This window comes from Homalodisca vitripennis, chromosome 1, assembly GCF_021130785.1.
Source record: "Homalodisca vitripennis isolate AUS2020 chromosome 1, UT_GWSS_2.1, whole genome shotgun sequence".
NCBI classification, from domain to species: Eukaryota; Metazoa; Arthropoda; class Insecta; order Hemiptera; family Cicadellidae; genus Homalodisca; species Homalodisca vitripennis.
Window position 1 is genome coordinate 90,062,413 of NC_060207.1, and position 61,612 is coordinate 90,124,024.

General features: G+C 32.5%; 2 protein-coding genes across 3 annotated transcripts in view; both read right to left on the bottom strand.

The window, feature by feature from the left end:
• The window catches only part of LOC124366296 (b(0,+)-type amino acid transporter 1-like), an 84,175-nt gene extending 75,218 nt beyond the window's left edge, over positions 1–8,957 (bottom strand). The window contains exon 1 of the mRNA XM_046822734.1: positions 8,905–8,957. The gene's annotated coding sequence lies outside the window, so the exon portion shown is untranslated. The remainder of the gene's footprint in view (positions 1–8,904) is intronic.
• A 19,630-nt stretch (positions 8,958–28,587) lies between these two features.
• Positions 28,588–60,468, bottom strand: LOC124366303 (sorting nexin-16). 2 transcript variants are annotated; one of them, XM_046822746.1, is made up of 7 exons: positions 60,341–60,468; positions 56,701–56,872; positions 53,604–53,742; positions 46,292–46,381; positions 40,199–40,417; positions 35,396–35,532; positions 28,588–33,138 (listed from the first exon to the last, which is right to left on the bottom strand). In XM_046822746.1, exons 2-7 carry the CDS (start codon positions 56,853–56,855, stop codon positions 33,039–33,041), a joined length of 840 nt encoding a protein of 279 aa, XP_046678702.1. In that variant the 5' UTR covers positions 56,856–56,872; positions 60,341–60,468; the 3' UTR covers positions 28,588–33,038. The 2 variants fall into 2 exon arrangements, with proteins under 2 accessions (XP_046678702.1, XP_046678709.1); XM_046822753.1 differs by having other exon boundaries at positions 56,701–56,883; positions 60,341–60,466.
• Positions 60,469–61,612: the final 1,144 nt, after the last annotated feature.

Consider the following 61,612-nt stretch of genomic DNA (forward strand, 5'->3'; position numbering starts at 1 on the left):
AGTACGACGGTTATTGGGCGGTATCAGTGAGTAGCATAGCAAGTAGTGGAGGAGTTTCCGTGAAAAACGGCTAATCAGTGAAGTAGGCATACATTAAACAATAACCTTCAGAGGCTCGAAATGACATGCGCAAAACAGCCCATAGTCCATGTTTTCATTTTTTACCAACAACTGATAACTTATCCAATTTTACAACTCTCAATAACTCCATTTCCAAAATGATAAATTGTCCCCATGAAACGCTGTAATAAATAAATAAAGTTAAATAAGAAAAAATGGGTTTAATATTATTATTATATAATAAAACCTACATGGAAAATGTCAGTATCAGTAACAAGCGCCTTATCTGTATTTTATACCGATAGTTATTCTGTGCTTACATTGGAGCGTAATAATTTGACTGTGTTCTGAATAAGATCACTTTCGATTTATGACATTTTGACGTTGAATGCTTGCCTACTGTTACCTTCTCTCTGAAAATTCAGTCTTGTGCATCATACAATTATATTCATTTTGTATATATGACATACAATTCTTTAGTATTTAAAAAAAATATCTGATACTGAAGCCAACTTTGTATAAATTAAAGTTTGTTATGGCAATTAAAACAAAATACAGTGTGAAAAAAAACGAATAAAATATTAACAAAAATAAATAGTGACAATTTCCATAAACGTTCCATTTGGAAGAATATCAACACTTTATTTCAGCTTATAGATTTATTCTGAGTTTACGCCAAATTAGAGTATTGGACACATATAGCCAAATAGGAAAAGAAAATTAATTAATTTTAAGCTCGATGCGTAGATAGAGCTATTAGCTTCCGTCGCGTTAACTGTGTGTTGAAGGAAACCATTAGAAATAAAAACATCGACGCGACGTCTAAAAACGTTTAGAGATACAATATATGAGTATTTAGACATAGGGGTTTTTGTGACTGTTTAACTTAACCCATGCCATTTTTAAAGTTGAAAATAGCTTAATATCATTGGATAGAAAAATGCAATGTATATTTAAAATTGCCTTTTGATGTCTTTCCAGGAGAAACATAATATATAACAATTTTTACTATGTTAATCAGCATCGGCATGCAAAGAAACTATCTGGTTTAATAAAAGTAGGAAAAACAGTGACAGTTTGCATCCTGCTGGTACATTGGACTGCTGGTGAGGTCCAATCGATCATATGAGCATGCAATATATTACACACTCATGTAATATATATTTACACTCAATTAAGTTTGTTTTAACTCATTGCCCACTAATTAAAATGTAAATATTTTTACTCTCGTGTACCGAAATTATTTTTTTATTTTACGATGGAAATCATTGTGTCGGTGCTTAGGGCCAACTAAAAATATTAATCGAAAATATAACATGCTAAATTGTATTTTACTATCTTATATTTTAAGTATTTAGTTCCCTAGAAACAATTGGGTTTATACCACAAATATATCGTCAAAAAAACTATGTGGATCATTAGCTTACCTTGTCCACTCCCCAAGATTTCAAAGTCTTGCCACATAATTTTCTTAACTTTCTTCATTGCCACTTTTACTCAAAATTTCGCCATCAAAGTTACCATCGCGCATTTTATTTTTACTTTCATTAAGTATGTTTTCCACAAAGTTTCCAAAACTTTCAGAATAGAACGACGTCATTTCAGACGGCAACTAATTAAAACAAACAATTAACAGATGCCACAATCATCGATGTCGAGAAAGGCTACCAGCTTCATAATTGAAGATGTTATATTTTAACAGACTATCGATATAACATACAAAAGCTAAAACAATCGTTGTCGCGAATATATTTTTCAATTCCAAAATTACGAATTAGCGTGACGGACGGCGCCCGTCATCGGTAATAACTGAAACTGCACGATCAGATTTTCCCCAAGGTTTTAAAGCACGATTATTACGTAATACGTGTTTCATTATTAAGAATCGATGTAGGTTTTGACACCAAGGCGTTTGTCCTTTTGCTTATAATACGTGGAATATCTTTGAACATTTAGGAAGAAAACTAAAATTTCACTTTTTACTGAAAGGTTTTATTACTCCATTACTTTTTGGATTGTACTTTTTGGGTTATAAAACTTGGTTGAATCCATCCAAATTACAAAGAGGACTTTTTAAACATTTTAACTAAATTTCTTATCAGTTTTTTTGGTTATATTTGTTTCAATAAAGACATTATAGAAGGTCCATGTATAAATAGGAAAATCGACATGATTGCTATACAATTTAAAAATATTTTCTTTTTCCAAGAAGTGGTTGGTATCTACAATAATGCAAATATTGCATTTATTAGTTTCCGTTACGTTAACAATGTCTTTGAAGAAAACCATTAGAAATAAAAACGTCGACGTCTAGGAACGTATAGAGGTACTATTTCAGAATTTTTAGACATACTTAATGTTAGCGTTTAAACATTCCCCTATGAGATTTGAAGTTGAAAATAACTGAATATCATCTGAAGAAACTATTATTGAAAACTAAATGAATGTTATTTTTTATAATGCCCGCCATATTTAACTTGAACACATAGGCACTGTTACTTTACATAACATAAATATTAAATATGTCCCTTTGACGTTTTACTGTTATTCAAAATTTTTATTTCACATTTAATCTGGATTCAAATCTAATAAAATTATATACTTATAGAAATCTATGTAGCTATATGAATAACAAGACGTATCAAATTTTTAATAGTACCTTCAAACATTTATTAAGGAAAATGGAACATTTTTATTATTTTTCTGGATAAATAAATCATGAATTATTCATAAGACGATTGATGTAACCTTGTTTATTCTGGATCCAGATGCAAATACGTAGATGTGAGTCTGAATACTGAGTTGGTAAAATCAGCAAACACACATTGCTCTCTCGGTTCACTATCAAAACTGACTAATCCGAACCATCCTTTGGTATTGGAGGACTAAAATGATGAACCGTAACACATATTTTATTAGATATTTCTTTGTTTTAAGTTTGTTTCTGACGGTGGAAGGATTGTGAAGGAAACAGGATTTTCATGGACATGTGCTATCGTTCAGTAATAACTTTGTATTGTATCACTGAACTATTGAAAATGTCCGGAAAATCCTGTTTCCTTGTGAGGTATGTTGGTTTGACTTTGACTTTAACTTGAATATTGTAGTAGAAACTGTTAATTTTATATTCCATTCCATTCCAAGTGGCATAGAATATATTTATTTACTGACAAAATAATGCCTTAAGTATACCATTGTTGTTGAAATTAAACGTTTCCAACATTTCATCATATATTTTCTTGCTATTAATTCGGTTATTTAAATGTATTAATTGCTCTAGTTGAAATAACTAAAATATACGATGTTGGTATCACTACTACTACAACTTTCGTATGTAATAATTTCGTAAACACCAATCTTCAATAAACGACTTTACCTTCAACACTAATGTAACTAAATACATGATTATGCGATGTATAAATTTAAACACTATTATAGGTATAGTGAACATTATTTAACAGATAAATAGGAATGTAGACCTAGTACGACAGTATAAATTGTATAATTGTTATTGTTCAAATAACAAACCTTGACAGTCACATGTAAAGCATTTTTAACTTTTTTAACCACTTGATGATGGAACGATTGCTCCAAAACATTTAGTGAAATCACAACATTTGGAACTATTCTGAAAAGATATAGTACCACACATTTTACTTAGCTATACAGTTCCTGGACTACAAACCATGAATTTTGGCTGTTTTATTGTACTATAACGAAGATGGCCAGTGGTAAAATGGTTGTCATAAATAAATTTATAAAAAATGTTGTATTCTTTTTGTATATTTAAATTTGTATTGATTTCATACAAGTGGGAGTACGCAGCACAACGTGTATAACAAGCTTCGACGAGATGCAATGCAAAATCTACAGCTCATTTCAATATTCACAGATAAAACGTCAGACAGTTATAAGTAAAATGGTTGTCATAAATAAATTTATAAAAAATGTTGTATTCTTTTTGTATATTTAAATTTGTACTGATTTCATACAAGTGGGAGTACGCAGCACAACGTGTATAACAAGCTTCGACGAGATGCAATGCAAAATCTGCAGCTCATTTCAATATTCACAGATAAAACGTCAGACAGTTATAAGTAAAATAAATTTTTACTTCCCCCATCAAACAAAAAAGAAATTGTGACAGCCTACTGAGTAATAGCCTTCAATGATCATCAGGCGATGGAGTGTTATAAAATATTTTAAGTCGACAGATAAAATGTTTTTTCAGATATCGTGGCACATGATACAGTCACATTTTCGTTCATGAAGTTGGGTTTCATGTCAGCGTTTAAATAAAAAATGTCTACGCACAACTAAATTACTTTAAAATGGTGTATGTGTTGGGATATTTAGGCTACACGTGTTAATGTCACACGTTAAAATCTCTTCTGAATGTTCTGATTTTGCTTGCAAATTTATTTATACTGCTATTTCCACGTTGCCATCATGAGTAAGCGTAAGACCAATGTAAAAATATTTGTTAACACTCAGCCAAATGTCATGGAGTGACATGCACCTTTATCGAACTCAGTGTTCCTCGCATAGAAACAAAATGTCTTTAGGTCATTGGTTTTCGAGAAATCATGCTGACAGACAGACGTATAAGTTTAAAATAAATAATCGTAAAATATCGGTAAATTGATTTTTAGGTTACTTCTTTTTTTAAGGTTACATTCAATATATCGGCAAGCACAGCTCAGTCTGGAAATCGTTGTTGTAAATATATCGTTATCCATGTAAATTGCTGTTTAACTGCGAGGAACTGAAGAGTAGTTATCTGTCACCTTACTGACTATTTTTAAAACAATGACACGGCAAAGATGTTATACCAATGATAACGCGCAGTGGGAATGCAAATTTCGTTGTTTATTTTTGACCATGAAATTGTTTTAACATGCATCATTCTCATATATGTGTGGTTTTTTTCATAGGTGAAATGTTTCAAAGGAAATGTGTTGTGTGATTAATTTATTGCGTAGTTCTGTTTTATAATTAAATACCCCACCAGAGAAAATTAATTGCACAATCAATTACTAACTAATATTTTTATTGATAGTAATTTTTGAACAATCTAAAGTTTCTATAAGTTACTAATATTTTATAATGTTTTGCTAGTCTTACAGTTACTATTTTAAATAATAATTTAGATTAACTCGATGAACATTGACTATATGCTTGAGTAAACAAATTTGCGTTACTTTTTTAACGACAGGTGTCATATGCTCTTCCAGCAGTGAAGATGCAATATTGAAATTGTAACGACAGCATTAATTTATCTATCGCAATGAAGTCGATAATGTCCCCAAAATACGCATAGTTTCGAGTAATTAGACGTGACTCCGAAGAATGTCTGCATGAACACTTCTGCTCATCCGAAGAATACTCGTACAAGTGGAGTTTTAACTCTGAGAATAAAGTGTTTTTCAAAAATGTATTTCCTTAACACTGATTCCTTGACATCAGCAAAGATATCCCAATTTGGGAGATTCTAGATATAATTTGTTAATTATTGTTGTATCCCCAACACATTAAAAATTTAAATTATATAGAATAGCAGCTGCACGCAATTTCGTAGATTTTGCACGTCGGTATGAGCACTTCTGGTTTGAGTGAATGTTCTTTCCGACGCCAATGTTGAGTTTCCCTTCTTCCCACGATCTAGACATATGTTAAAATGTGTATATTTGAGGTCATCGTAATTTATTTCGATGTTAATATTTTTTGTTCCATAGCTGATTTTGCCTCTTTTGCTGATCAAATATATATATAAAGCTTCTCTTAGAAGCCTAATTTTATCAAAATACAACTAATTTACGTTTCACAACAGTCTTTAAATGTAAAGCAAAAGTTACACTACATTGCCTCTTATATCTGCACTGATAGCAGTTACCCGCTCCTTTACACGCAATTTAGTAGGGGTTGTTGCTACATTTACTTTTTTTGAAGTTGTCTGTCGTTTGACCAATTTTTCTTACCAATTACATTTATTTGCAGTTACAGATTTGAATATTTTATTTTGGTATACAGACAGTAAGACTTGCTCTTAAAGAAAGTGATTGTAACTAAGGTGCAGAATGTAAATAAAATAATTCTTTCTAAGTTGTGTACTTGAATGAGTTAGGAGCCCGTTCCGTGTTATGAGGAATCACGCCATAATATTAATAAACAAAATATTGTCGTAGATCTACTCGTATATCGATGAGTATACGGTACAGCGGTAATTGGAGATTCAATCGCACACAGTTATAATCGTAAATTTTCCCAGAAATGTATCTCGAAATATTCTTAGCTATTTTATTTGTATTAATTTGGTTATTTTCTCGTTCATTAAGGAGGGAGTATTTTAGTGTCCCCATTCGTGATGAAGATACATTAAAATATAGACGAAACCGAAAAGGACTAATTTTTATAAAGTGTTTTACTTTAATTATGACACTAGCTATGAAATAATAGATTTTATTTGAACTATTTTTTAAACATTGTATTATAATTACACTCTAGGCATTGTACTCATAAACCCCGACATACTATACAGCAGTACCAATACTAAAAGTGATTTTAAATTAACTATATTAAACCCATGGTAATGACAAAGTGGTAGTAATTTCTAACCTGGTAACAGATTTGTCTCTATTAAAATTGTATCTGCTTGCATGGAACACCACTTAGATTCTCGATCAGACCTAACATACATCAACTTCGAAGGAATAAAATTAAATAAATATTTTTATGTACTATACATGCATCTAATATCTACAGCATGCATCTTACACTAGTTAAGAAGTACAGTCCGTCATTCGTTAGGCGATAACATTATTTCGGTAATTTGAGAAACTTTAATTTGTCGACATTCATTGCATTGAATTTAAATCTCAAATAATAAAACTCCCTGGATGTTGTTAGCCCTTATTCACGTCATTGATAGTCAATTAAACAAAGTTGATCTGTAAGGGGTGAGTAAACGCAATTATTTTTTAATGAGTTTTACGTTTTATTTTTCGATGTTTATACATTTTAATTAAACATTTATTTTTACATTTGAGTAAAATGTCAAAATTAGGAACGCGGTTTACTTTTGCGGTGAACGATGCAATCAACACTGATGACTAATATCTCAAACAATATTTTCGATTGCAGTGGCAGAATACTAAGCGTTAGTAAAGCTTATCACTCGAGGGGTTATACAATTTTTATTTCTGTCTGGCTGTCTACCTATATGTTTCTCTATCTGCACTATATCCCGAAAATAGCCTATAGACTTGAAATTTTGTATGAAGATTCATTTCTACATAAGCACCATCAAGTTCGATTATGGCCCATGTCGTTATTTCATGGGATTTGGCTGAGCGCTAGAGAATATACATTCGTCTTCCATTATGCCAACGAGAATATCTGAGTATCAGTTGTATGACATTTTAACACACAGTAATACGTAGCCTATGAAATGTGATGTAGGCTTGAACGTGCAACTTCAGCGAAGCCTGCTACTAGAACTAACTTGCTAAGAGAAATAGTGTTCTTATCTACATGTAACAAGACTATACCTCATTTTCCATCAAGATTTATTCATAATTTATTCACCGTAAATTAAGTACTTGATAATATGCAATAGTGAGATAAAGAAGTTAACATACAATGTTCAAAATTTTTCACTTTTGCACCTTACACTAAAGTAAAGTATCGTGTATATTTTTAAAGCTTTTAAAGCAAAAGGTACAATAAATTACGCCTAACGTTTATGAGAAACTGTACAACTAAAGGTTTGTAATTTCTCTATAAAACAGCCAGCCATAGTGATGTTATTAGGCCTAAATGTATTTAATTTTTGAAAATATTTTGTGAGTGCCATTTTCCATGTAATAAACTGATGCGTGAACATGTGAATTGTAAAGTAGAAACTTTTATTTTATTTTGTGAAATAAAGTTAAAAGTAGTCAAACAATCTGAATAAGAGTTGAAGTAATTATCAAATTATTATAAGAAACGTTCCAACTTCTCTTCTCTTCTCAAACTATAGAAAAATGATATTAATATATAAATTAAATGAAAAATTGTATGAGTTTTAGATGATATAATTTATTTTCAATAGGTTAATATCTTTTAGCAACAAAAACCTTTTTAGTTTTAGTCTTTTTTAGATAAGAAAAATCTTAAAATTTCAAGCATTTATCTTTGAACTAGGAATTGTAATTGAACTTTAAAGGGTGTGTTGTAATCAGGCCCCACAGAAAAATAATAACAGATAAAGAAATAACATTTACAGTATGTATAAGATCACATAGGGAGTGAGGTGTTTTTCATTCATAAACATTTTAATTTCCTTAAGCGTTATTTCACTAAAAACGCTCATTTTCTGAAGTGATAACTTGTGCATACATGTATACTGTGAAAAGTCAATTTTATCAACAGTTTTTTTCTTGGGCCTGGTAACCCTACACAATTTCATACATCTCTTTAAATATCTATAAATCCTAGTGGAGTTATCAAGTAAATTTTGTATTAAATATGCTTTCTGTCTTCATGGAAGTTGTTTTAAAGGAAAATAATAATGCAATATTTTGAAAACCAACCAAAAACCTAGTGCATAAATATAAATTGTTAAAAAAACAACCTTACGCATATTTATTACATTATAATTATTTGATTATATTTTCAATGGTTTTTCATTAAAAAAATAAGACCGAGAGTGTATGCAAATAAAATTGTACTTTGTTTCATAATTGTTTAAAAACAGAATCATGTATATTTTATTCACTCTTAGACGAAATATTAATTTCATATAGCTATTGTATCTTGAAAGGCTGAAAAATGTATCTCGTCACATGGTCTTAGTGGACTTACCTGCCGATGGGAAGTCAAGCCAGGCACTGTCACTGGCAGGTGACCCTCTCCCCCCTCCGACACACTACAGTGATACTACAGGATAGCTTATCACTATAGTCTCTCCCTGTACAGTGACTTACCCAACCCCACACAGTGCATAGATTAACTGAGCTCAGCGTTACATTGAAACCCGATTACTATATCAGCGATCGTCGAGGAATTATGTGTGAGAAACAATACCGGTAATTGTGATGTTAAAAACAAAAATATTTATTTTGAGATTTTTATTGCAGCAACGACTGGTCCCCTCGGGACTGCTCATAAGGAAAGTATTATATATAACGTAGGACTTAAGTAAAGGACAACGACTGTGAAATACGTAAAGTTTTAAATATTTTTAAAAAAGTAAAAAAGCGAAAACAAAAGTGTAGAGTGCTTAGTAGAGTGAAAGTAATTCGAATATAAGTAATCACAAGCAGTTAAAGAATTGCTTACAGAACATCAACGTACAGGTACCTTCTTGTATGTACGTACTCTTATATTACGTACTTGGATGTTACGTACTTGGATTTCGTTGTTGAGGATATGCAATCTACGATCACCTCACTTACAGAAAAGGTCAAACAGAAGGTTCATCGAAACAATTTTTCATAGTGCGATCCTACGGCCAGCGTTGTCTCCTAGTACTACCGTTGTCGGGGCTTAGCGAAACACTAGCGAACTACATTCAGTGAGGCGTCTGGGCCTGGATTGTATTTCATCACTGGATATTACTTGCTTCCAAGTGATTTAGTAACCAGGACCAGATAATTTACAATTGAAGAACTAGATATGGTTGTGGTAGTACTGACCGCATGGTTGTGCTATGAACTGTCATTTCATGAGCCTTCTGGGTTTGATCTTTTCTGTGTTATTTACAACTCTGTAGCGGGTTTTGAACCCCTTATCACTTGTCTGTGGTGTTATAATATGTTGAAATTTAATTATTTATTTGTATTACCTGAGATAAAAACGTTATTTCCGTTGGGTTTATTTGTCATTTCAAGTTGTATATCTTGTTGGCTGAGCGATAAATTTGGCTAAGATTATTTATCTAAGGACACAAATTTTCAATTTTTTACGTCTTTCCGCACGATATCTCAAGAATGAGCTCCTATGGACTTAAAATGTTACGTGAAGCTTCGTTTCTAGAGAGCTTTAGTGAACATTTTACATTTGTCTTATGGGTAACCATGATGGCAATAAGAACACTGGAGAATAAATAAATTTGTAAACAAACTGAGTACAATATTATTACACTTCAACATGACATGTAGTAACTTGCATTCAGCCTCTGCGAAGCCTGTTACGCGATCCATGGTGTGGCATACTCTTACCTACCTTATAATTAACTATTGACGCAGTTATAAACAGTTGTCCGAGTTGTGGCATATTGAAATAAAAATATCTCCTTTAACACTGTTAATTCACTTTTGCGAGGCTATCACTTAGGGCATTACAAAAATGATATTTGTCTGTCTGCCCGCATGATACCTTGTGAACTGACCAATATACCTAATATTTTACACGAAACTTCATTCCTATATACGCAACACCGAGTTCAATGTTAATTGTGCGTGTCCTTCCATGGAGTTTTAGTGATCATTTTTAGATTATCTTATGGATAATCATGATTTCAACGGGAAAATCTGAGAGTAAACAACTGTGTAAAGAAACTAAGTACAGTAATTTGAAATGTTAACATGTGATATAGGAACACATCTAATGCAGTTACTTTGATGCGTTCTTTCGAATCCTTCGATTCTCCACTGTATCATTTTATTTGTATATAGACAAGATAGAGTTCGATGGTGGTGCATGTTCCTCCATAGAATTTGGCTGAACGTTAGAAGAACCTGTATCTCAAAGTGATATATAAAAGATGATTTATGCTATACAAATATGGAGATTGATGAATTTTGTCTGTAGATAAATTTTCATACATGGGAGGTATCGATGATTTGGAGTAGATATACGACAGGATTTTTGTCTTTCAATATGTTTTAGGCTACTTAGGCTGACTCATTTCTCTTTGTAGTTCTGCATGGTCAATATGTATCAGCAGAGTATAATAGGTATATATTCCGGAGCATACCTTTCGCATGAGTAAGTACATAGGCGGGTGTGTGGCATGGGTCTGTCACTACATTGGGGTGTGAATCTCTAACAATATTTATTGGTAACACAAACACCAAACATGGGATATTTTTAACAACGGATTTACAAACAGGATAGGACGGCGGGCATTTCCTATCGTTACTTAGGCTTTGGTATGTCTATTGTAGTGTTTGAATTATTTACTGTTTGCACATATTACCCTTATGTGTTTGAATTGAATACAAAAATGATAATAGAATCAGTTCTTGAAATTACGCGTTCCTGTTGTGACACGTACTGGTGGTAAATGTCCGTAATCCTGTCCGTAAATAATCTAACGTTGGTAATGAATTTTAAACCACGCTTTACCTAGATTCTGCGGGATTTAAAATGGCCTGTGGGCCGTGGCAGAATGATAGCTTATTCAGTACTTAACATAATTTTTAGGCTAGGTATGCTTTGAATGTTGAGTTAGTTTGTTCGGGTGTTACTTGACCAGCTGGAGGATCTGTGCGTGATAAGATTCTATTTAAAAAAGAGTGTCTCAAAGTCGGCTCATATACAGAGAAACTCTGCTAGCATAAAACGTGCAAAAACATTTTGATTTGACGCTTTATGAGGTAGTTTCACATTTTAAGAGACAGCCCCACTAAAATTGGCGCACAATGCTTGTAATTGCTCGCAAGGACGTCGGCTCTAGTGCCACCCAGAAGAGCTAGTTACCAGTCATTACTGCATATTGTTCCTTCAGTCAGCAGATTCTCTTGTCTCTTGTAACTGACGGCGGCACGGAAAACATAAATGTCGAGTGCGGCTCTTGACCTTCCACAACTTCCTGAGCACAAATGTTATTTGTGCGTTCAAGCTTGAAGGCTTTGTTTATTCATCCAATGTAGAAAGCTGTGACACGTTTAATCACACCTTAGAGTTGACGATTGCTCTGACAACTATTACAATAGTTGTCTCCTCACTGAGTTTAGCAGTTAGTTATTATATATTAACTTCAATTAATTGATTATATTATCAGTGCAAACGCTAGGAACAGTCCACAAAATTCAGTAGTGATGCAATAATGCCCCAACAATAGTAGTTCTTAGGTCGGACCGTCGGATCGCGATACGAATAGTGTTCTGGTAAGAATTCTGTGTTCTTATCTTTTCTGTGAGTTAAGTTATAGCTTTTCTTACTGCATCACCATGCTTCAGCACCGGCCAGCTGTGAACTTACGCTGAAGTGGCTTAGCTTAATAGTCATGTTAGTGGAACAAACAAATTCAGATCAAAATTATATATGAGAAAATATTGCATCATGGTATGCAAGATTTAACATAGTACGTGTATTGTAAGTAGCAAACAGCATTTAACGAAGACACCATAAACGGCTTGCTTTGCAATAAAGACAACGTATTAAAACTTACAGATTATCACAATTTGGGGGAAATAGTCAGAGTAAATTTGAAAAAGTGTGTTTAATAATTTGAGGGGACCATCCGGAAGCTCTAAAACTGTAGGTAATACAAATTCCAGACAACTTTCTCACCAAATATGGATATTTTAAAATTAGAAATTTATTTAAAAAGTTTATATTAATAGGTATATATATATTGTGTGTGCGTGCGTGCGTGCGTGCGTGCGTGTGTGTGTGTGTGTGTGTGTGTGTGTGTGTGTGTGTGTGTGTGTGTGTGTGTGTGTGTGTGTGGGGTCTGTTTTTGTTATGAAAAACGTATTATACAGGGTGATTAATGAAGTTCTCCCCCCACTTCTACAGCACATTGTACTAGTTAAAATAATGAAAAAATGTTATATAAACATAGGTCCGAAAACGCTTCGTTAGCGAGTTACAGCTAGCGAAAGATTTCGCCTGAATTCCTGGGTAAAGAGTAAAATAAAGCCATACTGAACTTTTGGAAAGGTTAATTAAGTAAGAAATATCGTGGATTATTATGTATTTTTACCTGATAAAGCTAATAAAATAGGTTTCAGAACTGTACCTGTAGTAGTTTTTGAGGGATTCAGGGTTAAATGCAAAAGATTGGGGCACGAAACAATGTTTTTTTAAAGTTTGATGTACAATAACTTTGTTAAATTGGTAATAAATACATAAAATCAACAAACATTAATTGTAGAGAGATTTAATTCTGAGAAAATTGATATAATCAAAGTCTAAAATAAAACAGAAATAAGTACCAAAAAATCGATTTTATTCAGTATAATACATTACTAGCTGTAAAGAAATTCCGTACGGTATTTAGTTAAAATAAAACAAAAACAAAATGTTTGTTCCTTAATAATGAGATAAATTGAGAAAACAAGATTAACTGTTAAAATAAATTTGTTTGTAAATAAAAATATCATGTTTTATTACGTTGTATTTTTTTTTAATAAAAATTTTACATCAAATGTTCGAAAATAAAATGAAGCAAACATTTTCCCATTATTGTTTACTAATCATCGAAATGCAGTTTTTTGTTTTATTAATTTCTAAGTTGGTAACGCACGAATAAACAGCTGATCAACAATGGTATTCTGTACTGTTACGTTAGAACTGTGTATTAGTGGTGTTTTGCAAGCTACAGCAGGAGATCGGGTTCTGTGAATCGTGTTATTAAATGCAATTTTTCTGTGAGTTATAATTCGATTGTTTATTCAGCGAAAAAATGCCTTACTTATTTACATCAGAGGAATACGCTGATATGGTTTTTATTTTGGGTTACTGTAATGGTAATGCTAGAGCTGCTGTAGAAGAATATGAACTACGTTACCCTAATAGGAGGATTCAGATACCAAAACAATTTCAGGAACTTTTCGTACTCTTCAGGAAACAGGATCACTACCAAGTTACTAGAACCCAATTATGAACGAGCTGTCCAACTTGATGATGATATTGTTATTAATGCTGTTCATCGCAGTCCAGGTGTAAGTACACGATGTATATCTAGGCGGATAGGAGTTTCGCAGTCAACGGTGTGGAGGTCACTTAATCGAAACAAATTTTATCGTTTCATAAACAAAAGGTTCAACATCTACAGCTAGGGGGATGGTCCGCTTCGCTTGGAGTTTTGCAACTTTTTGAATATTAATAATCAACTCTACAAAGCGTATTTTGTTTACGGATGAGGCACAATTCACTCGGGATGGTGTCAATAACTTGCACAATGAACACTCATGGGCAGAAGAAAATCCACATGAGGTAGTGGAACAGAACTTTCAACACCGATTTAGCGTCAATGTCTGGTGTGGCCTTTTGCACAATCGGCTGATTGGACCTTTCATATTACCTGGACGCCTAAATTCTGAGTTCTATTTGCATTTCCTTCAAGAAGAGTTGCCGCAGCTGTTAGAGAATGTTCCTTTACATCTCAGACAAAATTTGTACTTCCAGCATGACGGAGCACCTCCACACTTTTCACGTGCCGTTTCTGCTTACTTAAATCATCAATTTCCTGGACACTGGATTGGTCGTGGAGGGCCTCACCCATGGCCACCAAGATCACCAGATCTATCTCCATTGGATTATTGCATCTGGGGATGGATGAAAAGACATTGTATACAAGACAAAAGTGAATTCTCGTGATGAATTAATTGCCCGTATTATGGATTCGGCTGTGCAGATACAGGGAAGTCCTGAAAAATTAAGAAACGCAACAAAAGCAATACACAAACGTGCTGCAAAATGTATTGATAATGATGGCCTCATTTTCGAACATCTATTATAAAAAGGTGCGTACGGTTGGCCCATCCTGATTAATTTTGCTTAAAACTAGTAATGTATTATACTGAATATAATCGATTTTTTGGTACTTATTTCTAGACTGGTATTTTATTTTAGACTTTGATTATATCAATTTTCTCAGAATTAAATTCTCTACAATTAATGTTTGTTGATTTTATGTATTTATTACCAATTTAACAAAGTTAAATTAAGGTGTACATCAAACTTAAAAAAGCATTGTTTCGTGCCCCAATCTTTTGCATTTAACCCTGAATCCCTCAAAAAAAACTACTACAGGTACAGTTCTGAAACCTATTTTATTAGCTTTATCAGGTAAAAATACATAAGAGAATCCACGATATTTCTTACTTAATTAACCTTTCCAAAAGTTCGGTATGGCTTTATTTTACTCTTTACCCAGGAATTCAAGCGAAATCTTTCGCTAGCTGTAAACTCGCTAACAAAGCGTTTTCGGACCTATGTTTATTATAACATTTTTTCATTATTTTTACTAGTACAATGTGCTGTAGAAGTGGGGGGAGAACTTCATGAATCACCCTGTACAATCCAATGTGGCTAAATTGAGGAACTTGTGTGTTTATTTATCAGCATTTGTTTGATACTAGCTGTAAGGAATACACATCCAGTGAACATACAACGATTACTTTATACTCGTACAGTTACAGCGCTGGACAGCTTTTTTATTACACCAGCAATCAGATAACAGGATCACTAGCACTAGCACCTGCTATCGTCGCTACATCTACACAGCTGTTGTCTTTAGTGTTGATGTTACAGTTGCGTCAGCTGCATCTCCATAGGTTGCAATCATGGTATGCGGCAATGGCTGCAACGATAACTTTATACCGCTACAGTGCTGGTCAGCTTTATGTTTATGACACCAGCAATCAGATGGCTCCGCTCTGCCGGCGTAACAGAGAAGTTTGGTTTTGATGGTTCATCTAAAATATTTTTCAGCTTTTCTTAAATTTTTGAAGATCTTTACAACAACCAAAAATATATAATTTAATATTGCTCTTAACATCTTATGATTTTCATTTTCTAAAACAGAACCATGAATATGCATAGCTATTATCGTGTGGCATCATTATAAATGGTCTACTACACAAATTATTGTTGAATGGCTAGTGTGTTTGCTGGGATAAGTTAAAATTTAAGAATCTGTATTAATAATGAAAGTCAGAGATGTCATATTCAAGGCTGATGGGGCTGTAATGTCTATTCAGAAATTCAGCTTGTGGTACAGCACCATGGCTCAAAAATTCTTTCAAACAACCGCGGAACCAAAAAGAGAAATTTCAATAGGTTTGCTTGCTGAAGATAGACTGATTATCGAGAGTGTTTGGCCAAGTGAATTTTTTTTTTCATTAATTGGCATTTTACTCGTGGTATATTTGAGGAAAAGAGACGGTTGCCTCCGCACGTAGTCGATAAAGGACATTTACGCATCTCTTACTTATGTTTGCGCCCTCAGAATCTGAGACTTATACAGAAGCCAATCAAATTTGAGGGCTCCTGTTCTCCGATATCCTTGGGACTAAGAAGATACGTCTCTAGGAAGTTTTTCTACTTTTAGATAGGGCAGGACAATTTAGCCGTATGTGTTCCGCTGATTCTTCTGCTTCTCCGAAGAGTTTCCAGTCATCAGTTTGACTAAGCCCAACCTTCATCAGATGTTTCCTACGGGAGCCATGTCTTGTCAACATTCCTAATATCAATCTTATGTCCTTCTTACTTTGTTCTAGAAGAGCTGCCCACTCTTTAGCATTGTCAAGGATACATATTTTAGATTGTCTTAGTCCTGAGGCCCTACTCCAGTTTAAGGATCTAATCGTTTACGAGAGTTTTGCTGTAGGAGAAAGGCTGGCTCAGGTCGTACCATAAGGGATTCTGTATCTATTTTGGAAAGGATATCTGCTTTTTCGTTTCCATGAATGCCCTCGTGACCCGGCACCCAACCAAGTGTAACTCTGTTCTTCTTAGCTAGTTCCACTAGAACATTCTTACATTCACATACTGCTATCTAAGCAAACGAGCAGGCGTCAAGTGTCTTCAGTGCAGCCGGCTAACAGAGAGGATTAAGTATTCTGCTCCTTTTGGCCTCATTTGAATGAGACTTCTGGCACATGATTCTACTGCCATGACTTCTGCTTGGAAGACCTACCGTTTTGGCCCAGGGGCACTCCTGGACCGTGTATTCCAAATCCTGCCCTAGAGTTAAGGCGTGATCCAATCTGTTTAAAACTTCTGGACTCATTTAGTAGAATAGGCCTCCTTATTACTCCTTTTCCCCTATATTAAACAGAGACTAGGTATGGTTTATCAGAGGAGTATTTCTTAACTATACTTTCTGATACGTAGGTTAACATTTCAGCTTTAGGAAATTCCTGAGTTATTTTCATATGCCCTTCTGAGGAGGTAGACCTTTTTACCCAGTAGTTTCATAGCACATAGTGCGGCTGTCTTCTCTACCTCCTATTTCAGAAGAGTGCATGTCAGTACCGCTTCAAGTGCCAGAGTTGGACAGGAGCTCAATGCCCCTGTGACGCTTACGCAGGCTAACATTTGAAGACTATGTAGCCTCTTGGCAGCTGTTTTTTGTTCTACTTTCCACCACCACACTAAAGCAGCACATGTGACCATTGGATTTATTATGGCTTCATAGATCCAATAAATCGTTTTGGGTTTCAGTCCAAAGAGTCTTTTAGAAGCCCTAAACGCCATGTTAGCCTTTGATCCAGGACTACCCCTAGAGACTTGATTGCATCTGAATGTGTTATAGTTATACCTTCCAGAACTGGCCGTACAAGCTGGAACTTTCTTTTCCTGGTAAAGGTTCTTGTTAGGTTAATCCGTAACATTCCCCATCACATTAGTTGCTTTGTTATGGAGAGATTGTTCGTTTAACAACGATCGATCGATTCGTTTAATAACGAGAGGCACATAAACTTGTTAAACTAGTTGCTTATAAAGTTTAGGGGTTCTTGAGTAAGGCGTTACAGCGTGCCTTTATTTGTTCCCTTGAACATAAGCACCAGGTCATCATTGTAGCATAGTAGACTTATTCCCCTTTCTTCTGCTTTTATTAAGAAGTCGTGAACCATCACCGCCCATAAAAGGGGAGCCAGAACCCCTCCCTGTATGCAACCTTTCCGGACCGTGATTGTGGCCGATTCATCCTCGAACTTTTTAGCTGTTACTTTTTAGGAGGGCTATTTCCAATTGACATTTGGAGGAACTCCAAACTGTTCTAGAGCTGCATCCATGGATTGATATGTTGCTCGGTCGAAAGCTCCTTCAATATCCTTAAAGACGCTGACTAGTGCTTCCTTTTCTTCGAAGGTGCCCTCCATCGCTTCCATTAAGCTGTGGAGAGCAGTGGTAGTTGACTTACCTTACCCATATGTGTTTTGATATGGACTAAGTGAATGTACCAGTAAGGTTTCGACTATTATATGTCTATTTATTATTTTCTATAGTTTTTACCATGAAGGTGGTTAGGTTAATAGGTCTGTAGGAATTAGGTTTGGAAAACACTACAAGTGCCATCCTCCAGTTCTTTGGTCTAACTCAAAGTGAGCAGTATTAGAGAAATGTTACAATTCATAATATGAATATTACGGTAAAATTATTGCAGGCTAACTATTGTTTGTTTCAGTGTTGGTTTTTGCTATTGCTTAAAGTACTGTTTTTTTTCTCATTAGCCCTATCTATATATAGGTACATCTAAAACAAATATTTGTGAAAACAAACAGTTTTGTTTTGTTTCAATTTTGCAGGGTAAGGAATAGGATAAAGGTTTGCATTTTAATTTAATTTAAACAATTCTCAATTTTAAAAAGTTATCTGTACTTTCTGTTACATCAATAAATTGCTTTTTTTTAATTTTTACGAAATGATTTCTTTTCAATTTTACATTGCAATTTTGCATTTCCTACGACGACACAAGAAGCTGAATTTGTGGTGTAGACATTTCCTTTGTTCATTCGTTCTATTCATACAGCATTAGTCTCTGAGTCTCTTTCCTCAAAAATGTTGTTGGCCTTTTAGAGGATGTTTGTGAGTATTCTGTACTTTCAGATATAAGTTTTTGAACTTTATCTTTTGTTAAAGTTATCTGAAGAGACAACTGTTTAACTTCATTTCTGTACACATTAAGATTTACTAGTACCTGCCTAAAACAGGATTTTCTTTATGGTGAAGTAAAGTAAAAAAAAACCTCCTTCCCAATCAGTATATTTTATTTTTTTACTGGTAGACTTCTTGTCAGTTTTTCCTTAAATTTTTTTAACAGTTGTTCTGGATTTATAGGTTTCCTTATAGTTAGCTAGTAGTGAATGTGAGCGAATCATATATTGCTCTACGCATGATAGGTTGGTAGGGAGAGAAAAGCAAGTCGCACCAAGGAAACTATATAAATAATAATTCAGGGAAAAATATTGTGCAGTAGTAAATTCTTTATAAATCCAGTCGGATCTAAGTATTTTCTACCTAGTCATACCATGTTCACGTTCACTTCATTTAGAGAAAAAAGGCTAAAGGAAGAGTATTTACTTTGATTATGTTCTATGTTTTATTGCATGACATCTCTGACTTAACTTTGTCACCATATTCTTGAATCGTACATGATACCTGTCCACTCTGCACTGATACTGGGGAACTGTTTCCTGGTAATACAAAGTGCTTGCACATTGATACAGCGGAACCATTTTTGGCATACATACTCATCACAAATATTCTAGATTTTATTATTTTTATACGCGTGCAATCCAAAGCGTGTATTGATAGTGTCAGATTGGCGCTACACAGAGCAGAAAGTGAAATGGAGCTACACTCATCATTTGAGCCAAATATTTCAAGCTATTTTTGACTGCTGTTAAACATGGTTAATAGTGTATAGCTATCCAAAATATACACAACTTTACTGTACTGTATATACAAACATAAACATACACATGCAGTTCAGAAATTACACAGTGAAATGTTTCATGGCTTCTTACACATTTTGTAAGATCTAGCAATCGATTTAAATAAATAACCAAAGTACTTTTCTATAACGTTAAATTATATCCTTAACAATCAATCCACACATAATATAGTTGACATGAGATGATGAGATTATCATTCCTTTATAAGTTTAAATTGTGTAAAATGATTTTAACTCTTTGAAAGTCTTGTATATGAGAAATATGCATGTGTTATAACATAATAGCTAACCTATCCCACTAATATTATAAATGCAAAATTTTGAATGTTTGGATATTTGGATGTTTGGAGGTTTGTCCTCGAATCACGCTGAAACTGCTATACGGATTGTGCTGAAATTTGGAACAGGTATAGCCTTTGGTCTGAATTAACATTTAGAGTGCTTTTTACCACCCATAACACATTCATTTCACCAAATAAAGTCGAATTCAAATTGAAAAATTAGTTTGTTTACATTTAAATGTTATAATAAGAACAAAACGTAGTAACGTTTCATAATTCAAATTAAACTGGCACTAAACAGCTGTTGACAGCTATAATTCGACAAACTTTCTGAAACATCTGTTGACATTTAAATTTTATCAATAATAAGTAAACAGTGCTTGATCGGTAGTGTAATGCAAATAGTAAATAAAACATTAATATATAAATTTTACTCCAGATTGCGCCAGTGACGAATTAACCCGTTTCTTCCCACTGTCGACATTTGTCGACACGCAAACTTAATATTTTTTGTGGGAAATTTTGATTGTCTAGGACTCTTACGATAATATCCCGCTGTTATGTTGGTATCTCTGAACTAGCAGGTTGATGCGCCGCGCGGCAGTGGCTAGTTTGGTGCTTTTGTGTCAACAACTCTACTGATTGACTCTCAGCCTCACTATGTCACTGATAGACAGGTAAGTGTATTACAACCTTGTAAATAATAATATTATTTACCGTACGCTATTTATAGTGATATAAGATATGTGTAATGACGTATTACTGTGTTTTGAACGTGTAAAATATTGTTTTAGGGGTATCGATTTTACAATCATTAAATATTGATGTCGACAAATGTCGACAGTGGGGCACCAGCGGTAGGGGTCGATGTCCATTACAACAAATTGTTTTTTTTAGGTTGACGGTAGCTGACATCGCTAATATATTGGAAGAGAGTGAAAATATTATAGATCCAACATTTTTTATTGAGCCACCAGATAATCCAGCCCTCAGTGACTGTGATTCCGATGACGATGATAGTGGCAACATAAATCATTTATCTGGCAACCAACTCAGAGCTGGTGGTGAGCTGATAGGAAGAAAATTAACTGAAGATGGGTTAGTTACAATAAGAATTGGTGGAATACCTGAAGAAAAAAGTGACCAAGAAGAAGTGGAACAAGTAGAAGATAAGAAATTTGAGGAACCTGTGGACGAAGATGACAGTGTAGTAAGCGTAGATGTTGTTTTTGAAGAAGAAACCCAAGGAAAAGTTAGTAAAAATACGTTAGAGAGCAGAACTAAAAAAAGAAAACAAATAAAAGATGGTTAGAACAAAAAAGAAGGTGAAAGGAAATAAGTCAAAACGTACATGGGAAGAAAAAAGACATTGCAGATGTAAGCTCTATAGAGTTTACTCGTGCGAATTTTCTTGTCAAATGATTATTCTCCTGTAGAACTGTTTGAAATGTTCTTTGATGACGAGGTGAGGTCGTAGAGTACATTGTTTATTGCACTAATCAATATTCCCTAGAAAAAGGAAACATAAAACTTTTCTACATCAAAAAATGAAATACGTCTGTTTTTCGCCATTCTTTTTCTATCAGGATACAACACTATGGCTCGTTACAGAATGTACTGGGAAACGGCAGAGGACACACATCATGAAGCAGTTTCACGTGGCAATTTCACGTAATCGTTTTCAGGATATCTTGAAAAACATTCACTTCTGTGAAAATGATAAATTAGACAAAGATGACAAGTTTTGCCAAAGTTCGCTCTGTTATGTGCATGCTGAACGAGCGATGGCTTCGTTACTTCCCAGGTGACATTTACTTATCCATTGATGAATCCATGGTACCTTATTTTGGAAGGCACGGGTTGAAACAAACATATCCATGGGAAGCCTATCCGATTCGGATATAAAGTTTGGATATTAGCTACAAGGTTAGGCTACGCTATTCAAGCGGAACCGTATCAGGGCAAAGCGACTGGAGCAACTATTCCTGAGCTTCGGTGTGTGGGAGGCTCAGTTGTCATTGATCTTATATCTGAACTCCCACAGGACAGAAAAATATAGTTTGTTTTTCGACAACTTCTTTACATCTTTAAAACTGCTTGAAGCGTTAAAAAACAGGGGATATCATGGTACAGGGACCATAAGGGTAGACAGAGTTGAGGATGCCCCTCTTCGTAAACCTCAAGATCTCAAGAAAGAACCAAGAGGTACTTTCCATCAAATAACTGACACAGACACCAACATAACACTTGTAAGATACATGGACAACAGTGTTTTTACTATTGCGTTCGACAGCAACAGGCGTTCATCCTGAGGGGAAAGCAAAGCGTTGGTCCTCTAGCAATAAAAAACACATCGTTGTGCCACAGCCAAACTGTGTCAATTGGTACAATATGAATATGGGTGGGGTGGATAGGCTAGATGAAAATGTATCTACCTACCGTATTCATATTCGCAACAAAAAGTGGTATTGGCCAATGGTTTGCATACATGCTGAATGTGAGTATGAATAATGCTTGGATTTTATACAGAATGACGCCAAAAGGAGCTGAAGAACAATTAGATCTTCTTGGATTCACCCGCTACATTTGTCCGTACGTACATGCGAACATGCACAAGCCATCGATCCTCTGCAGGACGGCCAAGCCAGACAGTATCCAGTAGGGTGTTGCCTGAAATCGATTCAGTGGAAAAGATCATCATTTAGAAACAGTTCAAAAGCAAATTCGCTGCGCACTGTGTTCCAAAGCAACAAGGAAACGGTGCAAGACTTGTCAAGTTGGATGCCATGTGCTTTGTGCGGAGGCTTTTCCATACTTCCTGAGGAAGTAATCTCTTATACAATCCTTTCTGATATGTAATCTATTCATAAATACTGTAATGGAACAATAAAAGCATCATTATTTCATTTTTTAACTTATTTTAAAACCACCCCTTTCATTCCCACTGTCGACAAATGTCTACATTAGCCTCTATTCTCTAACTGCAACCGTTCATGCCCACTGTCGACATATGTCGACATGCTATAATTTATTGTTATTATTAAATTTTACATATTTCATACTAAAACTATAGTAAATAACTGATAATAAAGCAAATAACCAAAGGCCACCAAAAAATCTGACAAAAAAATAATTTGGGCAGAAACGGGTTAAAATCATCTAATGAATTAAATACTGTTATAAAACTAACCTTAATGAACACAGTTATGAATGTTTTCACATAAGTTACTTTAAACTGGTGGGCTTCCTTGACATTATTATATTACATTTTAACAATGGCTTACGGAAAAACAGAGAAATGAAGACTAACATACCTTAACGATTCATTCTTTCCCTGGCTACAGTCCAAAAAACAAGTGTAACGCAAAACTTTAATAACGATTGTTTTGGAATGTTGCGTAACCTTAATAAGGATTTCCACCTTATACAGGAAATACATAAGAAGTAGGTAGGACTTTCCCCTAGGTCGTAATAGGCTTTTCAGTCCTAGCAAACTCAACTATCCCAACACGATTTTGACCAAAATAGATTTCCGAGAACTATATAATCGAACGTATATAGTATTTTAATCGAGGCAATATGGCAACCTAACCTGTGACATAGTAGGTAAGTGAATTTAAACGGTCTTAAGTGGGCACTTTTTAACCGAAGTAGGCATCTCAGTCCTATGTAAGTATTTTTTTTTCTTCAGAACAACAACGCAAACTCTACTATGGTACTGGAAATATCTTAGACCTGAAATATATTATGACAAGGACTGGAAATATACGCTTTTTGACCAAAGTAAGTTTCCGAGACCTGTGTGATCCGAGATTTGTGTTTTCTTGATCGGGATTACAAGGCAGATTCAGCTGTGATGTTATGTATATAATTAATTAGAGCCAGAAATGCTCCTACACGTGCCAAACATCATATAATAATTAAGTTAAACTCTGATACTATTTACCATGAACTTAATAATATCTACCTGATGTATGCCTACTTACATTTTAAAATGTTTGTAGGACTCCCATCATATTACATCATAATTGCTTTTTGTAAGGACTTCAGTTCTAAAAATTGCGTGCGAAAGCTAGTAGGGTAACAGCTAGTATAACATAAAACGTTTATACCTAGTAATAATAATCAAATTTCCAAATGAAAGTAAAATGACGATTTTTTGTGAGTGTTAAGTTTAGCTCCAGTTCACCTTCCTCTTAGTGTAGTGTCTGGAATCTAATGCTGTCACAGACTTGACCCAGGCAGGTGGGTTGCTTGCAAAGACAGAATGATTCAGGGGTCACCCATCCAAGCAGCAGCCACGCTCGACATTGCTTGATCTAGTTATCTTCCAATAATCTTTTTATCCACTACACTGTGCCATTGGCATCTTTCATACAATTGTTCAATAGAATATTATAATCCACTTTCAAAAGCTCTTTCATTTGGATCATCACATTTTTCTTCTCCTCCTCTGTGTCAACATAACGTCCTTTCAATTTTAATTTGTTAAAAATTTAAAATCAACTGGTTTCATTACCAGAGAATGGGGATGTCACATGTGCTTGGGAAGGCAGGGCCTCACAGGCAAGGCACAATGTGGTGGAGTGTTACCACGCTACAAAAACCTCTTCATGTTTGCTCATTTTCTTCTGATCTTTTAGTCATAACAGAATCTTTACATAGACTTATTTATTAAATTTTTGACCTTCAGGAATATATTTATTTACAAATAAACCATGCTCGTCTAAAGAAAAAACCGCTATAACATATCTTTAACACAGCTTTTACCCAAGACAAATTTTTCAACCATATGCAAACAAACATAACGCATGTTCAATTCTTCATGAATAATGCTGTAAACACATACTTCCATGTGAAATTCCAAGTACAAAAGCATGATTCTTACTTCACTGTAGTAGGCATAATTTATAGAATGTGATAAATTTTATCATGTGCGGTTGATGTGTATGGTTGCCACTTTGAGCTTCATCTTCGATGTTTGTGTAACCTTTACAGAAACACTCATAAAATGCAGTTTCTTTTATTAAATCTTCTCTATATGCTTTCTTGAGCAACTCAAGGGTCTCAGATGAAGATTTTTCAATCTAAGTGGAAAACTTGGCATTTACATTTTGCTCTATACATGGCACAAAAATCCAACGATTTAACATAGTGACTTTATAGAAACTATCAGTAAAGTTCAAGTTGAGAACAGAAGGAATGCTAATCTTGACTTGTGTTATTACAAGCAGTGCTGCCAACCGTGAGAGGGAAGTTTCTTCTGTATCGAACCTCTGCTTAAATGTAGAAAAATCATTCTAAGAATTTTTTGAGAATACTTTGTGTAAATTAAACTTATTTTAATGGATTAAGGTCGGTATAGCACATAAAATTAACAATAGATTGGGCACATTTAATACCATACCTGTTGGCATTCCCCATAATGCGCATTTCAGTATTTCCAAACATTTTATGTCCTTATGTTATAGATTGTTACATCTTGTCTACCTCACAATAAATTATGCAGATCTAAAGAAAGATGTTTTTAACCAAGCATTTTTAATATGATACCAGTCTATTTCAAGCTTTAGTATATGTTTGCTAAGTGTAAACAAAACAAAAGTTGGTTTTAGTGACAGTTGTTTGAAATTTTATTTATTATAACTGTTTCATGAAAAATGGAAAACTTTTATATAGACGAGGAAGTGCCGATGTCTGAACTGTCTGAGCCGCCGGACTTTGAATCTGAGTTGAGATAAAATCCTGTCTATGACCAAGGCAATATTTATCAGTACCTTGTATTTTGTCAAATCTCTCCTTTTTTCTGTTTGATAAGATCTTTGCACAGGCCAATGGCTCATGAGGATAGGCAAAATTAGACGTAAAGGTGATCTACCCCTCCTTTTTTTAGAAAAAAATAAAAACAGTCGCAATTTTTCAATTCCTCCTATTTTCATATTGTTTCCACATGTAATATATAGTTTCTTATACATAAAAGCTATATTTCCTTAAAGTTCATCCTTCCTATTTAATTTAATATAATGTAATGAATTTATATTAAGCAATAATCCAATAATGGATTTTTTAGCCATTAACACGTTGACTGCAGCAGATATCCTAGTGCACATTCTGATGTATTGGACTACTTAAGATCATTCAGTATAGTGCTGCAGTAAGAGTTAAAGCTGTTAGTAACCTGGACAAACTAATTGTTATGAGCCCAAGGTTTTATACTTCGATAACATTGTTACACTTTGAATCTAAAACCTATAGTGAGTCATGTTAAAGGTGTACAAAAACTACAAACCATCAATTAGCTATAGTTGAGTTTTCATATTAACTGATTTCACTTTTTTAGTAATAGATTATACCAATAAATTTGAATTCAGTAACAACATCATGTCAAATTAGTCATCTGCAGGAAGCTCTGAATTGTCTTGTTCCCACGACTTCTATTAGCAGGGCACCACAGGATGACACCAATCAACATTGTGCTGAATCAATTCAACTTGCTTCAAGAATACTATTAAGAATTTTGCCTATAACAAGCCAACCTTTTTTTTTTAAAATATTACAATAAATCAAAGTTTACCATCATTTTACACAATTATTTAAATGTTATGATCAGTACACAGTTAAGAGCACAGACCTGAGAATTAGAAATAGTAGCCAGATATTTGTATGACCATGAAATGTTTTAAAACAAGTAAAGAATAAGTATGTCACAGTACTTCAAAGTAATTCAAGTTTTATTTGGTTTTAGAGTAGGCTGTACTAGTAGCCATCTTTATTTTGTAGAGTAATGGGAAATGTCTCATATTAAAAGTATACTTAATACACATCTAAATGATTTTTCAATATATTTAATATTGTTAGCCATATTCTTTGTTAGTCATTCAGGAAAATACCTCAAACTTTTTTTATTTTATTGTTTAAGAGATAAAAGAATCAGGTGTGGGGAAACGATCTTGAGTTTTACTCAGTAACATATGTTAAGCCGCAATCATTTTTAAACTTTTATTTTTGGTTACAGAGTAATGGAGGATGTCTCATTTAAGGATATTAGAAAAATACAACAAAATGCACTTTAGCTTTTCCGTTTATACTGTGACAGGTCAAATTACGACATTTGAATATTCGCGGGGAATTGGCAGACTGTGACGTCAGTGAATCGGCAAACTGTGACGTCAGTGAATCGGCAAACTGTGACGTCAGTGAATTACATGTTGTCGGAATTGAGATTTATTTAATTAATAACGGAGAAATATATTAAACTTTATACGGGAACAAATTTAATTAATTAAAATGAGTTACACATAACCAAAATTCGTGTTTTACAAAAGTACTAAATAAAATTACGCAGAAAAGCCATTTGTGGGATAAAATGACTTTCGTATTGATGACGTCAGAAAGCACATGTTGCTAAAAATTTTAATAAAAAAGCTTTAGAAAAATAATAAAAGAAAATAGAAAGACTTCAATTGATCAATTATAGTGAACGTCATAAATTTCGACAATTATAAGAAAAGAATCAAATTATATTCAATCGTGAAGACGCTGATTTGAACGGGAGAGGGGATGAACATTGTGCGAACTGGTATGCGTAGTTTTATACGGAGAATCCTTCTTCTCTGTCTGGACTTGAAGCAGTAAGGACGTCTACTCGTATAGATCCTCCTAGACCAATAGTGATGAAATTTGAAACTGTACAATAGTGCATTGAAGTTGTAATTAGGGATGGGATGTTGTGTTAGTGAACAAAAATCAAAGCAAAGTGAGTAGAATTAGACAGTATAATATAAAATAAATTGACGTCAAAGTCATTTGCTTTGTCTTTCATTGAGTATCCCATCTACAAATAAATGTGGTAAGTAAGATAATAAGCTTTAAATTAAAGAATATTACTTTCAAAACTTATTTGATTCAAAGTGATTGATAAGAACAGTGAATATTTTGTGAACTTTATTATGATATAAACAATCATATTGATCAGAACTTTCAATAGAGTAATACTAAGTTTGAACCATTATTCAACCTACTTAAAAAACCTGAGATAATATAGACCCAGTGCTAGTGATATATATAACGTGTAGCCTACTTTCATTAATACAAACTACACTTTCAACAACACCACAGACATTGAAGTTTGATCGTTATTTAAATATCAACTTGGAATAATATGGGTTAGCCAACACGAAGAAAGTCGCATAACCAATGAGGGGCAGCACACTTTGAATACCGATTGTGAGAAAATTGGGACAACAAACGGGGGCCTGGAACGTAGCAAAATCGCACAGACAACTTGGGACCTGGAACGTAGCAGAATGGCACAGAAACGTGGGGACCGTAGCAATACCTTCTGAATATATATATAAATTATAAAGAACTTTTAAGAAAACAAAAAAATTAGAGATTTATTTTCAGAATAAACAATAAAAATATTTTTTAAGTGTTTAAATGCATATTTATTATATGTTTAAAAGAGACACCTCCTATTAATTAAAGGATTAAAATTACAATAAAAGTGTTTAAGATTTAACATTGTTCTAGTGAATTTAAAATCAATATGGCCACCAGTAGAGCTGACTCTTAGGTCCTTACAGTGAATTGTCTACAATATTAATGTATATATAAAAACACACGCTTGGAAAATCACTTTATTTTTCAAATTCAAACAATACAATATTGCACATACAACTGTTATAAGCAACAACAAGGAATTTAATTTAGTAAAGGTTTTTATATTGTTTAAAAACATTCCTCAGTAAAAACCATATACAAATACTAGTTATAATACATAATCAACATTATATATCCTAAGTTGTGCTACTGGAGTATATTACATAGCAATTCCGCCAGCTTGAAACAACTGGGTTGTCCAACAACTGAATGTCAATTGTTTGTCTAGCAGTGCTAGGGTAGATTGTACTTCGTATCGTAATATAAATTTTTAATTGGACCTCCAAATCTCCAATAACAATAAATGGCAAACGAAATTCAAGTTAACAGAACACAAAACATCTGCAAATCACGTATACAAAAATATAGTGTATATTCGTATTATAAAAATAAGGTAAATAAACATGAGATCACATTTTACGATAACAATGAAAGGTTATACTATGTGATATCTAAATAACAAATTTTATTTTTTTAATTATCATGATCAATTTATAAAATATGGCCAAAATACAAACACAGTGATTTTCCAATAATTATTTCTTTCATATAAGGAATCGGTTGGTTGATTTGTGTTACATCCGCTAGCTTAGAAACCATCACAGGTTATTTCTAAACTCATGTATCATACTTCTACAAGAATACCATAGGAGATTTATGTAATATATATAATATTCTGGAGGCAAATTTGACTTACTATACAGATCTACAAACATTGTAGATGTCTTTCAGAGTAAAAAGCATTGAAAGACAACCCAAAATAATAATTTTATTAAGTAGTTTATCAGCACTTTACCAAGAAGGAGTTTTCATCTAAAAGCTCAATTTCTACATACAGTTCAACAGTAAAAATTTTAAAACACATTTTTTATTTGCATAATGAATTGTCTTAATAGTTATAACTTTTTTAATAGAATTAAAATGAATGGTTTTCCAGAACCAATTTTTAAAAAGTATTCCAGATGTGATAGGGATACATATCTTTATTAGCCTTCCCAGATATCAAGTTTTATATAGTCTTGTGTTATTTTAGTCGCTATAATTAACCCTGGGACTGGCAAAGTCGTAATTTACAATGCATTTTTCCACCGTGAACTGGCAGAATAGTAACTTATGACGCATTATACATCACCTGCTAATTGCATCATCTTTCGAACATTCTTTATTAAAATCGTACTATAAGTTACATCATATTTTTGGCAGATTCTGAGCTTTCTTTTAATGTACCCACTTTTATACATATAACACTCCATAATATTTTACTGGCCACTAAAAACTAAAGATTTCTGATGCGACATGCAATCTTTACAAATGTTGCTGTTTGAGTCAGCAAGATTCTGATTTGTTTTATTTTACATTGTTTTCGTTCTGTATTATAAATAGACATTTTCTTGATCAGCATACCTATCCAGATATTTTGGATTTTTAAATTGAAGGTGTTTATACATTTCTATGAGCTGTAGAACATAAAAAACGAATTTTTAGATCAAACATTTCATAAAAAAATAAAAATTTATTTACAAAATAAGTTTTAACTTAGGACCATCATCCATAAGTTTAAAGTTAAACCACATTTTTCTTTCTTTAGCCCATTCTATTTTGAATAAAATGATATGTAACACTATGTTTGTGTATTAACTGATTTTGCAGTTCATTTTTTTAACTGCATAAGGGGTTAAAAAAGCTGTGCCATTTATGGCTAAAATGAAAGCCAACTCTAGAGTAAAAAAATATTTTTACAGATTACTTTGTAGATTAGCAGTTGAAAATGAAGGTATTTGAGAACCCATGTTCATATGAGGGTTCTTACTTTTATTCCTAGGAAATTTACTCCTGAGAGGTTTCATATAACATATTGCACAAGCATGCAAATGAAATATTCTCTAAGTATAATTAAACTTTGAGTATTTTTATAAATACCACACTTTAAAAAAATTACATTCAATCACAACTCTTAATTTTTTGACGAATATTTCATGTGAGGTAATACAGAAACAAAAATGTAATCACATACCAAGTCGCATATATTTTTAATGTAGAGACAAGATGTTATCAATTATAAGTAAAAAGAAATGTGGTCATTACAAAATTCTTTACATTTTAATCAAATTTCCTGAATTATATCCTATTCTGACAGCACAGACCAAAGAAAAATGGTTTGGGTCTAAAGTTGAATTTAGTCTAAAGTTGGCATATATTTGAAAGGTTCATTAACCTGTCACTATACTTTATTCTTTTTTTATAAGATACAAACTTTCGTATCAGAAAAATAAGATAAAGTATGTGTAGAATGATTTATTATTATTGTTTACTGTGTTAATTGTCTATGGTTTAAAGTGATCCCTTAATTGGCAACATATTCATTTTTTTAACTGATCAATTCTTGAAAGTTTAACTTATTCAAATAGTATACATCCCTTAAATCTCATAAAAAAGTAACAAATTGATTCAATAAAGACTGTAAATCAACAAATATCATATAAATGTTTTTATTTTAAAATATTAACGTATACATATTCCTCGACAGATTGCTAACATAATTATTTCATTTTAAAATTAATTTGTTTTTCTGTCAGTATATTAAATAGTAGCGTTCGGAGCTGTACGTTTCAACATAGATAAGTTTAAAACTAAACATATTAAAGCAGCAACTAAATACTATAACTAATTTGATATGAATTCATTAATAATAAAATAATTCAATTTAATTAACAAGAACGTGTACATCTAAAGTGATAACAAAACATCTAAATAACGATTTGATTAATTATGTACAGTATAAAGTATTACTATACTTCTTATGGACTAAAGTTCTAATTCATTAAGTAGATAAGAAGGTGATAAATAATACCTTAAACAAATAAACAACAGCCTGACATGGAAAGAATTTAAGGAGTTATAGTGTGATTGGCTGATAAAAACAGAATTCCAAAAGAAGAAGTATTAAGTAAAATCTGAATAAAAATCCATAACAAAAAATATCTTGAGAGAAATATTATCAAATTTCATTAATTTTCAATAATTATAGAAAAGAGTAAATAATGATGATCCAATAAACCAGAAGTTGGAGATTTTCAGTGATACAATGACTGATTAATCAGATATTAGCAATAAATGTTTATTGATTCATATTATTTCAAATTTAGAGCTACACATTCTTTAAAACCCTGCAAATAAAGAATAGTTTATCTTTACACAGCTAATTACAAGGAATCATGCAAGGAAAAGTACCTGAGTACTCAACGGAGGATCCAAACTGGTCCTCAATCAACAACCCGACATGGGCCAACTCACCAGGTAAATAGAAAATGTACAAGTATATTTAAAAATATAAAACTTAATTACAAATTACACAAACACAGTATAATAAATAAGCTGGTAAGCTATAAAATATTAAGTTTTATATGCACAACTTCTATGGTGTACAAAAACACAACCTCCTTTCTATTTAAATCTGCAATATAACTACAAATATTATGTTTAATTTACAAAATAAGAGAAGTTAACAAAAGTTAATTATCTATAAGAATATCATCAGTGCAAGGCTAACAATATTATTGCATTTATCATTAATTACATATAAATGACAACAAAATGGACAAGAAATGTACAGAAGGATAAATAATTAAAGGAACTTGAAGTTATAATAGAACTGCGCTGTTAAACATTAAAGAATAAATGGTACAATTATAAATTAACAATAAATAAGATGTGTATGTTGAAAAGTATCAGAATGAAAATGGAAAAATTAGAGGAATGTGAACTGACTCTTACCATGTTATGCTCACAAGTAATACTATATGTCAGTCAGTAAATAAATTACAGGTACTACTTGTTACAGCATTTAAAAATATTTAATCTATACTTATTTCATTTTTAAACAAAATTTTATGAAGTTTTACACAATATAGGCTATACACAAATATAGTGATGTCACACTAGAAAAGTCCTACTTAAATTTTTTAGGTTTTTAAGTTAAGTAGTTAAAATTTAATCAATTTATTCAATCTGCATTACACAACAATTTAATAATATAACATTCTTTGCTTTATTAATATAAAACATTAATACAGTGGACAACAGAAACCAGTAAATGACCACAATATTAGTCCTTTTGATTGGTAACTAAAAATACATGATAAAGAGTGCCTTCAGAAATAACTATATAACAATGCTACAAAGTGATGAAAATATGACTTCATATTATCCACAAATATATAAACAGTCTTATTCGATTAAAAAAAATCAAGACAGTATCTGCAACTGTTTCATAAAAAAATATAAAAAGTTATATTTATGTTATAAAAATATTGTATTCAACGTGTATTGTTATCACACTGCTACACTTTGCATGACTAAAGCAGAATATTCCAACTGATGCACAAAAACTGGTAACAAATGTGTTGGGCATTCGATCAAGAACATAGATTCGAAAATTGTAAGCACAATACTCTCTGGAGGTCCTCACTTATATTTTGCACCTTGTCTTTACAGTTATCACAGCAAGCAACTTCCCTGGAAAATAAAAATAATTTGGTTAGCTGGTACTGTATTTCCACAACAAAATTGATGTCACAAAATTTATATCAGTATTAATATTAGTTTCAATAATGTACAGAATTTCATATTATATCCAGGATAATCTTAAAAAGATACACACAGCACAAAAGGAAATTTAAAACATATTTATTTCAAAAAAATGCCTATTTAGTCAGAGCTAACATATTATATATTACTATTTGTTATTATTATTATTGTTTTTTTCTAAATTACAGATTTACTTTTTTACAAAGAAGTGTACAGTGCTGATAGTTATTCCAATTTCAACAAGTTTAGTTCCATATTCAAGTTAAATTTTTTTTTTTTAATTTAATTCATGCTCAACCTGATGTTTAAGTCTTGTGTTTGAAAGAATAAGCAGCTAGCAGTCATCAAAATGTTGTGTTATGTTTCTTCACATATTGCCTACACTATACAGAGAAAATGCAGATAGACTACATAGTACAATACTAACTCATATGACTGTAAGCAGTTTGTTAATAGGCCAAGAATGTCTTATTGAATGTTCCTTCATTCACAGTGAGATACTTAAGTAGTCCTTGTCTTGGACGAACATCTTCATTAACAAAATATTCACAACTAATAGAAGGTTTAATAAAGGTAAATGTTGTAAAAAAAGCAAATAACAGTATTTAAAACATTTTAACTAACATTTTTGAAAATAAGTACATAGCTTACACCAAATCACTTCTGTGAATATAGTTCTGACGTAGAAAAATTTAGTACCTCATAAAAAACAGATGGTATGTGTTTGAGCCCTATTCTGAGTTTTATAAATTTAACATAGCATTTTGTAAACCTTTCAAAATGTAAAAGGAATGCTATTATTTTATGGCAACAATAAAGTACCACAAAAATAAATATATCCATAAATAAATCAATAAATTCTACAGTTTTTATAAAATGTATACAGTTTTTGAAAAATACTTGACAATGCCAAATAATATAAAAATATGAAAACTAGTAACTGATCTAAAGAATAACAGAGTATTAGTTATTGGCTGATTAAGTTTATAGTAATATAAGAATTGCCTTTAACCCTTAGCGAGCCACAAATAAATAACCAAAGATCCTCCAAAGAGCCATACACCTTAAAAATAAAAAAATTCCCAAATACCAAAACCAATTTTTTTTTTAATTCTTATAACATAAGAGGTAAGAAAAACAACAAAATATTTTTTTCACTATTGTTAATTTACAGCCAAAAAATGGTAAAATCATAATTTCACTGAAAAATTTAATTTCAACATTCTATGTGTTCATATATAAAATTAACAATAGTTGAACACAATTATTGTAATATTTTACAAAAAACAAGCATATAGTAATTTTTATTAAGAGAAAATATAAAGAATATAGTAAAAATGTATATATACAAATTAAATAAAAGCAATGAAACTACAAAAAATTTCAATTTTCCAAGTATAAAATAAAGAACACACTACATTTTACAATGTTATAACATGAGAAAATTTATAAATGATACTTATTGAAAATGAGCTTCATATATGTGATCCTTAGGCGTAGGTTTGTTGTGTGTGGTACATCTCAAAAACACAGGTCAGAATGCAAGGCAGGCTTCGACGCGCACGTCTTGTGCACAATAAAGCCCCACATCACGATAATAATACATAAACTACACTGTACATTGATTAAAAATATTGATTAACATCAAAATTGAATAGATAAATACGCGGATCGAAAATGGAAGGGCGAATAAACATCTACCTTACGGAAGGCTACAGGCAGACTGAGCGCGCGTGAGTAGACGTCGTTGGCTCGGCGGGTGACTATGAACAACCGGCCGCCCACCATTTTGTCGCTCAAACGAGAGCCGTGACCTTCAAAATAGACACAAACGGTTGCCTCTTGTTTAACAGTTTTTACTAATTTTGTAACCAAGAAATGCTATAAAATAGTATATTTTTAAAAAAATGTATTTTGCGTCAGTGGACGTCGTTGGCTTTTAGCGCTAGTTTAGGCATGACGTCTAGTAACGTCATTGGCTCGGAAAGGGTTAAAACTGTTAAATTTATTTTCAAGCAAGCAAATTAAAGTAATATTCTAACTGCTATTCCTCATTCTTTACTTTGTTCACTTAATGGAAACAGGGGAAACCCAAACAATAGTGAAACCAGTGTACTTCAATTGTACTAGGTTGAAAAATGTTAATTTTTACAGCAGTTACCGTTGGTGGAATACTAAATCTTACTTAAGTGTTTGAGAGATGGTAACAGCCTTCTCCTGGGCTCCTGTGACAGACATCCTCATGTTCATGATCTCTGTTTCCTTCAGTCTCAGCTGTCTTCTCAACTGGTAGATGGTCTCCTCCAGTGCCTCAAAGATGGCCTTAATTGTAACATAACTGCATATTACTTGTACAGTAGACACATGTACCGAGGCATTAGTTGACACTAACTGCCTAAATCTTATATTTTTATGAATATAACTAAGCAAGTTTAGAATTAAGAGACAAATTTAAAGCCATTAATGTTTGAAGGCGATTTTACTAATGGGATAGCACATGAGGATGAAACTATCTAAGCTTCGATAGCTTTATAATTGCCTTATAATTGTAAGTAAGATTATATGTAAATAAGTAATAATGAGAGGTAGAATGGTTTTGCATATGATTTATACCTGCAATAAATGCCAGGATTTGAACTTAAAGAGTAAGTTACATTGTGTGTACAGCTGTGCAATACTTATAAGTTATGTACATTCTATTTGTTAAATGTACACCTACGGGTTGGTTGTCTTCCAGCTTTCGAGTCAAGGAAATGTCTGTTGATATAATGTAGATATGCCGCCAAAGGATGTTCAAAGTGTTTTTGCTATTAAGTGACTCACATGGACGGCGTTTTATGTGAGTAAAGTGAAGTTATTGGTGAAACCTTGCAGTTAAAACTGAATCTGTAGTGTTGCCGGGTATAAAAAATTTGAATGTGTAATGGAAGGCAGCAACCTCAGTGGCCGCAAACTCACAAAACAGGATTATGTTGTCATCTTGGCTGGTAACGAACAATGTCCCTGACCTACTGCGATGGGCTTTTTGCGTGTCTCTCGGTCGGGCATCTGGAGGTTTGGCGGACACCAATGTTATTGTATTGGCTATTCCCAAGAGATTTGATGCTCCAAATCTAAATGATGTCATTAATGGTGTTAACCGTGATCTTCTTGCTACGGTTGGGAGGACATGCTCATGCTGACTTTGTTTCACTCGAGTGTATCCCAAGGCGATTCTTTACGAGGCATGGGCTGCATTTTAACGAGCTCGGGAAGCGAAGGGTTGCGGAACTCATAGTCAATGCTCCTACCGAGCTGTTTTGGGAAAATCAGGCCTTTTATCTCCTGGGCTTGGATCTCGAGGAAGTCCTCAAAATGGCGTAAAGCACAGGCCCCTACACATCAAAATGGAACAATGTTCTAAAGCAGAACGAATATTTAGTACCCGAATAGTGTACAATTCTAACTTTGAATCGAAAACATGGACTAATTCTGAGGCAAATTATAATTTTTTAGAACGGGACAGGTTACGGAGCAAGAGAAAATGACATTAGTCTTTCCCTCTGCGACAGGTGTCGGTTACAAAAAGGGAGCTCTCACTATTTTCCACCCAGAACATCTGTGGGATTCGAACAAACAAAGACCTCCTAGAAATACACCTAGAGAGCGACCACCCTGAAATAATTTGTTTATTCTGAGCACAATCTATCGGAAATACAGTTCGAGTCCTTCTCTCTATTGGAGTATAACAATGTGTCGGCCTTTTGTTGCCAATCTCGGCAAAAAGGGTGGAGTATGTATCCTGGGCAAATAGTAATGTGGTTTGTGAACGTGTTGATGTATCCCAGTTTTGTTCCGAGAGTTCTTGTCAAATTATCTGCTGCAAAAGTTCAGCTTTGGAACGGTGAGAGTATTATAATTATTGCTGTCTACAGAATTCCTGGATATAACTGTGAGAATTCTTCCGTTTGTTTGGTGACTGTCTTGCTAGAGTTGGTTCGGCGGAGTCATAGACTTGTTGTTATTGGAGACTTCAACATAGATCTATTGAGTAATCAGGCATCCAGTAGACATTTCATTCATATCATGAAAACATTTGGTCTAAGACATACCATAACCTCTTACACCAGGGAGTTTAAGGGTTCAAAAAACTGCAATTGACAATATCTTTACTAACATTGATCCTAGCTTGATAAATAGGCAATGTGGTGATAACTGCGTTATCAGATCATCATGGTCAGGAAGCTGTTATCGTCCTCCCAGCTAAGACCATACCTTTGCCTAAGTTTAGAATGTCGCGAAGGATAACGTCCCGCAATATCCAAACATTCAGGCATTTTCTAAAAAATGAAATCATGGAGTAGTGTGTTTAAATCAGGGGACTTCAATGATAGATTTAATGAATTTACAAATCTAATTTTCTTATTACTTTGAAGCAACTTTTCCTCTGACAAAGAACAAAGAATACACCCTCTTAATTCTTCTAACAGGATCGTCACGGAGAGTTCCCCGAAATTCTAAGACTCAAGGATTTCAGCTACAGTTTTGCTATTCCTTTACGAAGGACCTAGAATCCTCACATCCCTCCAGATTGGCATACAGAAAATTAAGGCGTTCCTATAAAAGTGCAATAAGGAAGTCTACGGTCGGATCAACTCCTGAGTAGGATCCTCTGAATCAGCAAATAAGACAAAAACCATTTGGACTCTCATTAATGACAGCAAGCCTTCCAGAAAAAATAATACTGTTTTCCCCCACTTTGCTTGATTCTGATGGACAATGAAGTTAGGGATCCTGTCAGGGTTGCCAATATGTTTAAACAACTTCTTCTCGACTATTGGTCAATACCATGACACCAGTGGAAATATTTCTCATGGCCTAAGGCGAGTCAACACAAACTACTACACCACAATCTGTAACCAAGTCGTTGTTCTTGTCCCCCACCACAGAGCAAGAAGTATCGCGTGTGATACTTGCTTTAAAACCTAAGCCATCTTGTGGAAATGATGGACTATCGTCTAAGCTTTTCAGGCAGATCCATGATTTAATTTCTTCCCCACTTGCTTATTTAATTAATTTATCTTTTTCAGTGGGTGAATTTCCTAATTCACAAAAACACGCTATAGTCCACCCTCTCTACAAGAGAGGAGCTAGGAACGTTTGTAGTAAACTTTCAGACCTATTTCGCTGGTTACAACCTTTTTTCTAAGATATTTGAAAGAATATTTCTGGATAGATTGTTGTCTTTTCTGGCGAGAAACGGAGTTCTCTCTGCAAGTCAGTTTGGTTTTCATTAAAGGAAAAATCAACCACTGACGCAGTTGACTCTGTTATTTCATTTTTGACACAGGCTCTGGACTCGGGCAATTCAGCTATGGGATTGTTTTTCGACTTGACCAAGGCCTTTGATATGGTTAATCATAAAATTTTTGCTAAAAAAAAAACTTCACTTACTTGGCATTAGAGGTGTATCGTACTGTTGGATTTCATCTTACCTGCGTGGTGGAGGACGCAATCAGTTCAGCTTCCTTTTTTGGACAGCTATAGCTGTCAAAGAACAGCCTCGTCAAAACCATGTGAGGTAATAAGAGGAGTCCCGCAGGGTTTCAGTACTGGGACCAATCATGTTCCTCTTGTTTGTGACTGACCTCCCAAATTGCATTTCTGGTCCCAATGCCAAAATTTGTCTTTTTGCAGACGATACATCCCTCACAGTGAAAGCCCCAAACCACTTGGACCTCATGACTCTGGCTTCTGAAGAAGCACAAAAAATATCCCAGTGGTTTCAGCATAACCAGCTCGTAGTAAATAAACGAGAAAACTCAAATGATCCATTTTTCTATCTAGAAGTTCTCAGGATTTGGAGCAAATTTCCATTCCACTTGGGGGGATGAAGAGATTTCATTATGGTAAGTCGCTAAGTTTCTAGGCGTTCAGATTGACAATAAAATTAAGCTTCCACGATCATAATTTGAGCTCGTTTGTAGGAAACTAAGCTCGGGGATATTTGTTATTAGAAACCTGTCAAAGTTTGCTGATACCAGAGTGACCTTGGCTGCTTACTATGGGCTTATCTACCCCTTTCTCACATATGCTGTAGTCATTTGGGGAGATGTGAAAGTGTACGTACAAAATTCGTTTTTAAACTCCAGAAAAGGGCGTTTGAGAGCGGTTTTTGGGGGAAACCGTGTAGAACTTCTTGTAGGTCGCTTTTTAGGGAGGCAAAGGGTTCTAACATTCCCATCGATTTATATCTTGTACTGCGTGACATTTTGTTCACAAAAACCTCCACCTTTTCAAATCTCAAAATCCCCTACATCGTCACAATTCTACGTCACTCCAATATGATTACCATTCCTGCCCATAGAACAAGTTTTTTTGAAAGACATTTATTAACCAGCGGCATTAAACTATATAATGCACTCACAGACTCTATGAAAACAAAAAAACAAGTCCTTCTTTTGAGAGGGAGGTCAAGCGGCATTTGGTACAGCAGGCTTACTACAGTGTCAGGGACTTTGTCGAGTGCTCTGGTCAGACTAGCTTATATTAAGCTTTATGTTAAGACTAGCCACCTATGTAAGCTTTAAGTTTGATTTATTTTAGCATTGACAAAAACTTTAGTGCTGTTTAAATTAATCTGACGTTTTTTATATTTAATTTTATTGGGCTATTCTGAAAAATAAACTTAATGTAATTAAACTATTACCATAATATTGTTGACGCTATTTTGCAGTGTTCTACTGTCAGACAATAAAGAATTTCTGATTTCTGATTTCTGATAAACTGTTATAAATCCCTAAAGCTTAAATTTAAAATAATAATAATAAATATGGTCATTTTAAAATCAAATTTTTATTTTGAAATGTCCTGCCTACGTATCTCCATATCCAAAGTTTTCAGAGACATGCATTCATAACCTAAGGAAAAGGAAATATGTTTACAGTCAATAAATATATTGTTGGCAAAATTATCTTGCTTAATAATGAAATCCACAATTATTACATACCCGAGACTCCTCGCCTATTTCTGAGAATGAAGGTGGTTCATCAAGACAGAAGAAATCTCGAATATTCTGAGATGCTAGAAGCTCTTTATCACTTGTCACTGTATCAATGAACTTCTGCAACCCATGTAGACGTTCCTCAATGAATGACTGACTGAAGTTGTTACCAAACCATCGCTTTCGAGGCAACGTCAGTACTTTTTTTGGGAATTCACATTTTAACTGAAACATAATTTTATTATACAAAGAAAAGTTTTATTTAAATTATTACATCTGTTTTCTGACCTACTACTTCTATTTAATATTCAAAATGTAATGTTTCTAAACTTGTTAATTAATGAATCCAGTAGAAATATTATGATGTTTGTCAAAAGTAATAAACTCTCACCTACCCCACAACCGCTAGTCTCATCGCACATGAACATGAAACACCTTTAATCATGACACAAAATGTTGCTCTTTCAATATTGCATTGTTTTAACTACACAAAATAAATTGTATACATTGTATTTTACCAGATGTCTTAAAAGTCCCCGCCTCCCCCATTAACATTTTTATAAATAGAGACTGACTCATTTATTTTGGGAGATGTTTTTATGACCATTTGAAGAGTTTTTTGATCTATGAAAATTTTTGACCCCCTCCGAGGTCAAAATGTTTAAATAGGAACCACTAGCAAGTGTACACTTAGGTACACCTCATTTTAAAAATGTTATAAATAGAAGAATAGCCCAAACTAGAGGTCTCTAATGATACTCTATCAAATTTGGTGGCCAATTAAAGTTTGAATTTTTTATAAAACCCCCACAGTCTAAGTTACATTTAAAGTTATTGCAAGGCAGATAAAACATTCACTTACTATTTATTTCAAGAACTTATGGCACAAAATCATAAAACAAGTTATTGAAAGAATCCACAAACATTAACAACCATGTTTTGTCTGAATGAAGCCCATTAGGAAGTATTGGAAATACCAATAGCTGATTTTGCCATGTCATCTCTTATTGGTTACTAGTTAGTATGTGAGACATATTAAGTCCAGTTACTGTGTCAAAGTGGAATTTTATGGTAAGGTTTTTTATTATTTCTCGTTGTTTACAGAAAATAATAATATATACATAGTATGCATTGTGTTGCAAATTTAGTTTTTAAAATTCTTCAAAAATACCTATGCAAATGTGCAAAACTTATTGGTTGACATTTTTATTTATTATCTTTAACTATATCTTTTTCAAGACTATAAGTGTGTATATTTTGCATCTACATAAACACTGAAGTATCATGAGTGTTTTGAAACTAACATTGAGTTCAAGAGTAAAAATTATTATTTTTCTAAAATTTTTCAGAAAGACCCTTGTGAATATATGAATTATGGTTCACCAGTTGTAGAGTTAAATACCAAAACTCTCAAAACAAATAATGGAAAAAGTAGGTACTGTTGATCTAGAAATATTTTTTCCTCCTTTTTTTCTACAAAGATGATAACTTAGAAGGGGATGAACATTTGACTACATGTACGGTACTACAACAAGAAAGTTACTAAAAGAAAAATATTGGACAACGTACTTTACAGTAAAGAAGCAATAATTTGTTTACATCAAAATATAAACATGCTCAGTAAAACATACTTTTCCCAGAATGGAAACTTACACAGCCTATAGTTTGCATATGTAATGAATGAATGAAAATGCATTTTTATTTCAAGCCTATCTCAGTTAAAAACTGTCAAGCTATCATAAAACTAACACTAATTTATCCCAATTACAATCTACACTTTTTTTAAATACACAATCTGTTACCCCTCAAAAAGTTCCTAATGTTTTATTCAAAACTAATAACAGATTGGCAGTACAGTAATTCTTCAGGGAGGTCATATTAAACTTTTGTTTGGAAGAAAGAAAAACTTTGACAAACTTCCAAGGTGACCCTGGAAAAGTAGGGGCGACCTTCTCCCAATAACGGAGTCCCGCTAGGATAAAGAAGTTCTCTATTTATAAGCACCTAATGCACCATCAAGCATTTCTGCATACGGTTTCCACAAGAAGGAAATTCACAGTATTCCAGAAGCAGGTCACATGATCCAAGACAGTCCACATACTGAATGGTGGCATTTTGTAATTTCTGGAGTCTATCAGCGCCCCCCTCCCCCTTGAGATACTCTCATCGCATTGATGGTAACAATAGTAGACAACTGAAAGAGTAAGTGACTGTACAAGATAAACCTTGACTCCAGAAGCAAGTCCCTAATGTAAGTAATGACCTAAATTAATGAATGAGTATATAAGTAGATGAGTATTTTGTACAGCTAAGTCTATAGTTTTTTTGTAACTGTTGTAACATTAATCATTTATTATTTGCACTTTATACTGTGGTGTGGGAAAAGTTCCAAGTGCCACGGTATGTAATGAAAAACTTAACTTTCAATTTCAAAAATTTTTGTTGTATTATTTCTTGAAGGTTTTAACTTATTTTTCTCTGAAAATAAATATGAGGTTCAAGAAAATAAAAGACTTGTTTGATAATAAAATATGTATTTTTTTATTTGAAAACTTGACATTTGAAAACTTTTTATTTTATACCTAATTATGTGATGAAAAAGTATTTTTACTAGAAGTGTTTACAATAATTATTTAATACAATCTATAATAATTTCAATGTTTAGAAAAACCAATAACATAGGCTTTAATTTACAATAAATGAAGAGATATAGTGCTTTACGAAAAGTAAAGTACTATCAATGTAATATTCATACTAGTGTTGAAAAATGTTAAAGAACGTATTAATCTAATTTATGGCAAAACATACTTAAAATTGATGACAGAAACATTGACTTGGAAAATAAAACCTTGTGACGTGCACTACCAGTGAAATATCAGTTTAATGTAGGCAATAAAATTTGCCATATATTAGACCTACACTACAATTTCAGCTCTGCTTGCTATTCAGTTCCATGGTTACAGACTGCTAAACACAGAGTTAACCAGTATATTATCAACAAAGTAGTTAATTTTGCTCTTCACATTTAAAAATATTATTCGGTTATATTAAAAAATTTTATAATATAAAGTTGGTAAATTATACATATTTGGGCTTCTTCATCATAGAGACATTGGTCGTAAAATCAGCCTACAAAAACAAATAAAAGCCATAGAATTATAATAACAGAAAATTAATTGAATTATTAATTTTTATAACTAATATTTGGATTTTAATATTAAAAGGCATCATACACAGAAATATATTTTTCTCTTTTACAAATTCAAAACAAAATAAAATTTTCAAACTGTTAAAAATTATCAAAATTTCTATGCTATCCACCAAATTGAATTCTTAAAATCTTAAACTAAAAGTCAGTAGAAAGTTTAATGATTGTGATACTAGTAATATTTGCGAAATATATTTTTTTGGCTCTACTTTAGTACGTGTTATATGTATAATAACGGTATAAAGATATTTTAATTTGATGTATAATAACGGTATAAAGATATTTTAATTTGATACAATCTATTTTGAAACAAAATTGTTCAGTGTCAAATGCTGCATTTAGTTTAAATAACGAACACATGAGTTAATTGCCTATGTTGTTAGTCACAGTTCCAGTAATGACACGGTCATCCAATAGCAACATCAGCAAATCTGAGTAAACAATGATAATAATAAAACGTTGCGGATGACCAATACAATCTTAAGAAAGATTGCTATTGCATACATACCGCTGAATGCAGTTGTATTTTAGAAAAATTGTTATGGTATTTAAAACTTGTACTTTACACATTATTCACACATATTTCCAAAAAAATGTAGTATTTATCTATATATAATTTTTTAAATAAAATTGTCATGTCTCCATTCTTAGGATATGGTCTGATAGTGTGGGGAAACTTAGGGCAGATTAATAATATACTTGTTCTCCAAAAAAGCCTATAGGGATAATTTTACCATTAATATTATTTGGAACATTGCAAACTTCTTTTTAAAATTTAAAAAAGTTCAAACTACCATTAGTCTGCATCTTTTTGATTTAATGAAATATATTTTTCTAAACCAAGAAATAAACCCCACAGTGATAATCACTTGTACAATACAAGGCATACAAAATTTGGTATTAATAAATGTTAACAGATTAAACTAAACACAAAATAGTCAATGGGTGTGGTATTATTGTTAACCAAATTGTTGGCCCATTGTTTTTGAAGGACACTTGCGAGTACAACTTCCTCATTGATTACTTGCCATAGATTATTTTTTAATATTCCTGAACAAAAGGTCCAAGAAATTTGGTTTATGCACCATAAGGCGCTAGCCTAATATGAAGCAGTGTGGCAAACTCAATGGATGAGGAATATCCTCAAAAATGGATTAGGGCTCATCAACTACCTACCCAAATACACCCAGAAGGTTAAAAGATTTGGTTTATGCATCAAAGTCCATGACTGAGGACATGATGAGACGAACTAGGGCTGCTGTTCAATCAATAAATAGGCAAGAGATCTTAAGGGCTGTAGAAAACTAGTTCCAGAGTAGAATTCTGTTTGGAAAACAAAAGATTACAGTTCGAACATCTGTAAATAAGGTTGGTTGTTATACAATTAAAGAACATAATTGTGGACCGAAATACTTAAAAATATAGATAATTGTACGAATAATAATTACTTAAATTACAGCATCTAATGGAGAAAAGGTTTTAAAAAAGTAAAACGATTTTAAAAATTAATTTACTAAGAACCTACGGCAAATACAGGAGTTCAAAATGTAGTGAAAATTCATATTATTGATGACATTTCCTAACCATCAAAGATAAAGCCAAATTTTAAATACAAAAAAATTGAAAATGTGCTAAAAAATTACAACTGTTACATATATTCAGATAGAGTACTTCTTTGATAACCTTAGATAAAAATTTGGTATTGTTAAAAATTTTAACGTTGTAACAGTAAAATAACTTTAAAACCTACAACTTCCACTTTTTGAACCGCCCTGTATACATGAAGGGAAATAAATTAAAACTTGTTTTCAAAATTATAAGTGAATAGAAAGAGAGAGAGAGAGACCATTACAATGAGGTATGGCTTGACCTACCTTTATTTTGAAAATTTTTCAAAAATTACACCTACCCACCCCAAATGTGTCATTATGGGGTAATTTTTAGTGTTAAACATAATTTTCCAGAATTCTTTGGGTCCCAAATATAGGATTTTTGTTAAAACAAAGAAGGTACATTTCTCAGTTTAGTTACTATACATCGCAGACTGGTGGTCTGCCTCACCCTGTATATTTCCTAGAACTAGATGAATTAAACAAATAAAATAGTTTGGCTATTGTGGATCATTATTTTTATGACTGTAATTACTGTCAGATAAACATCCTACTTAACTTTTATTTCCTCTTTCAACAACCATGAAATACAGCTATAATTTACCTTCATGAAATAATGTAGAATACATGTTGAATTATAATGAACATTTATTTAAAAAAAATTAAAATAATAATGGTGGAAATAATATAAAAACAGCCATCCTTAGTGGTAGTTTCCAATTAATTTTAGTAGGGTTAGTGTAAAAGAAACCAAGAAAGCAAAATATATTCCACTGAAAGGTATTAAGATTTAACTACTTTTTAAAGTGTACAGTTTATACTGCATCAAAACATTACTGACATAAGTATTATCTCTGTTTCAGCTTGACATCTATTGATTCACATTAGCTCTCCATCGTGGGATTAAAACATCTAAAGAAAATAATGTAAAGTTAATAACAGTACACTAAAGAAAATAATGTAGAGTTAATAACATTACACTAAAGTAAATAATTGTGTTAGCAATGTTTTAATACTGTGTCAACTAAATTACTTAAAAGATTTTCATAACAACAGGTGCATAAGATTCAAGATTCAAATTTATTCTAAGATTAACATTTATTTTCATTTAATAGCAGCTAAAAATTTATCTGGAAAACCAGTGCTGTTATTTTTAAATTGTGACTTGCATTGATTCCAATTTTTAACACATGATATTCTCTAGTCATGTTAACTTGCAGTTTTATTTAATATGTATACATGCTATATTGCACAATTAGATAAATCTCAAACCATACTCACTTTTGAATGTAATCTAACAAAGTCTGTGTATCTTCGGAAAATGTACCAAGCTTCTCCCATGGCTTTGTTTTCAATTTTTATTTTGTAAACCTACAACAAGTAAATGTATAAAATCATAGATAGTATACATGATTGTGTGTTTTATGGTCTATTAAACATAATCAATATCTCTGCAGGAATTTTAAAATAGTATTATAGTTAATAATATACTAGTGTAGGAGTATAAACTGAGTAAAACAACATATAAATTAATCCTAGAAAATACTGGCACACAATTTTTGAATTTTCAGGAAATTTCAAAAAAATGTGTGTATTACTTACTAAATATTATGACTTCAGAAATCTTCTAGGAACATTATTATAGTATCAATGTTGTTTCTGTATTCTTTAAAAAATATTGCAAGTGTTTAAAAATATTTAATAAGGATTTCTTACATTTACAAATTTACATAACTTAAACTATGAATCTGAAAAAAAACAAATAAGCAGTATTGTAATCATAATTACCTAAAGTTTTAGCTTGATATCTCAGCTATTTTTAAAATTGTTTGTTTTTTTGTACACAATATACTGGCACGCTATTTTGAGCTGTGACTATGTTACAATAAATATTTAACAATAAAATTATTTACTATAAATCAGTACATTTATAATAAATAATAACATATTGTTAAATTTTTTATAAGTTTTTATAAATCGATGTTTTGAAAATATTTTTGAGATTTACATGTTTTAAATTAAATTTGTACAACCTTATAGGATATAAATATGAATGTTTTCTGAAATACATTCCAATTATTTGTTTATAACTAGAGAAAATTTGTGTAAATAGAATGATTGATACTTGAAGCACACTTAATGTTTCTAAGGATTTCTAATATTTCTAATATAAAATGTAGAATGAATAATAACGAAAAAAATTGTTTTACATGTTTAATTTTAATTTTTTTGGACCATACATTTATTTTTACAAGATATTTCAATATTATCTCTCCAAAATCGGTATTTAACACTAATTTATATTAATAATAAGCATTATAATTTTAATACATTGTGTATATCAAATTAGATTTTAATCGTCAACTAAATGTGAAACCCTTGTTAACTCCGAGAAATGGTTGAAAAAATTGAATATTTTTCAGTTATTCATTATACAAGTACTTAACCCTTTCAGGGCCAGGACCAAATATGAGATGTTGCAAATTTTTCACATCTCATATCCCCTTGTAACTAGTCAAAAGTGCCAGGCTAAAATTGGCAATTTTGCAGTCTCTTAGATTAAAATTTATAATTTTTCATAAAAATTAGAGAATGGCCTAAAAGTTGCACCAAATTACTCGTGTAGATATATACTATCAACAAAAAAATATATAGATGTAGTTTTAAGTAATTTAAAAAATAATGTTTTAATAGATTACATAAAAAAAATTTATTTTTTTATTTTTTGTTTTTAAATAACTAAAAAAGAAAAAATAATTTTAGTGTGGGAAGCCATTTTATTATATTGTACATTTAGAAAGGAACAACCATACAAAATTTTGTGTTATTTCTCTCATAAATAAATTTTTTATGACACATTTTGAATAAATACGCATAATTGTATTTCGCAACATTTTATAAGTGTTAAAGCAACTGACTCTTACATTGCAAGAAACTTAAAATAAATATTCACATTATGGATGTACCGGTAAACAGATGATTGTAGGATCCATAAACAGTTTCAGTACAGTTAAAAAACACTATTTAACAAGAAATATTCACACAATTTTATTTGAAATTTATTTACACTTTTTCTATTTACAAATGTGCTACTTACAATTTCACTCCCGTGAGATCGCAAATTGTCAGTCATTGTAACTACTACACACAATAACTAAGCACGTAACAACTAACACTACTAATATTTACAACCACAAAATAAAATAATGAAGAATCCAGCATACAATAGTACGATTACACTAAAGCATAAAGAATTAACAACAAAAGATCGAGTCAGCTGATAATGTCACATGACAATTACAAAATAAAAATGCATAGCCCTCCAAAATAAAAATTATATTCATATTAATTATCTCCAAATATACCAGGGAATAAAAAAAAACATAAAACTTTAATCATTTGACGTCGTATTTATTTAAGAAAACGACGAATATCAAGGAGACTATATATTGCCACCTGGCACTTTTCAGACACGATCTATGGCGCCAATATATTGCCGCCTGGCCCGGAAAGGGTTAAAATATTTTGCCTTTGTATAAGGTAGTTTTTATGTCTCAATAATTTTTAGAAGTTTTATAAAATTTCACAGATCACGGCTACCAAAATCCAAAGCCACCACTACAATTCTAAATTTTACCAAGTTACACTAAGTACTATCCAAACCTTTACTTAATTACAAACAGCTGATGCATATCTACTATGACATGTTTTTTGCTCCCAGCTTGTGTAAGCGTACTAGTGCTCGTGCTCGCTTATAAATTGAAGGATTTCTTTCAATAAGTACCATTGGAATTGTAATAAAAATTGTTGAATGGTTGGTATCTAGTTAGATTTTTATAACTATACTGGTTTTTTTTGTTCTTTGACAAGACATTTCTTGACATATGTTTATATGGCAATTTTTGTTTGAAATGATGATTACTATCACCTACAGAAGTTTGTGACACCCTTTTCTGAACACTCTGTATATATATATATATATATATATATATATATATATATATATATACAGGGTGGTATGGGAGAAATGGAAAACATGTATCAGGTGATTATAGTAGTGAAAGATTTCGCCCAGATTTCCAGTACAAAAGATGAAATGAAACTGAACTAAAACCATTGAAACGATGATTAAGACAAACATTTGATCGTTTCATATGAATTTTGACCTACAAAATTTTATAAACTAGGTCCCAGAACTGTAAATTCCTTTGTAAACTAACTTGCTTAGAAAAAATACTGTAAAACAGTGTTTTTTATATTTGAAGTGCTATAATTTCATTAAATACCTATACTTATACTAACACATTATTTGTTTATATCTCTTAATATTTTAAGATGGCTGTAATTCTATTTATTTATTAACCCTCCGAATGACCTTAGTATTTTCCTTTTACACCAAGCCATTTTTTGCCAGTTTTACAAGTTATTTTTCTAAAATCTTCTAAAAATTCTTTTTTACTGCAAACGTAACTGTATTTGGCATAATTTTGTTCACAATGAACAGTAGAATACAATGATAATAAGTAACTACAGTAAATATTTTCATTTGAATTTTTTATGGTGAGAGGTGATTTTTTTTGTTATTTGTATGTAAAAAAAGTGTCTAAAAATTTTGTTCAGTATATAAATTTTTAATTCCAAGAAAGCCTAAAGGTCACAAATTAAGTTTAATATCATAAAATGTACAGTTTTTGTATTAGTTTTTGGGCAAATGAATTAGTTGTAGCACAAAAACTGAGAGTAGTACAAAAAGAGTGATTTCCATTATCAAAAACACATAAATTTGTTAAAATATTTATTGTTATAACTGTAAAATTCACAAAATTTGGCATCATTTTATTTTAAATAAACTAGAGAATATTATAATAAATAATTTAAGAAAAGCTAAGGTTTTTATTTTGTACAGTTAGTAGAAATCAAAATTTGTATAATAAGTTTCTATAAAAAGGGATACTTTTAGTTGATAAAAACAGGTACAGTAGAACTCCGATTATCCAATTAATTGGGGATCAGGGCCGATTCGGATATGCAAAAATTCGGATAGTTGGATTTAGCATGGAAATTATGCAAAAAAGGAGTATTTTACATTAAATAAACAAAAGTGCATTGAAAAACGTTGTTATTTTAATACTATAGAGTACAGTAATAAACATGAGCAATAAAAATGCAGTACAGCAATACAGATTAACGAAAAGTACTAGTACATAAACTAAATGACAAATGAAAAATAAAGTGATGAAATGTGCAATAGGCTACATACAGTACATATTTGTCCTGTGTAGTTTTTCACTTGAACATTTCCAATAAAGTACGTTTGCCTTGAGGTTGTAGCTCGTTTCCGTGCAGCAAGGGTCCCGCAGGCGCTTGACGGCAAGAAGTTGTACAGCTTCACATTCTGGTTGCCGCTCCATCCACTTTAAGGCGTTTTCAAAACAAATGAAGGCTTCTCCGTGTGTTGGCACATTTTCCTCTTCAGTTTCATCACCGCTCTCATCACTGTCAATGATATCACTTTGCTGTTCGTCCATTACACTTTCTGCTATTTCATTGTCTGTCATTATCTGAAACCCAGGATCAGCGTTATCAGATTTACAACCACTCTTCCATATCTTCAACATCGACTTCTGAACAACCTGCAATGTTATTGGCAAGTTTTACAAATTCTGCCACAGTCAGTTCAAGTTCTTCATCATCAGCTAGCTCATCTGTTATTTGTTGTAACCTCTGTTTTTTCTAGTTCCAGCAGTTCTTTTGTTGATGTACCGTTTATTCTGTTCCAAGCTCGTTTTAGTGTAACGCTTTTAACCATATTCCAGGAATCCGCAATCATGTAACAAGCAGTCTTTCAAGTTAATGTTTTTGTATGAATCCAAAACTCTCTCTTCATTGTTTTCTTCAGCCAGGAGCAGTTTACGGAGCAGTTGACGTCTGTAGTGTCGTTTTGTACACTCAATAAACCCCCTGATCCATGGGTTGTAATAGACTTGTGACATTAGGGCGGCAAAAAGAGGCATTTAAATTGGCCCTCGTCCCGATCATAACATTCAATGGGTGGATGAGTTGGAGCATTGTCAATGATGAGCAACACTTTCCCCGTTTTTCCTGTTTCTTTTTTAAATTTTTTTACTTCAGGGATGAAAGTTTTTATTGTACCATTCCAAAAATATATCACTCGGCATCCATGCACTTTTTTGGTTGGTGTAAGCCACTGGTAAATGGTTTACATTTTTAAAAGCTCTTGGCTTTTTTGGTTTACCTAATCATTAGTAAAGGCAGCCGATGGGTACCTGTAGAGTTAGCACAAACAAGGATTGTTACTCTTTCCTTGCTTACTTTATGCCCTGGAGCACTTTGTTCTCTTTTGGATGCCAAAGTCTTCCTCGGTAGGGCCTTCCAGTTTAACCCGGTGTTTAGTCTCTTGTTTAAATGTTTCCACAAACTTAATGGCAGCTTCACGGTCGGCGGAAAGTTTTTCTCCCGCTACGTCTAATTCTCGAATGCCATGCCTAGATTTAAAATTCCGAAGCCACCCCTGGCTTGCCTTAAAATCAGTCACACACCCATTTTTTCGCTAAACATTCGAGCTTTTTCACATAAAAATTTGGTCCGGAAATAGGTTGCCCACTTGACCGTTGTTGAAGAAACCACGTAAAAACAGCGTTCTCAATAGGTTCACTTTTAGCGTGCTTCATCACTTTTCTAGATGAACATCCATCTTCACTTTCCAATGCACTCACGAAGCTTAAAATTTTTGCTTTGTTAGTTTTTAATGTCACATATAGTCGCAGCCCCTACGCCAAACCGCTCTGCTAGTTGCTTTCCTGCGACGCCTTTATTTAACTGATTAATAATTTTTCTACTTTATCGCTGAGAGAAAGTACAACTCGTTTACGTTTTGCACTCATCGTTAATGAGTTTATAATATCAGACTATGCAACACTACACACATCAACGCAACTCTCAAGATACAACGCAACTCGACTGCTAAATACACACGCGAACGGAACTGGCATACGGCTCAAGCGCACTGACCGGCGGGCGGCGAGACTGCAGTCGATGTGCAGGTGGAAGGGCGGGGTGTTCTAAATATAGCATGCGGGAGTCACGTTACCACGGTAACGGCACGTACGCCTGGTGCGCCGGGCTCCTGCCCCTGTCTACGTCATGGCACGTTTCGTCGGGCGGGCGCCGTCACTGTTATTTGACGACTTTCAAATTTTACATAATTTCACCGAATCATCGTGATTCGGATAATTGGGGATTCGGATAATAGGGGTTCGGATAATCGGAGTTCTACTGTACTGTAATAATGATTAATAGTTGTATAAAATTTTGTAACAACCTAAAGGTCACAAATTTAGTCCAATATATAAAGATATAGTAATTTTGTTATAAAACTGTAAAACATTTACAAAAACAAAAAAGTCAATGGAACTAATTTTTCTGCAGATGAAAACAGCAACATCATTCCAAAACTACTCAGCTGTCACAGAATACACCCTAGTGCTGTGTTCGGAAACTCTTTACCTTTCCAATGGTATATGAATCGCATTGATACTCAATTGTTTACGTACTATAACAAATTATATTAATCTAAATCAAAGGATATCCTTTGACTGGTGTTTAAGGAATGAAAATAAACAATGGATATCCGTTGAATGGTAGTTGTAGGGTTAAAGCAATTCAAATGGTTATAACTCAAGTTATCTGGCATCATAGATCAAAATATAAAAGAGACCTATAACTCTCGGGTCAACAGCACTTGCAGAAAAGGTTACAATAAAAAGTGTTACTGCTATCAAGCTTGCTCTATGCTTTCACACTATAAATTTAAACAAATTGAAAATATAGGTTATGCACAATTAATTAAACATATTGTAATGCTGTCATAAAACAATGTTTACACAGAACAGTATTTGATTACATTTAATTGACTCTTTCAATTAATATTTCACAACTTTGGAAAACAAGATGATATTTTTCACTACAGTAGAGAGCAGTGGGACATAGTCAAGAGGGATTTCCAAAATAAGAATAAGCCTATATTCATATCAGTGACTCTAAGAATGTCCATCATTACTATGCCTCTTTAATAAAAGTATATTTTTCATTTCATTTCATTTTTTTAAATTTCATGTAAAATTTCAGTACAATCAGTTGAATATGAATAGTCTATGTGTGAAAGCAAAACAAACCAACAAAGGCACTTTAGTGTTTATAATATTATTAGGATTAAGATTAGCATTAACAAGTCCACAATTATTGAGTTGTCATACCACCAATATTGAACAAACTAGCCTTCAAAATTAATAATAAGTCATCTGTTACTTCAAGCTATGTACATGAAATCTACCTTTCTTTTGACTATGCCATAAGTTCTTCTCAACAGTTGTGTAAAATTTCATATGAAAAACCGCTGCTGATAATATGAAATAGTTAGTTTTTAAAGTACTTTAGAACCTGTGTTCATACTATTTTTTCTTATTTTAATTAAAGGAACCATATTCTTTAAAATATTGGTAGTTTTTTGGAAACACATAGTAGACCTATAATATTTATAAAATAATTATCAAAATATTAGAGGGTTACTCACAGTAAAGCGAGCTCTCTCCTCCATCACCTCATACCCAACAATAGGGATCTGCACAGTAGTGTCAGAAGTAACAACTGACTGGAAACCAAGTGGAGTGGAAGTGTAAGGTAGCACTGGTGTGGAAGCACATCTCTTGAGTCTGCCCAATATCAAACATAGTTACATAAGTTAGATACTTTTAAAGAAATTTGGAAAAGAACGTGCATTGAAACATAATGTTTTACCAGAAAACAAGCATTTATTGTAATTTTGAATACATCACATTATTGGTTGTTAAACTTGGTCTTTTGTATAGAAAAATTAATGAAAACTGAAGAATGTAAACATGATGCCTTTATTGCCCTTATTTATAGCTATACAAATTATGTAATAACAATGAATGAACAAAAAACAATTGGCAAAACAAAATTTTAAAAAATATTTAATTGTGTTAGTATCAAGACAAAATCCTTGTCAATCCAAGAGAACCCTGTTGTAACTCTGCAGTAAATTAGTCCAGGAACATTGATTATACTAAAATGTTAGTGAGTAAATGTATACTCTAGTATAGTTTACTATAGGGTATTACTACTGCCTAATTTTTTTATTGTTAATCTAAAAGCCTGAACTTTTTTATATAAATTATGAGGAAAAAACACATTTAAAAATTGTTTTGGTTTTGTTTGTATCCTAAAATATGATTCTACACTAAACGATGTTGAATTCACAATTAGTCTCTTCAGACGAACATGACTCCAGATTCCGGGAGTCGTTTGTGACAGCGTCAGATTCCAGACACGGCACTAAGAGGAAGGTGAACTGGTGCTAAACTCAACATTCACAAGATGTTTATACTATAAAAAGTCATTAATCTTTCTTAAAAACTCAAGTAATTCTCAAACCTTTTAATGTTGGCCAACTGTTTAACTCAAGAGTATTGAAATTGTCAATAATTTTACCCTAAATATACTCAATTTTTATGAAAAGAACATGAATGTTTACTTATTAACATTGTTTAACTCAAGGGTATTGAAATTGTCAATAATTTTACCCTAAATATACTCAATTTTATGAAAAGAACATGAATGTTTACTTATTAACATGTTAACGACGACGGCTTATTTCCAGACTCTTTTATTTGCCACAGAATTTTTTAATAATAATAGCAAAAACCATTAAACATCAAAGTACGAGAAATAACGAAACAAGAAATCTATGTAGGCTTCGCAAATTTGCACAAAAAAGTATTTCAATATGTTTTTAAATGTTTTTTTTTTGTGTACCTCAAGGGGTACTAAAAAAACTAGTTTACCTCAAAAATTAAGCAATCATGTGCTCGACGGGATACACGATAGTCTGATGTATTTATTTAAGTGCGGGATCAAATTTAACAAACCAGCAAGACAGGCAAACAATAAAAACCCAGTAAGGAAATGCATAGCAATGTGAACCCCCACGGGGCGCACAACATGCTTTACGAAAGCCCTGTGGGTACTCAATCGGGTACATGATGGCAGTTGTGAAAGAACACATGTACCCATTGGGGTACAAGTCGTCATGAACATTTTAATTAATTTTTTCCATTTTGTTTAATTCATTAAAAAATGACAATTAAAATATTCTGTCCAAACAAAAATTAAAAAGAGTAAACAGATTCTACATATGTAAAACATTGCAAGTTATCTATAATACTAATATAATGTTTTATTTATTTTTTGATCAGGATCATGACAAATAATAGTAAATTAACCCTTTGAACCCCAGACCAAAATATTGATGGTGGGAAAAACGTACCAAAACCATTTGACCTAAGAACTACAGAGAATCCCCGGAGCAGAAACAGCTGTATTGCACACTGTTCATAAAAAATTAATATTTTTGCTATTTTTTATGCTATTGTCTTGTATTACACACCAAAATGTCCAGAATGAAATTGTGTACACAGAAAAAGTTTAGTCTGAAGTATAAAAAATTGTTTAACAACATTAAAATAACTTTAAAATATATGTTTATAGATTTTTAGGTAAAAAAATAGATTTTAAGATTTTTTTAATTAAAAAATAAGAAAAATTTTTACTATGGGCACCCACATTTTATTTTTCTAAATTTAGTTTTATGTATATACAAAAACAATTATATTGATATCTCTAAAGATAAAGATTTTGCAACCGCGATCTCACTGAGGCTGGTTGGTCATTGTCCGGAGTAGGCCTAGCGGCGGCGTTACCGCGAGAAGTAGATAGCTGACTAAATAGCATTTCTTTCGTCACCTGAGTCCGAGATAGTTGGCCTATAGGTAGGATCAACATCAGTGTCATCACTGAAAATTGATGAGACGTCAGACCAATTGTCATCTGATAGGTCAACATCCAGTTGTCTGTCCAATTCACTCGGGTGATTTACAATGTTGTCACTCATTGTTCACAGAACTAATTATTACTATAAGATTAAAACTAAAGAAAAAGTGATTAAAAACAGTCCTCAATTACAACATTTAACTCAATTCACACGCACAAAGACAATATACGTAACATTAGACCGCTTTGTAAACAAATACAGCTGTAGCAACAAAGAGTAATATATTTTTTTGAGCATAGATGTTATTTTAAATACACTATATTACTAACAAAAAATTTTTGTTTTACTAAAATACTCATAAATATGTATTAATACTCCTAAAATAAGTATTTTATGGTTTCAAATAAATATGTATTAAACGCATATACCATGGCGACGATATTACGTCACCCGAGGATTCTCGCATCTTCATTGGCGACGATACATCGTCGCCACGGGGATCTTCGCATATTTTCTCGGCGACGATATTTCGTCGCCTGGGGTTCAAAGGGTTAAAAAATAATAGATATTTCAATTAATTCCAAAAATAAAAATAATAAAACATTTAGGAACATCAAAAGTGAGAAAATTAACACAATGAAGCTTATGGAATATAATATGCTTGTAAGAGCCGTTAGCATTACCTACAACATTTTCACTTACAGCAACTCTCACATTTTTAGACTTAATCATAGAAAAGCTTATTGCCCATCATGAAGTTGTAACATCAAAATTATGAGTATAACAATTTGCCCTCCTGATTAAATATTAATAAACTTACCTTTCGAAATTCGATAACAATGAACACTCTGCGTCATCTATGTTAAGATTTACAGGTTTTGTGGGAGTATGCAGCCCCTCATCGCTTGAAGATTGAGAAGGAGGTGGACAGCATGCTGTTTGTCCAGGATTTTCATTTTCTTCACTGCTGATCATTTTCCTCAGAACTCAAACTAAAATCACCCTACACATTGTTTAGTGTTTTACATAAGGTAAATTCTTGACCACCTAGGTATAACACTAAACCATTTATTAGTGTTAATCCTATTTTGCTGAACTTTAAAGGCTTAATCTAAAAAAAAACCAAAAATATAAGTTTCTAAATTAAACAATATTTATGGTCTATCATTTTTCTTTGGTGTATCTTTTTTCACAAATGAAATAGAAAGCACAAAAAATACTTTAAAATAAAAATATCTATCCTTTACAATTGTTACTCTATAATATTTCATCCTTTCACTGCTCAAATCCAATTTTTTAAACATTGAGAAATACAAATTGCCAGCAACGATATTTAAAAAAATAAACTATTATAACAGAATATATCGAAAGAGGTTGCACATAGAAGACAGACTGTCCCTTTAATTTTGACCCTAAAACCAATATAGAGCTCTTTCTTGGACCAAGATGAACCTAAGTACTAGGTTTTAAGTCTCTAGGACCTTTCTGTCAAGCGTTATCTTACAGACAGACAGACTGCTTTTTGACCTATGGCACTTGAAATTAATAGCATTCTTCCTTGGGCCAAGAGGAACCCATTTATCAAGCTTCAAGACAGTAAAAATTTCCTTTCAGTCTGTCTGCACAATTATCTTGAGAGTGATCTGACCTATAGACTTGAAAGTTTGCAAAAACTTCATTTCACAATATTCAACATTGAGTTTGACGATGATGCATATCACTCCTGGGGATTTGGCTGAATGTTAGCAAACATTTTTACATTAGTCTTTTAGGTAACCAAGATGGTAACCAAGAAATTCACAAAATTTGTAAACAAACTAAGTACAATCATATGATATGTTAAAATTTGATACTAACACATCTAGCCTAACTTTCAGAATGAAATGAGCTATAAACTTGATATTTTACATGCAACTTCAGTGAAGCATGTTATTCAATACACGGTATGGCGTACTTCAACCCTAGCTTCATCTTATGGAATAGCGCGCAGTCAAAAACATGCTGTCCTATTGTACTCAACTTGGTATATAAAAGGTTATAGAATCCTCAGGGATAAATATTAACACCATAATCTACTAATTGAAGTGTAGTGCATAATGTCTATCCTAAAAGATTCGCAGGCTACTAAAATGAGTAGTCTCATTTTGTTACACTGACTGTTTGAGTAGTCTGTTTTGTAAATATGACTGTTGTTGGTCATACTTGTGCTGCAACTTGTGCATTGCAGTTCAATGAAACTTAAAAAACACATTCAAAACATAAATAAGTCAAATCTCACAGAAATATGATGTACTTATCTATGGTTTTGTAGCTAACTGTTGAAATTATATTTAATTATTTAGACATTCTTAGCATAATCTACTTGTCCTCATGAACAAAACGTTACAGTTCATAGTTTTGGAGAGTGATGATCTCAAATAATTTTGTCTTATAATTAATAAATATGGAAATGTCATTTTGTTGTTCCATTTGTGCCCTGTGCATCTCATTACCGTGTTTTCAATGTTACCTGCGGTCAATAACTTGTCTGAACATTCCGTGATCAGTACTGCATTAATCAACATCTTGTGTAGGCTAATCCTGTAAGTTACTAGCATTCTACATTATTATTTTACATCTTAAAAAGATGCACAATGCTAACATCAACAATGACAAATATGAGGTAAATTCAAGAGCATATAATGCACAATGCAAATATAGAACAGTGAAATGTTTCCACACAGTAGTCTAGCACCACTTCTAGTATTCTCCAACTTTATTTGGAGTAGAGTACGATAAGCAGACCTGGTTTTTCTATTGATTAGTATAATCTAATACTTAATTTTCATATATCAAATACGAGTCTATCAATCATATCAACATATCTATAGTCATAACAACAATATTTGAAATTTAAATAGTTAATATAATATATGTAGTGAAAATCTCATACATAATAAACAATCAAACAAACAATTAGAACTGGAAATAGGACAAATTCATAAATAATAATAAAATGATAACAACATAACAAACATTTATAACATAAAATACGAAATATGCAGAACTATTTCTTTTCTCCTGAGTAGCTATAAATAACCACTTTAAATAAGTTTTTGAAAGCATCCTCTCTAGAAATTCATACTTCTTTTCTGTACAAATACTCACATAGATTATCTACAAGCAAATCTGTTGATATGCCACTTTTTAAATCTCGTTTCATGGTCCTCCACGAGCTTTCAATTTTTTTATTGTCTATAAAAGACAATACGTTTAGTATGAGTGTTTAAAGTTGATACAAGTTAGTTATTATTCAAAAAAACGGGTAGGGTACGATAAGCGGACCCGGTTTTTTATATCAAAGAATGTAATCATCGATACCTAATATTCGCATCTCAAATCCTAGACTATCAATTGATATAAAGTATCTATAGTTCTCAATAACAATCATATGTTTTAAATTAAAATATGGATCTAATATTTACATTGATCAAACAAATTATTATAAGCAAAATTAGGAAAACTGAAGACGACCATACAGTATTTGCTCCTCTCACAGTTACAGTTGTTTCTTTCCCACAAATTTCACATAATGGGTTTTTCCGCACGAGTCCAACATGTTGAAGTCATGAAAAACATGTCTTATCATCTTCCAAAGCAATGTCGTGTAGTTTTCTAAAATCGACTGTCATATTTTTAATAATCAAATGTTCCTTATATAAAATTGAAATATTACATTAAAAGTATTATTATTTGAAAATGTTTGCATCTATTGATATAGATTATTTAATTAATCGTAAAAAATAATTAATCAGTATCGATTGATTATATAGATGATTATGATTAAGTAATATTGTCTGCCAATAATTTCGATATACAAAACCGGATCCGCTTATCGTACCCTAACCAAAAAAACAGTATCGGTTCATTTATATCAATAGTTATAATTAAGTAATATCGTTTGTCAATATCAATATAAAAAACCGGATCCGATAATCGTACTCAACCTGTTATTTTTTACCTTCACCTGAAATATATAACCTATAGATTTATACAGGAGGCCATATACAATAAGATAATAATGTAAAAAACCGATAAGCCACTCCAGAAATAAATCTCATATTTACCACCTAGTACAATGTGATATTCCAACCAACAGGGTCATAATAACATCTTTGTGTACAGAATGAATTATTGGATTATTAGGCTTCACAATGAAATATTTTATTTTTGTGAATAAAGACTTATAATGTACAAAGCCTCAAAGCCAAAGTAAAATATTATATTTCATTTAAGCCCTAAATTTCTTAACATTCAATGTATTAATTAGCCCTATAAAAAACATAATGTTATCATCAGTAAAATGGGTGACAAATGACATGAGGAAAAAGTGAGGTTATGTTGATGTAATCATAGATATTTTCTTATGCAAAGGAGAAATGAAATAACTATTTGGATTACAATCAAATCAAAATACTAACCGCTTTGTTTTCAAAATATAACATTGATAACACTCATATTCCCTAACACTTGACTCTTGTTTGTTTTGACGTGTAATCACTTTACCCTAGGCAGGCACAGCTGATCTATTATTACATCGCAACATTACAACACCATAGTGATGGGAGAAACGAATACAGAATCGAACAGTATTCGAATACAGCTCGGGTATTCACATAATCAAAATGAATTCGAATATTTTTGAAATGAATACAATTTCTTTGGAAGAATCGAATTCGAAATCAAACCTACAGTATTCATTCATTGGACTAATACTATTCAAATAAAATATTCAAAAGCTGTATTCATAATTTATTACATATTCATATAAAAAATTACAAACTTCTAAAAATGTATAACTGTACAAATATTTAATTGATAAATACATTTAGTAAACAATAAAGAGAGAAATGAATGTTTATTTGATGTTGTTGTGTACAAACAAAATATGATTGGGTTTTTGGCTTCAACCTATTTTTGCGATCATTGGTGTCAAAATCTGCAGTAGAAATGAATCTTTCAGACGTGACTGAAGTAGCAAGTAAATCAATATTTTTTATGAAGTTCATAAATCATGGGTATGCCGTGTTTGAAGGTGACGCAAAAAGGCAACGGATTTTCCAACCTTTTTGGCAGGGCAATTCCAAATAACCAAGAAACAACAGATTACGGAAAGGAAGTAAAACGAGTCTAGACTGGTCTGTTAAAAATACATTCGAATACAAGGGTGCTTTTGAATATACCGTATTCGATTCTACCATCACTACAACACCAACACGAACAAGTCCTTAAAGATGGGCCGATGGGTGTTAAAAGGATAAATGTAGCAGTTGCCCACGGACATTATTTTCAAATCAAATGACTGTCTTTGTATTATATTCATAATGTAAAAAGGGCGAATTTAAGGCCATAAGGCCCTGTCTTACAGTTAAAGCTACGTTTTCCTAGCTCCGCGACTGGGCTTTTTGCGCTGCGTGCTCCGTGCTCCGTAACTGACGAAACCACCGGTTCTCTGTAAACCAATGGAGGTGTCTTCCTAGCTACGCGTTGCGTGCTTAACCGCTCTGCGTGGTCTTTGCTGCGCGACTGGGAGCACTGCCCCGAGAGCAATCAATCACGCACCGCGCAGCAGGGCTGACGACTTTGTGTATATTATTATTATTATTATATACACTTTCATGTTAACTTGAACAAATTTAGATGAATCAAATTAATACTTATAGTGAACATATGAGATAATGTACAAGTTCTAC

Coding starts and splice junctions, on each gene's coding strand:
- LOC124366303 (XM_046822746.1), bottom strand. CDS start 56,855: ATGATCAGCAGTGAAGAAAATGAAAATCCTGGACAAACAGCATGCTGT. Junction 46,382..53,603: donor AGGAGAGAGCTCGCTTTACT/GTGAGTAACCCT, acceptor TACTTGTTGTAG/GTTTACAAAATAAAAATTGA. Junction 33,139..35,395: donor ACCATCTCTCAAACACTTAA/GTAAGATTTAGT, acceptor TTTATTTTCCAG/GGAAGTTGCTTGCTGTGATA.